The sequence below is a fragment of the Geotrypetes seraphini genome, chromosome 1 (genome assembly GCF_902459505.1).
Source record: "Geotrypetes seraphini chromosome 1, aGeoSer1.1, whole genome shotgun sequence".
In the NCBI taxonomy this organism is placed as follows: domain Eukaryota; kingdom Metazoa; phylum Chordata; class Amphibia; order Gymnophiona; family Dermophiidae; genus Geotrypetes; species Geotrypetes seraphini.
This window is the reverse complement of record NC_047084.1, coordinates 513,676,744-513,729,070: the sequence shown is the minus strand read 5'-3', so window position 1 is coordinate 513,729,070 and position 52,327 is coordinate 513,676,744. Positions and strand designations below refer to the sequence as shown.

The window sequence follows — 52,327 nt, the reverse complement described above, 5'->3', positions numbered from 1 at the left end:
TGTCACTGTAAAGCATAGTTACTTACCGTAACAGGTGTTATCCAGGGACAGCAGGCATATATTCTCACATGTGGGTGACGTCATCTACAGAGCCCCGATGCGGACAGCATTTCAAGCAAACTTGATTGAAGATTCAAGCTTGCTGTGCTGCACCACACATGCGTGCCTCCTGCTCCACTAGAGGGCGCATCCCCTCCTCGTGGTCTCCAGTTCACTTAACCAGCAAAGAAGCCAACCTCGGGGAGGCGGGCGGGTTGTGAGAATATATGCCTGCTGTCCCTGGATAACACCTGTTACGGTAAGTAACTGTGCTTTATCCCAGGACAAGCAGGCATGATATTCTCACATGTGGGTGACCTCCAAGCTAACTGCAAAGGGATGGAGGGAAGTTGGCAATTTAAGAAAACAGATCACGCAATACCGATTGGCCAAAACGGCCATCGCTCCTGGACAATGTATCCAGACAGTAGTGAGAGGTGAAAGTATGAACCGAAGACCACGTGGCAGCCTTGCAAATTTCCTCAATAGGCGTGGACCTGAGGAAAGCGACCGAAGCTGCCATTGCTTGGACTTTATGCCCCGTTACTCGACCATGCAGCGCGAGACCAGCCTGAGCGTAGCAAAAGGAAATACAAGCAGCCAACCAGTTGGACAAGGTGCGCTTGGAAACTGGGCGTCCCAACCGATTAGGGTCAAAGGACAAAAACAATTGAGGAACCGTTCAATGAGACTGCGTGCGTTGGAGGTAAAAAGCCAACGCTCTCTTACAGTCAAGAGTGTGGAGCGCCACCTCTCCAGGATGAGAGTGGGGCTTGGGAAAAAACACTGGCAAAACAATGGACTGATTGAGATGAAAATCAGACACCACCTTAGGCAAAAACTTAGGATGAGTGCGGAGAATCACCTTGTCATGATGGAATACAGTGAAAGGCGGGTCCGCCACCAGAGCCTGCAGCTCACTAACCCGCCGAGCGGAAGTGAGGGCAAGCAGGAAAATCACCTTCCAAGTGAGAAACTTAAGATGACATTTATCCAGAGGCTCAAACGGAGGTTTCATAAGTTGAGCCAGGACCACATTAAGATCCCAAACCACCGGGGGAGGTTTGAGAGGAGGATGAACATTCAAAAGACCCCTCATGAAACGAGAAACCAAGGGATGGAGTGAAAGAGCCTTCCCATCCAGGTGCTGATGGAAGGCAGCAATCGCACTAAGATGTACACGAATGGAATTTGTCTTCAGGCCAGAATGAGATAAATGAAGCAAATACTCCAGAACCAAAGACACAGGGACCGATACCGGGTCCTAGCGGTGAGAGGAACACCAGGACGAAAATCTAGACCATTTCTGAGAATAGCAGTCTAGTCGAGACTTTCCGAGAAGCCTCTAATACCTCCCTGACCACTGAGATACAGGGAGAGAGGTCAGGGGGAGAGAAACCAAGCAGTCAGATGAAGTGACTGAAGATTGGGATGTAACAGTGAACCCCCGACTCTGAGACAGCGAGAGGGAAATACAGGCAGAAGCAGAGGTTCCCGGACACTGAGTTGAAGTAGTAGGGAAAACCAAGGCTGACGAGGCCACCGAGGAGCAATCAAGATCAGAGTGGCCCGCACCGATTTGAGATGGACCAGCGTCCGCAGGATCAGGGGGAAAGGCGGAAACGCGTACAGGAACCTTCCCTCCCAATCCAGTTGGAAGGCGTCGGCCTCGAGACGATCCGGGGAGTACATCCGGGAGCAAAAGAGAGGCAGTTTGTGATTGAGGGGGGAGGCGAACATATCTATCTGATGTGTCCCCCACCTGTCGAACACTTGTCACAAGACCTGAGAATGCAGGGACCACTCGTGCGGCTGGAGGAGGCGACTGAGCTTGTCCGCCAGACAATTTTTCTCTCCTTGTATGTAGACCGCTCGAAGGAAGATGTTGTGGGACACCGCCCACTCCCAGAGACGGAGAACTTCCTGACAGAGGGACCAGGACCCTGTCCCACCTTGTTTGTTGACATAATACATCGCCACCTGGTTGGCCGTACGGACGAGAACCACCTGGTCGTGAAGTAGATGATGAAAGGCCACAGCGGCGAGATAGATGGCCCGGAGCTCCAGCACGTTGATGTGACAGCGACGGTCCTCTGCTGACCACATCCCCTGAGTGCGTAGACCATCCAGATGAGCCCCCCAAGCATACTCCGACGAGTCCGTGGTGAGGACCTTGTGGTGTGGAGGGGCGAGAAAGAGTAAACCGTTGGAAAGATTCGAAGAGTCGGCCCACCAACGGAGCGATTCTTGCAAGGAAGGAGTCACTGTCACGGGACGGTTGATCGGGTCTCGATCCTGACGCCACTGAGAGGCCAAGGTCCATTGCGGAATCCGCAGATGGAGATGGGCGAAGGGAGTGACATGGACGGTAGAGGCCATGTGGCCCAAAAGTGTCATCATTTGTCGTGCTGGGACCGAGTCCAGCATCGAGATTTGTCGGCTCAGATTTACCAATGCCTCCAGACGCGGAGGGGGAAGGAAGGCACGAGGACGAACCGTGTCCAGCACGGCCCTGATGAACTGTAAGGACTGAGAGGGGCACAGTTGGGATTTCGGGAAGTTTACCTCGAATCCAGACCTTGAAGGTAAATAATAGTCTGTCTGGTCGCTGAGATAACCCCCTCCCTGGACGGGGCCTTGATTAGCCAGTCGTCCAGGTAGGGGAATACCTGGAGACCCTGGGAACGCAAGGCAGCTGCGACCACCACGAGACACTTTGTGAATACCCAAGGAGACGAGGCCAGTCCAAAGGGGAGGACCCGATATTGTAGATGCAGGTCTCCCACCTGAAAGCGCAGGAATCTGCGATAAGCGGGATGCACCGGAACATGTGTGTAGGCCTCCTTCAGATCGAGGGAGCAGAGCCAATCACCCTCGTCGAGCAGATGGTAAAGAATCGGAAGGGAAAGCATTCGAAACTTTTCCCGTACCAGAAACTTGTTGAGGCGTCTCAGGTCCAGAATCGGGCGCAGATCTCCCGTCTTCTTCGGTACCAGGAAGTAACGGGAGTAAAACCCTTGCCCCCGTTGGCAGGGGGTACCACTTCCACCGCCCGCAGGCGAAGAAGGTCTCGAGCCTCCGAGAGAAGGAGGGGCAACTGCGCCTGATTGGGTGGACAAGCGCTCAGAGGGCTGTCGGGAGGGATCTCCCGAAAGTTGAGAGAGTACCCGGATGAGATCACGCCAAGGACCCAAGCGTCCGACGTGATGGACTCCCGAGGGTAAAAGACTCGCAGGTGTCCCCCGATGGGAAGAAGGCCTGACAGAGGCGCGGAGAGGGCCAGCCCCCATCCGCGCATCCCGTCAAAAGGACGGAGACGGCTTGGCAGGGGCAGTCGGCTGGGATTTCGACAATGCCCTAGAATGAGCCTGTTGATGCCGAGGTGGAGGCCTAGAGAAAGCCGGGGTGGACTTTTGTGGGTAGCGGCGAGGCGTGCCCCGTAGGCGACGAGAAGCGGCCGGCTTGGACTTCGGGCGCACGAGGGAGGCAAACGACCGCTCATGCTCCGATAAGCGTTTCGTAGCCGCTTCAATAGTGTCGTCAAAGAGTTCCTTACCGACACAGGGAAGGTTAGCCAACCGGTCCTGGAGGTTGGGGTCCATGTCGACCAGGCGCAGTCACGCCAGCCGGCGCATGGCCACAGCAAAGGCAGCGACTCTCGAGGAAAGCTCAAAACCGTCGTAAGCTGCATGAAACAGGTGGAGACGGAGGTTAGAAAAATCCTCTAGGAGGCCAAAAGCCCCTTGGCGAGAGGATGGCAAATCCATCGTGAAGGTGCTCAACAGCCCAAGCAGATGTTTAAGATAAGATGAAAAAGTGAAAGTGTAGTTCAGCACTCTAGAGGCCATCATAGAGTTCTGATACAGACGGCGGCCGAATCTGTCCAGGGTCCTGCCCTCGCGACCCGGAGGGACCGCAGCGGAGACCCGGGAGGGGTGAGCCTTTTTCAATGAAGATTCCACCAACAGCGATTGGTGAAAGAGCTGTGGCTGCTCAAACCTCGGACAGGGTACCGTACGGTATTTCAACTCCATTTTAGATGGGACAGCCGTCACCATGTAAGGAGTCTCGAGGTTCCTAATAAAGGTTTGCCGGAGCACAGGGTTCAACGGCAGCCTGAGGGACTCTCGGGGTGGAGAGGGCATATCCAGCTCCGCCAGGTACTCCTTGGAATACCTCGAGTCCGATAGTAGGTCCAAGTCAAGGGCGCGTCCCATGTCCTGGACGAACCTTGTAAAAGAAGGGCGGGACGTTCCCGTAGCCCCTTGTGGGGACGGGGAACGAGACCTGCGTCTTGCCGAAAAGGAAGGAGAGGCTTCCCTTGAGTAGCGAGGCTCACGCTCAGACCCTCTATCTGAGACCGGACAAACGCTGTGAAAGCGCTCCAAGGTCGAGGACCTGCGCCGCCTCGAGGAACCCCTCGGGGACGCCGCCGGGGTAAGAGGCACCAACCGACGGCGGGCCGGAGACCTCTCCCCGAACTCCCTCGGCGAAAGCCTGGAGCCTCGGACCAGATCCCCGGACCGAGGGGGAGTCAACAAGAGCCGAGAGTTGGTGAGCGATAACTCCGCCACCTTCAGCCGCCCTCCGGAGCGAGGTGTCGGGGAGCGACCCCGCAGTGGAGGTGAGCTCCGGGGTTTCTTCAAACAACGTTTCGCCCCGCGGAGCCCCGTGGGGGAAGAACGGCTCGAGGACCTCGGCGAGGAATCCGAGGAGGACGAGAGGCGTCGAGATCGGCACATCTTGCTCCGAGGTACTTCGACGCGAGGCTCAGGCTGGTCCGGCGCACGCGAGGTCGGGGCCGGATTAAGGTGAGCGAGGGCCACGGACAGCTCCGACGATATCATCGTCCGGAGCATGTCTTGAAAAACCGGCACGGACAGCATCGAAGGCATGTCCGAGGCCGTAGTGCACTCCACCGGGGGCGACCTCGTATCAGAGTATTCCCGTGTGGTGGAGGCACGGCCCGAAGATTTGGAGGATTTTGCCAGGACCGAAGGCAAGGAGGTCCCACCATGCCCGGCCGGCGTCCCCGAGGCTGGCTTCTTCGCTGGTGCGGAACCTGAGGAAGGAAGAGGGGACTTACCCGGAGCCGAGGACTTAAGGGAACCCAAGGTCTTCGGGGTCGAGTCTCAAGGCGGGGCCGAGGGAGCCAGGGCCGAGGTCAAGGCCGGGGCCGAAGGACTTCTTGGCTCCGCGGAAAAAATGAACTGGAGACCACGAGGAGGGGATACGCCCTCTAGTGAAGCAGGAGGCACGCATGCGTGGTGCAGCACAGCAAGCTTGAATCTTCAATCAAGTTTGCTTGAAATGCTGTCCGAATCGGGGCTCCGTAGATGACATCACCCACATGTGAGAATAATAATAATAATAATAACAGCTTATATACCGCAATACCGTGAAGTTCTATGCGGTTTACAAAAGATTAAGCAAATGTGCTATTAGAACCAACCTCCCCTTCCCCCCCCCCCCCCGTATCCCTAGTGCCAGTCTGACCCCCCCTTCCCCCCAGATACAGAGTGCCAGGACACAGTGCCTGCTTGCTACTGTGACTTCTGACCTCAACTGGTGCTGGCAAGCGTGAGAGGCTAACTCCAATACAATTACACACAAGCTACGTTTTCACCTTCAATAATCTTCTGTTAGTCCCTGGAGGATTCAGTATGCTAGGTGTTCAATCCCTTCTCGCAATCTAGAATTGCAGAAATCCAATCACTTTTCTGAGCACATGCTTCTCCCATCTCAGAGAAAGAGCCCCCTACAGTTTTCAATTTCCGCAAGGGTTACCACTCTTCTGGACCTGATGCTCATACTGTCTTTCCAGTCACCTGTATCTTGGCAAGGCATCTTTCGGAGCTTCAAGCTCTTTCATGTGGAGACCCTTTCTCTATTACAGACGCTAGAGTTAAACACTTAGCATACTGAATCCAGAAGGAACGTAACAAAAATTGCATTATAAGAGGAGAGTGAGCGGCTGCTTCCTCCTTCAGTGTTGGCCTAGAACCAATTGTATGTTAATCAGCGGGGTTCACAAGCAATCAGAGCTCTAGCCAAAGGAAGAAACAGCCCAATATGCATGTGTTCTCTCTTCCTCTTATAGTGCGACTTCAGTGGGGAAGAACAGTACAGCTGTTGCCTTCCTGTGCATACAAGTGCACAGTAACCTTGCCCTGCCCATGTAGTCTAGGTCTGGTTGTAGTAAAGCAAGGTAGCTAGCCAATGAAAAGATCCTACAGAAGATGTTCCTTCAAACACTGCCCCGACTTACCCTTATCAGAGGAAAGTTTATGGAAAATAACCACAAGACCGAAAGAGAAAAGCAAAAGGTACTTACAGTCACATGAAAAATTAGGAGTTGTATCAGTAGGAATGTACAGTCTGCTCCAATTGTGGAACACTGGTATGAAAAGATTCACTGCATTGATGATTTAACATTTTTTGTATTAAAAGTGATTCGTACTAGGTGGAGGGGAGGGGATTTGGATCTTTTACTTATGAGAGAGTAACAACGTTTTATTCATAATTATAATACCATTAGTCCAGTAGGCAGGCCCCACACCACCTTAAATCATCCCCCATACCACGTCTCCCCAGTACCATAAATCATCCCCCACGTACCGCCCAGTACCTTTAAATTCCATCCCAGCCCCCCAATCATCACTTTTATATACCCCTGAGCACATTTAAATTCAATCCCAGCCCCCCAGCACCTTTAAATTCCAACCCAGACCCCCCCGGTACCTTTCAATGTTGGAGGTCAGTGGATGGCTGCTTGTTGGGGTCCGCGCCGCACAAGCGCGCTAATGCCTGGGCCCGGACATTTCCCTAATTGGGCCGTCGCTGGTGTTTCGTAGGGCTGCTGCCTGCTGATTATCAGCACGTCGGGGCCAGCAGCGCACAAGCGCGCTGCTGTGTGGGCGGGCGTCACTTCTGAATGGCTGCCTCAGTAAAACTGAGCAGCCATTCAGAAGTGGAGCCTGCACACGCAGCATCGTGCTGCTGCCCCGACATGCCAGTAATCAGCAGGCAGCAGCCCAGCGAAGCACCAGCAACTGGCACAATTAGGGCAGTATTAGGGCCCAGGCATTAGCGCGCTTGTGCGCCGCAGGCCCCAACAAGCAGCAGGCAGCCGTCCACCGACCTCAAACTTTGAAAAGTACCGCTGGGGTTACTTTTTTTTTTTGTATATTTGCTTGTTAAGACGCACCCTTATTTCTGCCCACTTTTTTGGGGGAAAAAAGTGCATCTTATGGAACGAAAAATACGGTACTAATATACACAAATGAAATCCTAAGATGCCAAACTCTACATATGCAGTACAACACCAGAAAAATAGAAAGAATAATTTCTTCCTGAACAGTGCAAACTATAGACAGCAAATATAAATTCTCAAAAGTGACATTTCAAATCACTTAGGGCTAGATTCACTAAGTCCACTGATCATGTCCCGACCACTTAATGACCCCAATCAAATTCACTAACCTCTGTGCCGATCATCCTCTGATCTGCGCATGCAAATGAGGTGAAACGGCATACAAAGTAGGAAAGACGCGATTCACTAAACTAAAGAAGGCACACCGACTGGACTGGCTGATCCAAAAACAAGCGACTGGTGAGGATCAGTCGCTTGAGCAAAAACCCCTGCTCTCTGCCCTGACTCTCTTGCTCACCTGCCCCACAACTCTTTTTTGCTGGCCACACTGCTCTCTGTCCCGATTCTCCTGCTTGCTACCCCACTGTCCCCACTCTCTGCCGACTTCAGTAAAGCATTTCCTGCTCTCTGCCACGATTCTCCTGCTTGCCACCCTTCCCTGCAGCGCGAGCCTGTGGTTTTAACCCGCTTTATACTCGTGGGTTAAAACCACAGGCTCGAGAGTAAAAAGTAAAAAAATAAAGCACGGACAGCAAAGCAGATGGTCTGAGCATGCATCGGGATCGCTCTCCAGCGATCCATGTCATCGGTGAGGGGCTTGCCTCCGATCACCTCCATTTGCATGAGGGCACGTTGTGGATTAGTCGGCCTGACTCGGATTGCCCATGGATCAGTGGGCTTAGTGAATCTAGCCCTAAATTGAAAATAAAATAATTTTCCCTACCTTTGTTGTCTGGCAATTTTATTTTTATAATCATCTTTTCCCAGGCTCTGGTTGCACTTCTTCCGTCTGAGCTCTTAATTGTGTTTCCAAGGCTTCCTTATTCATTTTTTTTTCCCTCTTTGGCATTAACTTTTAACATTCAACTTTTACATTTTTCTGTGTCTTCCCTTCCCATCTATCCACATGTACCATCATCTCCTTTCTTCTCTTATTCCCATCTTTTCTTAAAGAACATTTCTTGCATCTCTCTTACCATCCCTATGCAGCATCTCCTCCCTCTTTCCCCTTCCTCTCCATCTGCGACAGCCTCTCCTGCACTACACTGAGCCCCCTGGCTGCCCATCAATAAGCTTTATGTCTTCAAGGGCCTCACACTGGCCTACAAAAACTTCCACCACAAACCACCAGGATATGTATCTGCCAAACTGCAACCTTATACACCTAGCCATTCCCTTTGCTCAGAAAACAAGAAACGTCTCAGCATACCCTCTGGAAGATCCCCCCTACTAGAAACAGCACGCAAGCGCTCTTATACCCACTTCTTCCCCAAACTATGGAACTTGCTGCACATGCAGATCAGGTCTTTGGATAGCCTGATGAACTTCAGGAAATGAAAGCAATAAAAACCTCTCTTCCAATGACACAACCACAGACCCAATACTCTATATGTGGACTAAAGATCTATAAGTGAAATGACTCGTTATGCATGTACTCTCTGTGATCATTCATTGTATGACGCCTGATTGCCTTGCCTGATTTACTCTGCTCTTATGTGTTGTAGATAAGTTCCCTACTGTTTTTGAAACTATGTACATTGCTGTTGCAACCTGTCCCGAGCTTTCTGGGAGGACGGGCTATAAAACTAAATAAATAAATAAAATGGATAGTAATTCAAGAGTCACACAGAACACATTTGACAATTTATTAATTTCTGCCAATTAAGCAGCCCTGGAAGTAACAGACTAAATATAAATCTTAACAAGTATTATCCTCCCTTTTTTTAATTATAGTCTATACATGAAATAAATAGGAGTTAGGTTTTAACTTTGTTGCTCTATGCCCCAACCATATAGTCTAACTGGCTCTTCATTTTTACACCGAGTACATTGTCCAAACAGTCTTACTTACTAGTGTTACAATAGTTGATATATAGATCAAATGCAGAAAAACAATTAAACAATTTGCAACAGTTTGATTCTTTAGTCCCAGGGCAAGGCTGAGATATGATAGAGTTAATATTTTCAAAATTAAATGCCATAGAAGAGTAAGTAGCCAAAAATTATAAATGAGCACTCTTTCAATAACTAAAGATCACAAAAGTTTAATATGTTTACCACTTAGGAAATTGCATCTTCAGAATCATTTGTGCACAGCAATTAAAAATGATTTACATTAATTGCAGCTGTTATATAGAAACCTGAATCATTTCCAGTGGCTATAGAAGAAATTTAAGTAACTCAAAAGTAACATACATGCAAATGAATAAGCTTTATTAAAGAAATAAAATTCAATACTTCTACAGATGACATTCAAGAAAGAAACTGCACAAAGCAACTTTTTTTTTTTTTAAACCACAGTAGTAAGCTATTTGCAACTGCCAATAACTGAGCTCTGTTGCTGTGAAGAATACAGCTCATGCACAGATGGATGAATGATTTGTACATTAAGTATTCACTGAATACCAATATATATTTGAAGTCCCCAAGAGATTCAAGTGAAGATCCAGAAAGCAGTTCATTTTTGTTGGTCTTTTGGAAGGGGTCGTCTGAAGAGAAGTATATGAGGTTCTAGAGAGAAACAAACAACAATTTTTATAGTTTTACAGGCAATAAAAATATTAACTTTATAAATAAATGCCAGCATGGCATTGTCTGACAAAGCAAGTTGCTTACCTATAAAAGGCATTCTTTAGATAGCAGGATTAAATCCAAGAATACAAGTGGGTGTTAAGAGTGTGCCAGGATGTATAGCTCTCAGAATTAGTATAAGTTCTAAGTCTATGTGCAGCAGTCACCTGTTCCCTTGGTTAGTGTAAAAGATCAGGAAAAACTTAATAGGTGGGAGGAATTTTATGTTCGATTAATCATGTCCGCGTAGAAAGAGAATACAGTGGCACCTCGGTTTACAAGTGCACCGGTTTGCGAGTGTTTTGCAAGACGAGCAAAACATTCGCAAAATCGGCACCTCGGAAACCAAGCATGGCTTGATTTACGAGCGCCCCCCCCCCCTCCCCGCGATCTGGCACTCCCCCGCCGCTTACTGTCATCTGGGCACCGGCATGTCCTGTGTGTTGGTGCCAGTGCCCGAAGATCGGCCTCCTCTTCTTGCTGAGCCTTGAGCATCTGCGCATGCTCAAGGCCTGCAAGTTCACGGAGAGAATGTGAACTCGCAGGCCTTGAGCATGCGCAGATGCTCAAGGCCCAGCAAGAAGAGGAGGCCGATCTTTGGGCACCGGCACCAATGCACAGGACATGCCGGTGCCCAGATGACAGTAAGCAGCAGTGGGGGGGTGCCCAATCGTGGCGTGGGGGGGGGGGAACGTATCAAAGCGAGTTTCCATTATTTCCTATGGGGAAACTCGCTTTGATAAACGAGCATTTTGGATTACGAGCATGCTCCTGGAACGGATTATGCTCGTAATTCAAGGTACCACTGTATTTACTCAATGTTCTATTCCATTCTCCCAGGAGAACACAGAACAGTTTACATTAATTTATTCAAGCAATCTAGCATTTTTTTCCATCTGTCCCAGTGGGCTCACAATCTATCTAATGTACCTGGGACAATTGGGGGGGGGGGGGGAATCAGGTGACCTGTCCGGGGTCACAAGGAGCAGCATCGATTTGATTATGTACTTACCCTGGTAAGCTTTTCCAATTTGAAACTGGAACAATGGGTTATAGTAGGGCATCAAAAAGGGGCATACGTTAGATTTAGTATTGACTTCTCATGGTATGGGAAAGCAATGTTACTTACCGTAAAGCAATGTTACTTACCGTAACAGTTGTTATCCAGGGACAGCAGGCAGCTATTCTCACTAGTGGGGGTGATGTCATCAGACGAGCCCCGGTACGGACGTCTCACAAGCACGTGTTGCTTGTAGAAACTTAAAGTTTCTAGATGCCCGCACCGCGCATGCGCCGGTGCCTTCCTACCCGGAGATCCGGGCGTGTCTCCTCAGTTCAGGTAGCTAGCCTGAGAAGCCAACCCAGGGGAGGTGGGTGGGACGTGAGAATAGCTGCCTGCTGTCCCTGGATAACAACTGTTACGGTAAGTAACATTGCTTTATCCCAGGACAAGCAGGCAGGTATTCTCACTAGTGGGTGACCTCCAAGCTAACCTCAGTGGGATGGAGGGGGAGTTGGCGACTTAAGAGAATAAATTTTTCAATACTGTTTGGCCAAACTGTCCATCCCGTCTGGAGAGGGTATCCAGACAATAATGTGAGGTGAATGTGTGAACCGAGGACCAGGTGGCAGCCTTGCAAATTTCCTCGATTGGTGTTGATCTGAGGAATGCTACTGAGGCTGCCATTGCTCTGACCTTATGGGCTGTGACCTTACAGGGAAGTGATAATCCAGCCTGGGCATAGCAGGAAGAGATACAAGCCGCCATCCAATTAGAGATGGTGCGCTTTGATACGGGTCTTCCCAACTTGTTAGGATCGAAGGAGACAAAAAGTTGAGGAGTGGTTCTGTGTGGCTTGGTGCGATCCAGGTAGAAAGCCAAGGCACGTTTACAGTCTAGAGTGTGGAGGGCCGATTCTCCGTGGTGAGAATGAGGCTTAGGGAAGAATACTGGAAGTACAATGGATTGGTTGAGATGAAATTCGGAGACCACCTTAGGCAGGAATTTCGGGTGAGTGCGGAGGACCACCTTGTCATGGTGGAATACTGTGAATGGTGGGTCCGCCATCAATGCCTGGAGTTCGCTGACTCTGCGAGCGGACGTAAGGGCTACAAGGAAAAGCACTTTCCAGGTGAGATACTTCAGAGGGGCCCTGTTGAGTGGTTCAAACGGGGGCTTCATGAGGTGAGAAAGGACTACATTGAGGTCCCAAACTACTGGGGGTGGTTTGAGAGGAGGGTTAACATGGAAGAGTCCTTTCATAAATCTGGCGACCACCGGATGGGCCGAGAGGGGTTTCCCTTGTAGAGGCTGGTGGAACGCCGCAATAGCGCTCAGGTGGACTCGTATGGATGTGGACTTGAGCCCAGATTGAGATAGGTGTAGGAGATAATCCAGCACGGAGGATAAGGAAGCTCGCTGAGGTTCCTTTGACTTAGAAACACACCATGAGGAGAATCTGGTCCATTTCTGGGAGTAGCATTGTCGAGTGGTGGGCTTCCTGGAAGCCTCCAAGACCTCCCTCACTTCTTGTGAGAATTGGTGAGGGGTTACGTTGAGAGGAACCAAGCTGTCAGGTGGAGAGACTGCAGGTTGGGATGAAGTAGTGATCCTTGATGTTGAGTAAGTAGTGAAGGAAACACTGGAAGTGGTACTGGTTCCCTGCTGCTGAGTTGAAGTAGGAGGGAGAACCAAGGTTGTCTGGGCCACCGAGGAGCTATTAGAATCATGGTGGCCCGTTCGAGTTTCAGCTTGACCAGAGTCTTCTGGATCAGCGGGAATGGTGGGAACGCATATAGAAATCGTTTCCCCCAGTTCAGTAGAAAAGCATCTGCCTCGAGGCGATGAGGAGTGTAGATCCTGGAGCAAAACTGAGGCAGTTTGGCGTTGTGGGGAGCCGCAAAGAGGTCTATCTGAGGCGTCCCCCATTGCGTGAAGATTTGGTGGAGGGGGTTGGAATGGAGAGTCCATTCGTGCGGCTGTAGCAGACGGCTTAGTTTGTCTGCTAAGACGTTGTTCTCCCCCTGGATGTATACTGCTCTGAGTAGGGCGTTGTGGCGCACCGCCCAGTCCCAGACTCGTAGAGCTTCCTGGCAAAGGAGGGCCGAGCCCGTGCCTCCTTGCTTGTTGATATAATACATGGCGGCCTGATTGTCTGTGCGAATGAGGATTACCATGTCGTGGGGTAGGTGTTGGAAAGCTTGGAGCGCATTGAAGATGGCTCTGAGTTCCAATAGATTGATTTGGTGTAGTCTTTCCGCACTGGTCCAGAATCCTTGGGTGCGGAGACCCTCCAGGTGGGCCCCCCATGCGTAGTTCGACGAATCGGTTGTGAGAACTTTCTGATGGGGGGGAGAGTGCATCAGCAAACCTCTGGATAGATTCGAAGAGGTCATCCACCAAAGTAGAGACTGCCGAAGAGCAGGTGTGACTACGATGCGTTTGGATAGTGGATCGGATGTCTGATTCCACTGTGATGACAGGGTCCACTGGGGGATCCTGAGGTGGAGTCTGGCAAAGGGTGTCACGTGTACTGTGGAGGCCATATGGCCCAGAAGCACCATCAGTTGTCTCGCCGGTAGGGTTTGGCGAGTAGCCACCGACTGGCAGAGATAAAGAAGAGACTCCATGCGTTGCCGAGGCAGGAATGCTCGGAGTCGGGTGGTGTCCAGGACCGCTCCGATGAAGGGGAGGGTCTGGGTGGGTTGTAGATGAGACTTGGAGAAGTTGATCTCGAAACCCAAATTCTGGAGGAAGTAGGTTGTAGCCAAGGCCGCCGAAGTGACCTCTGGGGCTGACGGGGCCTTGATGAGCCAGTCGTCGAGGTAGGGGAACACCTGTAGACCCCTGTCCCGGAGTGCTGCGGCCACTACCACCAGGCACTTTGTGAAGACTCTGGGGGACGAAGATAGGCCGAATGGTAGCACTCGATACTGTAGGTGCAGATTTCCCACCCGAAATCTGAGGAACTTTCGGGAGGCCGGGTGAATGGGGATGTGAGTGTAGGCCTCCTTGAGGTCCAGGGAGCATAACCAGTCGTTCTGCTCCAGGAGGGGGTATAGAGAAGCCAAAGTCAACATGCGGAACTTCTCTTTGACCAGGAACTTGTTGAGGGCCCGAAGGTCTAAAATGGGTCGCAGGTCGCCCGTTTTCTTCGGGACGAGGAAGTACCGGGAGTAAAACCCTCGGTTCAATTGGTCTGACGGGACCGGCTCGACGGCCCGAAGCTGAAGTAAGGTTTGGACTTCCTGAAGAAGAAGGGCGGTCTGCGTCGAGCTTGAAGGATACTCTCTTGGGGGATGGTCCGGGGGGACCCGGTGGAATTGAAGAGAGTATCCTTCTTTTATGATGGAGAGGACCCATAGGTCCGTGGTTATGGCCTCCCATCGGTGGTAAAAAAGATGGAGGCGGCCCCCTATGGGAGAGGCCGAGGTTATGCTCCCGGGGGGGGCGTCAAAAGGGCTGGGGAGCCTTAGGTACAGCCGGTGGCTGAGGTTTTTGCTGAGACTTCTGGGGAGGTTGTCTCTTCGCAGGCTGTCTCGCAGCGGGCGTTTGTCTGGGCATGTAACGCCGCTGGTAAATCAGGGGTGGCCTGGAAGGTCGAGACTGTTGAGGTTTGGGTTTGGGCCGCAGGATGGATTGAAAGGATTTTTCATGATCCGACAGCTTCTTGGTAACAGTTTCGATAGACTCATCGAACAGGTCAGCTCCAGCACATGGTACGTTGGCGAGTCTATCCTGTAGGTTGGGATCCATATCGATAGTACGGAGCCATGCCAGGCGACGCATAGCTACCGCGCTTGCGGCGGCGCGTGCCGAGAGTTCGAATGCATCGAAGGAGGATTGCATCAGCTGGAGGCGCAATTGGGAGAGGGAGGCTACCACTTCCTCGAACTCGAATCGAGCTTGGTTGTCTATAAACGGAGTGAACTTGCGGAGCACCGGCAAGAAGAACTCCAGATAGGAAGAGAAAAAGAAGTTGTAGTTTAGCACCCGTGACGCCATCATGGAATTTTGGTAGAATTTTCTACCAAATTTATCCATCGTTCTCCCCTCTCGGTCCGGTGGTACAGAGGCGTAGACCTGGGAGGGATGAGAGCGTTTAAGAGAGGACTCGACCAGTAGGGATTGGTGGGAGAGTTGAGGGCCCTCGAACCCTTTATGGTGCACGATGCGGTATCGAGCATCGAGTTTGCTGGGGATCGCCGGTATGGAATACGGCGTTTCGAAGCACTGCATGAAGGTCTGGTCCAGTAATTTATGCAAGGGGAGCCGAAGCGACTCCGTTGGAGGGTTAGGTAAATGCATGGTGTCCAGATACTCTTTGGAGTATCTGGAGCCCGTGTCAAGGGTCACATCCAGATCATCCGCCATTTGTCGGAGGAATGATGAGAAGGACAATTGTTCCGCCAGCGTCGGTCTGTGGGACGGGCTGGAGGAGGATGAGGCCTCTAGGTCCGTGGACATCGGGGAGTGACAAGGAGAATCGGGCACCGGTGCCTCGTACTCCGGGCCCCTCGGAGGGGACACCTCTGATGAGGAGTATCCCCTACGTTGCAGTTTTTTCTGCGGTGACACCTCCGAATGGCGTGAGGAGTGCCAGGATGAGTGTCTCGATCGGTGCCCGTCTCGGTGGCGGGACGGGGATCGGGATCGTCTGTGCATCGCATGGTCTCCCGAGGCCCCCAAATGGATGGGGCTGGAAGCGGTGGATCGTAACTGGGTTTGCGATGCGGGTTCTTGCGATGCTACCCAAGTCTGGTAAGGAGTACGGAAGAACTCTTCCTGACTATGCCCAGGGCTTCGATTATCGATCGGAGGTCTGGTCCCATGTTGGCGCGGGGGCGTAATGGGTTCTAATGGCGGCATATCGGTAAGCGATGCTTGCCGCGTGGGCATCGCCGCCCTCCCCCGTTCGTCCTCGTCGGTTGTCGAGGTCGAACGGTGTGGGGGAGGAGGAGGGGGCGGACCGCCCCTTTGGATCGGTGCCGGGAGGTCACCCTGTATGGCAGCGATGAGCCCGGGTCCGATGGTCTGCATGAGCTCAATGAATTGAGCTTCCAGCACGGACCGTAGCGAAGCCGATAAGGAGGGATCCGCACCGAAAGGGGGTCCTCCTGCACGGACATCGCGCTCCTTCGAGGCCGAGTGCTTCTGCTTAGTAGCTTTCGGCACTTTGATGACCATTGGTGGCACTGTGGAAGGAAGAGGTACCTGAACCGAGGAGACCGGGGCAGGCACCGACGTCGAGCTCGTGGAAGGTGTCGGGGCGAGCGATGCCGGTTTCACCACGCTCGATGCAGGAGGGGGTCGATGCCGGTTTTGCCCGAACCGGGGAGGTATCGGATGAAGTGGAGGCTGAGGGATCCTTAGCTGCGTCCATCTTGAACATCGATTCCCACAATAGGCAACGCCGCTTGAATGAGCGTGCCGTCAGGGTAGAGCAAGGCCTGCACGATTTCGGGATGTGGTCAGGGCCCAAACACTGCAAACAGCGCCAGTGAGGGTCCGTGAGTGAAATCGCGCGTTGGCACTTGCTGCACTTTTTAAACCCGGTGATTGGCCGGGACATAGGCCGGAAAATCTCCGCCGCAAGGTCGAAACCAGTGGGCCTAAGCCACGTGGCTGGCCCGTTCGACCCGCCGGAGGAAATAATCTTCTTTTTTTTTTTTTTTTTTTATCGAAAAGAAAAGAACTGTTAACTGTAATTAAAAGAAAGCGAAAACGCGGACAAGGAAGGCAAATTTAACTGAATTCAGCTAGCGCATGATGAAGTTGAACTTCTCAGCTCCGCGGAAAAGAAAGAACTGAGGAGACACGCCCGGATCTCCGGGTAGGAAGGCACCGGCGCATGCGCGGTGCGGGCATCTAGAAACTTTAAGTTTCTACAAGCAACACGTGCTTGTGAGACGTCCGTACCGGGGCTCGTCTGATGACATCACCCCCACTAGTGAGAATACCTGCCTGCTTGTCCTGGGATAACAGTTGTTATCCAGGGACAGCAGGCAGCTATTGTCACTAGTGGGTGATGTCATCCGACGGAGCCCCGATACGGACATCTTGCAAGCATGTCTTGCTTGAAGAAACTCAGAAGTTTCGAGATGCCCGCACCGCGCATGCGCCAGTGCCTTCCCGCCCGATGCTCCGGGCGTGTCTCCTCAGTTCAGGTAGCTAGCAGAGAAGCCAACCCAGGGAAGGTGGGTGGGACGTGAGAATAGCTGCCTGCTGTCATTGCATACATTAATTCATGCCTTTGTATTGTCAAAGTTAGATTATGGTAATTTAGTGTATGCAAGCATTGGGTTGGGACAGTTGAAGCGTTTGCAAACAGTACAGAAAGCAATGTTACTTACCGTAACAGTTGTTATCCAGGGACAGCAGGCAGCTATTCTCACTAGTGGGTGACGTCATCCAACGGAGCCCCAATGCGGACATCTCACAAGCATACTTGCTTGTAGAAACTCTTAGAAGTTTGAGTTGCCCATACCGCGCATGCGCAAGTGCCTTCCCGCTGCACCGGGCGCATCTCCTCAGTTCAGATAACTAGCAGAGAAGCCAACCCAGGGAAGGTGGGTGGGATGTGAGAATAGCTGCCTGCTGTCCCTGGATAACAACTGTTACGGTAAGTAACACTGCTTTATCCCAGGACAAGCAGGCAGGTATTCTCACTAGTGGGTGACCTCCAAGCTAACCCAAATGAGATGGTGGAAGAGTTGCCAACTTAGGAGAATAAATTTTGCAATACTGTTTGGCCAAACTGTCCATCCCGTCTGGAGAAAGTATCCAGACAATAATGAGAAGTGAAGGTATGAACCGAGGTGAAAACAAGAAAACGCAATGTGAGCCAACGATAATGAGCCCAAAAAAACCTCAAAACCGCAGGCACAGAAGGCACAAGTGAAGGAACTTCGCGCAGAGAGTCGAAGATAGACTTCTCAGCTCCGCGGAAGAGAAAGAACTGAGAAGACGCGCCCGGTGCATCGGGCGGGAAGGCACTCGCGCATGCGCGGTGTGGGCAATTCGAAACTTCTAAGAGTTTCTACAAGCAAGTATGCTTGTGAGATGTCCGCATCGGGGCTTCGTTGGATGACGTCACCCACTAGTGAGAATACCTGCCTGCTTGTCCTGGGATAATACTGCAATTAGATTACTAGGCTGGGTGTTTATTCGTGATCATGCGGCACCTTTGTATTTAAAATTCCATTGGTTACCAATAGAATTTAGGATCAAATTTAAGATCTTAACGTTAGCACATAGAGCATTAGTCCAGTTACAGCCTTCATATCTTTCTAATTTGGTGCTATTCTACGCCCCAAGGCGTTTATTATGATCTCTGAATGACAATAGGGTAGTCGTTCCTTATATTTCGAGGGCACATCTTGCATCGACTAGAGATTGTGCATTTTTTTTATTTGGTTCCACAATTATGGAATAGTCTGCCCATAGACTTAAGAAAAGAAGAATCATAAATTTTAAGACACTTAAAAGCACATTTTTTCCCAGTTGGCTTTCTCAACTTAGAACAGAGTTTCGGATTGTGATCTGTGTTTTATTGTTTTACTATTAGAATTGTTACTGTTGAGATATTTGCTATTTTATGAGGGGGGGAGAAAAAGGAGAAATTAGGTTCTTACCTGTTAATTTACTTTCTTTTAGCTTCTCCAGACCAGTAGAGGTTAATCTTTACGAATGGGTATATATCCAATCATGACCAGCAGGTGGAGACTGAAAACAAAACTGTGGGACAGTATATACTATACTCCCTTCTCTATTTCCCTCAGTCTGCCGAATAGCCAAGCAGAACCAAGAACTGGAAAGACAGAAAGAAAACTACACTCCGAATAGGAGTAACAAGTAACATACCCAAATGCTGTTGGAAAATGCAGAGGAGAAATACCCGAAGGAAAAATGTCCCCACAGCTCGCCAGCTAAGCCAGCCGAGCCACAGCCGCTGTTCTTTAATTCTTCCCGGCCCTAGAAAAATACTAGAACCCGCAGCAAAAAACAAACTGCCCGCGAAACAGCCCCAACAACAACAACAGACAGGGTGGGGACCTCTACTGGTCTGGAGAAGCTAAAAGAAAGTAAATTAGCAGGTAAGAACCTAATTTCTCCTTCTTTAGCACTCTCCAGACCAGTAGAGGTTAATCTTTACGAATGGGACGTACCAAAGCAGTCCCTCTCACGGGCGGGACCCCCGAAGGGCCGATACCAGAACACGCTCACCGAACACCGCGTCCCGAAGCGCCTGAACATCTACCCGATAATGTCTAACAAATGAATGCAAGGAGGACCAAACCGCAGCCTTACAAATATCCACTGGAGGCACGAGCGACGACTCAGCCCAAGAAGCCGCCTGACCCCGAGTGGAATGAGCTTTGAGAAACTCCGGAACCGGCTTCAGTCTCAGAAGATAAGCGGAAGCAATCGTCTCCTTGATCCAGCGCGCAATAGTAGCCTTAGAAGCGCCAGCCCCTCAACGAGGACCCGCCAGAAGGACAAAGAGATGATTGGATTTCCGAAATTCCCGGGTCCGCTGCACATAAGAGCGAAGGACCCGACCGACATCCAACTTGCGCAGCTGCCGTTGCTCAGAAGAGCCCTCCCGACTACCCAAGACCGGGAGGACCACCGATTGATTGACATGAAAAGGAGAAACTACTTTCGGCAGAAAGGAAGGAACAGGCCGCAAAACAACCCGCTCCCTCGAAAATTCCAAGAAGGGAGCCCTACAAGAGAAAGCCTGTAGCTCAGAAACACGCCTAGCGGAAGTAATGGCCACCAAAAAAACCGCCTTCAGAGTAAGGTCCTTCAAAGAACAGCCATCCAACGGCTCGAAAGGCGGGCGCACCAAAACAGAGAGAACCAGATTGAGATCCCAAGAGGGAATCGAGGGCCGCAGGGGAGGCCTGAGCAACTTGGCCGCCCGTAGAAAGCGAATTACATCAGGAATGGCCGACAAACGCTGACCTGTCACCAACCCTCGAAAAGCCGACAGGGCCGCAAGTTGAACCCGGAGAGAAGACCAAGCCAGGCCTCTATCCAGGCCATCCTGCAAGAACTCTAGAATGTTAGGCAGGGAAGCGCGAAAAGAGACCACTCCCCGCGCCCGGCACCATTCCTCAAAAAGACGCCAAACCCGCACATAAGCCCGAGAGGTAGAAAGCCTCCGGGACCCCAAAAGCGTAGAGATCACCTTATCTGAATATCCCTTCTTACTAAGGCGACCCCTTTCAAGAGCCAAGCCATAAGACAAAAGGGAGACGGGTCGAACATGGGAATGGGACCCTGCGTCAGAAGATCGCACACGAGAGGCAGAGGAAGAGGATCCGCCACCAGATGCCTCACCAGATCCGCATACCACGGACGACGAGGCCAATCCGGAGCCACCAGCCCCGGATGGCGAACAATACGAAGCAGTACTCTGCCAACTAATGGCCAAGGAGGGAACACATACAACAGCCCCTCCGTTGGCCACGGTTGAACCAGAGCATCCAGACCCTCGGCCAGACCGTCCCCGCGACGACTGAAGAAGCGGGGCACTTTGGCGTTGCCACTCGTGGCCATCAGGTCCATCAGGGGCTGCCCCCAAGCCTGCACTATCAACTGAAACGCCACAGCGTCGAGACACCACTCTCCTGGATCCAAGAAGTGACGACTGAGGAAGTCCGCCTGAACATTTTCTACCCCGGCTATGTGAGAGGCCGAGAGGTCCAGAAGATGGGACTCCGCCCAAACCATGAGCCGAGTCGCCTCCTGCGCCACCTGAGTGCTCTTGGTGCCCCCCTGACAATTGACATAAGCCACCGCCGTGGCGTTGTCCGACAGGACTCTGACCGACTTGCCCAACAAAAGGGAGTGGAAAGCCAACAGCGCCAGCCGGACCGCTCTGGTCTCCAACACGTTGATCGACCAGGAGGCCTCCTCTGTGGACCAGGTACCCTGAGCTGAGTGACCCAAACACTGAGCCCCCCAACCGAGGAGACTCGCATCCGTAAGGAGCACCGTCCACTGCGGGAGATCCAGACCCACCCCCTGAACCAGGTGAGGGGTCCGGAGCCACCAGCGCAGACTGCAGCGCGCCATGCCTCGCAGGGGAACAGGAACCTCCAAACCGTGCCTCTGGGGAGACCACCTCCGGAGCAGAGCATACTGAAGAGGACGCATGTGGGCCCGCGCCCACCTCACCACGTCCAGGGACGCCGCCATTGACCCCAAGACTTGGAGGAAATCTCGCGCCCGAGGACACCGGGACGCCAAAAGCAGGCGAATCTGAGATTGCAATTTGCTCACCCGGGCCTCTGGAAGGAAGACCTTCCCCAAGGAGGTGTCGAACAGAACCCCAAGATACTCCAGACGCTGAGCCGAGACCAACCGACTCTTGGAAAGGTTGACCACCCAGCCCAGCGACCGGAGAAACTCCACCACCCGAGCCGTAACCCGGTAGCTCTCCTGCAACGACTTTGCCCGAATCAACCAGTCGTCCAGGTAGGGGTGCACCAGGATGCCCTCCGACCGCAAGGCTGCCGCGACGACCACCATCACCTTGGTGAACGTCCGGGGAGCCGTGGCCAGCCCAAAGGGAAGCGCACAGAACTGATAGTGCCGACCCAAGATCGCGAAGCGAAGGAAGCGCTGATGAGAGGCCCGAATGAGAACGTGCAAGTAGGCCTCCGTCAGATCGAGAGAAGTGAGAAACTCCCCCGGCTGAACCGCCAGAATGACCGACCGCAGGGTTTCCATGCGGAAAGAAGGAATCTTGAGAGCCCTGTTGACCCCGTTCAAATCCAGGATGGGCCGAAACGTCCCCTCTTTCTTGGGCACCACAAAGTAAATGGAGTACCTGCCTGTGCCCCACTCCGGCGGGGGCACTGGAACAACTGCCTTGAGATCTAGCAAGCGCTGAAGGGTCTGGCGAAAAGCCTGCGTCTTCCCAGGAGTCTGACATGGAGAAGCGAGGAAAAAATCCGGCAGAGAGCGGGCGAACTCCAGGGCATAACCGTCCCGAACCACCTCCAGGACCCACTGATCGGACGTGATCTCGGCCCATTTGGGGAAAAAGTCGCGCAGCCGGGCCCCCACCGGAACCACCGGGGGCGCCGGCAAAGAGTCATTGTGCAGGACGGGAAGCGGGGGAACCGGCGGAGGGATTCCCTGCCCCCCGAAAGGGCTGCATGCGCTGGAAGAACCGACCCCGGGAAAACCCTGGAGCCGGGAAAGAAGCAGCCCCACGCCCAGGGCGATACTTGCGAAACTCCCGCAAACGCCCCCGGGCAGCGCCACCCCGAGACGCAGGGCGGGCACGGTCCTCAGGCAGACGGGGCACCTTAGAGTCCATCAGAGTCTGAATCAACTTATCCAATTCCTCCCCAAACAAAAAGGACCCCCGAAAGGGAAATTTAGTAAGCTTAGCTTTGGACGCAGCATCCGCCGCCCAAGCGCGCAGCCACAAAATACGCCGCGCGGCCACACCAAAGGCCATAGACTTAGCCGAGATCCGCACCAAGTCATAAAGAGCATCTGAGAGGAACGAGGCAGCCATCTCAATCTTCGCCACCTCCTGATCCACCAAAGACCAGTCATCAGACTCCCGATCCAGGACACGCTCAGCCCACCGAAACACGGCGCGAGCGACCAGCCCCCCACAAATAGCCGCCTGGACCCCAAAAGCAGAGACCTGAAAATTTTGCTTAAGGATGTTCTCCAACTTGCGCTCCTCAGAGTCCCGCAAGGCAGAACCGCCCTCAACAGGCACGGTATGCCGCTTAGAAATCGCCGAGACCACCGCGTCTACGACTGGCGATGCTAAAGTAGCCCGATCCCCCTCTGGGATGGGATACAAACGAGCCATGCTGCGCGCCAAACGAAACGGCGCCTCCGGTGTCTTCCACTGTTCCAGAATAATATCCCAAATATCCTGATGCATAGGAAAAGAGCGGGAAACGGAACGGATCCCCCGCAACAGAAGGTCCCCCACACGCGGAGTCTCCGGCGGCGCATCCTCAAAACGCAACACCGAAGAGACCTGTTGAATCAGGTCCGGCAGCTCATCTCGCTGAAAAAGGCGCACCACGGACGCCTCTTCGCCGGAAGACGGGAAACCCGACAACCCGCCGCCAGCGGCCGTCCCCTCGAGAGGGTCCTGGAACTCCTCAGAAAGGTCCAGGTCCTCATCCAGACCGACACGCTCCTCCGACCATAAATCCTCATCCCAAGACACCCGCGGACGCTTGGACAAGGGAGGAGGAGGAGGGGATGCCACAACAGCCGAGAGAGGCAAAGCCGCAGGGAGCGCGGAGGAAACCCCACTCCCCGAAACCCCCTGAGCGCAACCGGGACCCCCAGCCGCCTGAAAATAGGCTCTGCACAAGGAAAAAAATAAATCAGGAGAAAAACCCCCCGAGGGTCCCAAGGGACTCCCTGCCACAGCAGGGGACCCAGCCGAAACCTGCCCCTGTTTTTCCAATACAGGGGGAAGGTACCTGAGGTGGAAGACAAAATGGAGGGGCCAGACTGAGAAGATGGCGACTTTCCCGCCAAAAATGCTCCCTCCATAGCCTGTAGCGGCTGAGAAGCCTGAAAAGTCCCAGCCGCTAAAACAGGCAAGCCGGCATCAGCTGTCAAAATATCAGCTGAGAGGGAATCCCCAACAACCCGACCGTCGGCGGCTCGGGGACTCCCTCCGTGGGCGGTCGGAGAAGACCGGGCTTCTCCACTGCTCCCAGCCGACTCGCGAGGCACCATCGGCGGGGAGCTCTGGGCGCCTGCAGCCGCTGCCGACGGAGCTCCTCCACCGCACCGGCCTGAACACCGCTTGCACAGGCTGGCCGCGAGTGCCTCGCGCCTGGAGCACAATGAGCACTTTTTCCCTTTAGAAGTGCTCATTGCTCCATACGCGACCTAGCTATAAAAAAGTGCCGGTTAGATGAAAAAATACAGTAAAATACAGTTTTCTTAAAGGGAAACAACCCTCCAGACCAGCACTACCTCAGGATTTTTTTTTTTTTTTTACAGAACAGACTCCACAGGCTCTCGAAGCAATATGCCTTGCTTGATTTAGGGGGCAAGGCTTACTGCTGAGGCTCCTCTAGAAAAATGTGGGGAGGTGGAGGGACATAACTTCCGGTTTCGGAGGGAAGCCGGCACGCACACGTTAGAGCCACGGAGCATAAGTTCGCTACGGGCTGAAATCTCCAAGCCGTTTTTTTTTGTGTTTTTTTAATGTTCAGCAGCGGCGGCAGCAGCAGATGACAGCTGGGCGGATCGCCCAGCTAAAAGGCCCTAGAGAGAACACTGGAGAGGAAGGCTGATCGGCCCGGTAGATCAGGACGGCAACACGAGTTGGGCTCCGCGATCGACTCGCGTTGCCTTCCTGAGCTACTGGTCGATCACGATCGACGTGTTGGGCACCCCTGTTCTAGACAAATGGGTGTGTCGCCATGGCCATGTGCCATCTGCAGAAGGAATCCAGTTAGGATTTTTTCCTGTGCTTCTTCTGTATTTCAGAGCTCCTTGGCTCCACCTACAAGTTAGTACCCAAGCATCAAGAGCCAAACCAACGTGAAGTAGACACACCCATAACAAATCAAGGTCATAAAGCAGAGTTACTTACCGTAACAGTTATTATCCAGGGACAGCAGGCAGATATTCTCACACATGGGTGACATCACCAACGACAGCCTCGAAAGCAGACTGCTTGAAGATCTTTATAAGAGCTTTTCCGAGTGCTGTACTGCGAGTGCGCTTCGAGATAGGTTGCCCCCAACTTATTTGGATCGAAAGAGATGAAAAGTTGAGGAGTTGTTCTGTGAGGCTGAGTGCGCTGTAAGTAGAAAGCCAAAGCACGCTTGCAGTCCAAAGTATGGAGCGCTACTTCTCCAGGATGAGAATGAGGCTTAGGAAAAAATACTGGCAGAACAATAGACTGATTGATGTGAAATGCTGAAACAACTTTAGGTAAGAATTTTGGATGAGTATGGAGGACCACCTTATCATGGTGAAAAACTGTGAAAGATGGGTCCGCAACCAAAGCTTGTAACTCACTGACTCTTCGAGCAGACGTGAGGGCAATCAGGAAAATCACCTTCCAAGTGAGATACTTGAGATGAGCAGTATCAATTGGTTCAAAAGGAGGTTTCATCAGTTGAGCCAAAACAACACTGAGATCCCAAACCACTGGAGGTGGTTTAACTAAACTAAACTAAACCTTGGGTTTATATACCGCACCATCTCCACGAATGCGGAGCTCGGCACGGTTTACAGGAAGAAAGATGAGAGAGGAACTACAGTGGAGAGATTAAAGAGTTAGATGTAAAGGGGGAAGGTGAGAGGCCTAAGAGGGGGGAAGTGTTACAGTTTTGAGAATAGCCAGGTTTTTAGGTGTTTGCGGAAGAGTTGGAGGGAGCTTGAGGTTCGGAGAGGGGAGGTGAGGTTATTCCAGATCTCAGTGATTCTAAAGGGTTTAAGTGGTGGTTGAACATTAAAGAGTCCTTTCATAAACCGGGAAACCACCGGATGTGCAGAGAGAGGTTTCCCATCAAGAGGCTGATGAAAAGCAGCAATCGCACTGAGATGGATTCAGATAGATGTAGACTGAAGGCCAGATTGCGATAAGTGAATAAATAATCTAAAACAGAAGCCAAGGAGGTAGACATTGGCTCCAGCTGACGAGTGGAACACCAAGCAGAAAATCTAGTCCATTTCTGGCCGTAACATTGTCGAGTGGATGGCTTTCTGGAAGCGACCAAAACATCTTGAACAGACTGAGAGAAGTGTGAAGAGTCTGTTATGGAGAAAAGTACCAAGCTGTTAAGTATAGAGACTGTAGGTTGGGATGTAGTAAGGAACCTTGACTCTGAGTGAGCAGAGAAGGAAAAACTGGTAGAAGTAGAGGCTCCCTGGTGCTGAGTTGAAGTAGAAGGGAATACCACAGTTGTCTGGGCCACCGAGGAGCAATCAGAATCATGGTGGCATGTTCCGTCTTGAGTTTGACAATAGTCCTGAGAATCAGCAGAAATGGGGGGAAGGCAATGAGAAACTGACCCATCCAATCCAGGAGAAATGCATCTGCCTCGAGACGCTGGGGAGAGTATATTCGAGAGCAGAACTGAGACAACTTGTTGTTGATGGGGGACGCAAAAAGGTCTATCTGCGGGGTCCCCCATCGGACAAACACCTGTCGGAGCGTGGAGGAATTGAGTGTCCATTCGTGAGGTTGTAGAAGGCGACTCAAGGTGTCCGCCAGACAGTTGTGTTGACCTTGAATATAAACAGCTCTGAGAAAGATGTTTCAAGTTTAATAAAATTTTGATATACCACCTTATCATTTATTTCAAGGTGGTTATACATTTTAAAATAGGACAGAAACGGATAATATAATTTAACATAACTTTAACAAAATAAACATACACGATTAGATAAAAACAATGACATACACGACTGGATAAATGGATACAAGTGGAAAAGAAGGGGAGAACTTGCCATCTTCGTGGTAGACGAAAATATTCCTTGTGCTGTTGTCTTTCAAGTAAGTGATTTGCAGACCATTTGGGTTTCCTATTTTCTTGGGTTGAAAAGTCACTTTTAAATGCTCTATCTTCATAATTGCTTTGGGTTCTCTCGCATCATTTTTGTTGAAGTACTTCAGTGCTCCTTCCCGTTCTGAGAGTATAAATTTTCGACTCAGAAATTGTCCATTGTCACGGCCTCGCTTCCACAGAAGACCTTCTCTGTAGCCTGCGGAGTATGACTCCTGCTTTTCTGTGTAAATGAATTCCTTTCTCTCGTACTTGGCTGATCCACTGTTCTCGAAGCACTTGACAGTCGGAGGACGCGGGCTTGTAATAGAATGGAGGCACCTTCGATTCATATTTTGCTTTGACTATGTTGTTTCCAGTGCAAGCCATGAACTCAACTTGGACATCAGAGCTTCTTGACAAAGGGAATGAGATCCCGTACCTCCCTGTTTGTTGATATAATACATGGCCACCTGGTTGTCCGTCTGGACATGTACCACATTGTCGTGAAGAAGGTGTTGAAAAGCTTTGAGAGCATTGAAAATCGCTCTGCATTCCAACAGATTGATATGACAAAGACGGTCTGCCGGAGTCCAAGGACCCTGGGTATGGAGGCTGTCGACATGGGCTCCCCATGCGTAGGTTGACGAGTCTGTTGTGAGAACCTTCTGATGAGGGAGAGAGTGGAGCAGCAAACCTCTGTAAAAATTGGAAGAGAGCGCCCACAAGTGGAGACACTGCTTCAACAAAGGAGTTATTGTGATCTGTTGAGAAGGCGGATCTGTAGCTTGTTGCCACTGAGATGCCAGGGTCCACTGAGGTATGCGGAGGTGAAGTCTGGCAAAAGGAGTCACGTGAATTGTAGAAGCCATGTGGCAGAGCAGAACCATCATTTGTCTTGCGGAAATTGATGGCACTTGTTGGCAAAGGCGAATGAGGGTATCCCGACATGGTGGAGGTAGAAACGCTCCGAGCTGAACAGTGTCTAGGGTGGCCCCAATGAACCGGAGAGATTGATATGGGGTCAACTGAGACTTTGGAAAGTTGATTTCGAACCCCAGACTTTAGAGGAACATAATAGTCTGTTGGGTCGCTGCAATAACCCCTTGATGAGAGGGGGTCTTGATAAGCTAGTCGTCCAGGTATGCAAAAACTTGAAGACCCTGGGTACAGAGAGCTGCAACCACCATCACCAGGCATTTCGTAAAGACTCTGGGTGAGGAGGCAAGTCCGAAAGGAAGAACTCTGTATTGCAGATGAAGATCCCCCACCTTGAATCTAAGATATTTGCGAGAGACAGGAAGTGTAAGCCTCTTTGAGATCCAGCGAGCACATCCAATCTCCCTGATCCATCAGGGAATATAAGGTTGGTAACGAGAGCATCCGAAACTTCTCTTTGATCAGAAATTTATTGAGAGCTCTGAGGTCCAAAATGGGTAGCAAATCCCCTGTCTTCTTTGGAACTAGAAAGTAACTGGAATAAAAACCCAGGTTCCGTTGATGGAGAGGAATTTCCTCGACAGCTCGAAGGCGAAGGAGAGCCTCCAAGCATCGGGAATAATCTTCGAGGTCGCCCTCCTTGGAGCGCACTGCTGCACCTCTGAGACTTGATCCCCTTGTCTCGGTGCCGATGTTTGAGGACATGTTGAAGAGCATATTGACTACTCAAATTTCCTCGATAGTAGCTCAGCTTATCCCGTCCTCGACCCTGCCTCCTTCCAGTCAGCCTGAGCAGCAGTCTGAGCCTCCTGAAGAAGAGGAAGTTGCGACAAATTGGAAGGACACTCTCTTGGAGGGTGATCTGGAGGCACCTGAAGCAAGTGAAGAGAGTATCCCTCTAGTAGAATGGTAAGAATCCAGAGATCTGAGGTGATCATCTCCCACTGGGAATAAAAATGGGAAAGATGACCTCCTATGGGAAGAAGAGAATTCTGATGCAGGGAGGTTGGAATGCTCAGACTGGGAATGTCAAAAAGACTGAGCTGGTTTAGTTGCAGCAGGAGTCTGAATCTTCTGCTGACGTTGTTGTTGCTGAGGACGTCGAGGTGGAGGCCTGGAGAAAGCCGGTATCGTTTTCTGAGGATAACGACACTGAGGTGGTTTATATACCCGAGCAGGAGGAGTCTTAGGCTTGGGCCGAATCAGGGAAGCAAAAAAGCGCTCGTATTCAGAGAGGCACTTAGTAGCAGCTTCAATGGAATCATCAAAAAGTTCATTTCCTTGACAAGGTAAGTTGGCTAGACGGTCTTGCAGATTGGGATCCATGTCAACAATGCGTAGCCAAGCAAGACGACGCATGGCTACTGCAAAAGCGGAGACTCTAGAGAAAAGCTCAAAAGCATCATATGAGGCTTGTAACATAAAGAGTCGCAATTGAGACAGAGTTTTGAGGATCTGCTTAAACTCTTGAAGACGAGGGCTCGGAAAATCTGGATAAAATGATGGCAACAATTTCAAAAAAATGATTGAAATAAGTTGCAAAAATGTAATTATAATTAAGAATTCTGTTCCCCATCATGGAATTCTGGTATAATCTGCGGCCAAACTTATCCATGGTACGACCCTCCCTGCCTAGAGGGAACGCAGCATAAAGTTTAGAGGGATGAGCCTTCTTCAATGAAGATTCCACCACTAAAGACTGATGAGAGTTGTGATTTCTCAAAGCCTTTGCAGGGTACAGTGCGGTAGCGAAATTCCAATTTGAATGGAATAGCTGTAATGGAATAAGGAGTTTCCATATTACTCATAAAAGTTTGTTTCAATACTGGAATCATAGGAAGTCTCAAGGTCTCCTTAGGTAGATGAGACAGCGCCATGTCAGCCAAGTATTCTGGGGTATACTTGGAATCAGAGTGAAGATCCAGTTGCAGGGCTTTCCCCGTGTCGAAGACGAATTTTGCAAAGGAAGTAGACTTTGAGGTTGAGGCATCCTCTGGAGAGGGGTTGCGAGACCGAGGAACTGCAGAGTAGGACAGAGAAGCCTCTCTAGAATATTGAGACAAGGGCTCCGATTCCAAGCGCACAGTGATGGAAGAAGAAGCACTACCAGTATGAGGTGGCATCAGCGAGTGTTACCTCGCTTCAAACTCCTCGATGGAGAGGTCCCCGGGATTCGAGGCACAGAGTGGGTCAAGGCAAGAGGGGAAGACTCTCTCAAAGATGGTCTCAACGGAGGAGTTCTGGACATCGTTGGACTTCGAGGGGAAATAGCCGGCGTAGTAGTGGTACGAGACTTATGCTTAGATTTGGAAGTTTCGGTGGCTTTGGATAAATGAGGTGTAGAAGACTCCGTATCCAGTGAAAATGAAAACTTCTGTGTAAGAGAGGTCTCTTTACGAAGTTTGGAAGCAAGGTGCCTCGAGTGCTTCGAGCGATGCTGAGGAGACATCGGCCGAGGCTCAGGTGAAGAGTCACTAGATGAGAGCATACGAGGTATCTGAGATCTACCTCGAGATGCTTCGACAGGAGGCTCAGACTGCTGCTCAGGCTGACTGGAAGGAGGCAGGGTCAAGGACGGGACAAGCTGAGCCACTATCGAGGAAATTTGAGTAGTCAATATGCTCTTCAACATGTCCTCGAACATCGGCACCGAGACAAGGGGATCAAGTCTCAGAGGAGCAGCAGTGCGCTCCAAGGAGGGCGACCTCGAAGATTATTCCCGATGCTTGGAGGCTCACTTAGCTGGAGGTCTCGATGAGGCTGACAGGACCGTAGGGGAGGGTCATTGGGGTGGGCAGACTAGATGGGCCGTGGCCCTTATCTGCCGTCTATTTCTATGTTTCTATGTACGGCTTGGGATGCCTGAGACTCTGGTGGCTTCTTAGGGACGGTACTTGAAGGAGAGACAGGAGACTTACCCATGGAAGATGACTTCAGAGAAGGGGCCGACGAGGCCTTCAAGACCGAGGATGTCGAGGTCGAGGCCTTATCGGGAACAGAAGCTGGTGTCGAAGTCTTCGAGGTCGAGGCCAGCGCCGAAGCCGAGACTTTCGAGACCGAGGCCGTACTCAAAGTCAAGGTCGAGGCCTTCTCGGGCGGTCGGTCCATAGTGCCAAAAAGTTAGAGGAAATGGGCACAGTGGCGACGAAAAGCCCGAGGTTGAAGGGTGAAACAGCGCTGACAATCTTCGAGGCAATGTCCGGGACCCAAACAGACCATACACCGACTATGGGGGTCAGTGATGGAAATTGTCTTGCTGCACTGATTACACCGTTTGAACCCGGTAAGAGGCCGGGACATAGAAAAAATAAAGTCCGTACTGAAGGAGCGGTTGGGTCTAGGCCCAAGGCCCGCCGACCGGACGGAAAAAGAAAAAGGGATAATTAATTTATTTATTTTTAAAAAGAAAGACAGGAAACGCGAGCACAGCGACTGAAATCAAAAGAAAAAAGCCGCGGTGAAGAGAAGGCAACTAAGACTGCAGAGCTGAGATGAAGAGAACTGAGGATCCTCACAGGAGACGCGCCCCCTAGTTAGGGCGGGAAGGCACTCGCGCATGTGTAGTGCAGCACTCAGAAGCTCTTATAAAGATCTTCAAGCAAGTCTGCTTTTGAGGCTGTCCGCTGCGGGGCTCCGTTGGTGACGTCACCCATGTGTGAGAATATGCTGCCTGCTTGTCCTGGGATAAATAACTGTTCTGCTCAAAGAAGTAACATGAAAATATCAGCTGCAGCCAGCCAGCCAAAACCTCAAAGAATCTCAGAAACTACTCCCGCAGAAAAGAGGAACATATATACAGTATACTCCCCAGCCCCCCCCCCCCCAAGGGCTGTCTGGCATCCAAAATACAACTTGGACACATACTGAAACAGTAGTCAGACGCAGAAAGGACGGAGCGGTAGCATAGAATGTTTCACCTATCTACTGGAAAAGAGCTTACCAGGGTAAGTACATAATCTTTTTCCAGTGCAATAGGTGAGACATTCTAGACACGTGGAACGTACAAAAGCAGTCCCCAAAAAGCTAAGACGGCCTTACTGTGCTAACCTTTAAAACTGAGGACCCAGAGTCCTGTATCACCACTACATCCACTCTGTAAAAATTGGCAAATGTGTAGAAACATCACAGCAGAAAAAGGTCAACTGGCCCATCTAGTCTGCCCATCCACAGTAACCATTATCTCTTTCTCTGAGAGATCACACATGCCAGTATAGAGAGAAAACCATGTTGTTGCCCTGCAAATCTCCTCAAGGAAGACAACTCTAGCTGCGGCCCACAACAAAGCCACATGCGTCACGATGGGGAACAGGAGACTGTTTCCTAGAAAGAAGTAGAATGCGCCCTGATGGGAACAGGCCTCATGGATACATCTGGAAATCATGGCCGTAGGAGCGGGGGTATCCCGCTTGACAGAATGAGTTTGCACAAACAAATGGTTAGAAAGACGAAACTAATTTGTGACTTCCAGATAGCAAAAAAACTCTTGTGCACATCAAGTTTCCTCAAAACACAATCCTGTGTCTTTGAACCAGCAGGTTGAAAAAACAAACAAACAACCCCCACCTCCCCCACCAGTCAAACGGACTTCCTGATTAACATGGAAAGTCGAAACCATCTTTGGCAGGAACGAAGTAACCATGCACTAGGAAATACCCGTTTCCAAGACCTGGAGGAACAGTTCACTGCAAGAAAGAGCCTGGAGTTCAGACACACACATCGCTGACATAACAGCAACCAGAAAGACCATCTGGAGAGTTAAGTCCAAGAGGGAAGTCCCGAAAGGGCTCAAAGGAAGTCTTGGGTAGACTAGACAGCACCAGTTTGAGGTCCCACGAAGGGAATGGCAGCTTAATCAGTGGTCTAATGTGAAGAGCCCCTTTCAGAAATCTGGCAATGTCAGAGGGAGACGCCAAAGACGAATGATGACCCCAGGCTTGAAAATGAGAGCCCAACCACTTGGACCTGAAGGGATGCCACAGTGAGGCCTTGATCAAGACCAGCCTGGAGAAAAGCGAGTATCATCAAAATTGGAACAGAGTATGGAAACACTTGTTCCAGAGCGCACCAATGCTGGAAAGTCTCCCATGCCATAAGGTAAGCAAATTCAGCTGTCGAATTCTTAGACATGAGAAGAGTGCTAAGGACCACATCAGAACAGCCCTTGTGGTCTAAAGCAGTGCGATCAAGAACCATGCTGTAAAAGCAAAGCAGCCTGGGCCCTCCACTCAGACCAGAGCCTGGTCAAGACAGGTGCTCATCCGAAGCCACGACCCTAGCGAAGATGCATCTGATCTGTGTATCACGGCCTACGAGGCCAGTCTGGAGCCACCTGAGTGACACGACCTAGTTGGTCCGCTATCTGCTGAATGACTTAGCCTATCATGGGGCAGAGAGGAAAGATATACAGGAGGATTCCCTGAGGCCACGGCTGCACCAGAGCGTCAAGATCCTCGCTTCCGAGCCTGGACCTTCGACTGAAGAATCGATCTGCTGTCATGTTCTTTGCTATGGTCATGAGATCAAAGAGGGGCCAAATCTAGTACCACACAATGGCTTAGAATGCTGTCAGGGCCAGCACCCACTCGCCCCGATCCAAGGGCTGTCTGCTGAAGAAGTCGGCCTGAACAATGTCAACTCCCGCAACATGCGCTGCTGAGAGCGCCTGGAGGTGGTATTCTGCCCACAGAAAGAGAAGGCAGGCCTCCTGAACTAGAGAGTTGAGCCCGACAACCTCCTTGGCAATGGACATAGGCTACTGCCATTGCATTGTTGGAGAAGACTCTGGCCACTTGGTCCTCCAGCTCCAACCGGTTGATTGACCATTTCCGAGAGGGTATCCAATACCTCTGAATGGGACGCCGATTGCAGTGGGCTCCCCAGCCCAGAAGGCTGTCATCTGTCATCACCACAACCCAGGAGGCAATCTGTAGTGGTATGCCCTTGCATATCGATTGCGGGAGAAGCCACCAATCATGCTGGCCCAAGTCTCCAGAGTCCAGGGAAGACTGGTCTGTAACGCATCCCTGTGCAGATCCCATGCTGGAAAGGATGCCATGTGCACTCTCACCCAAGGAACCACATACAACATGGCTGCTACAGAGCTCAGGACTTGAAAATATGACCATGGGCTGTGTCTGTCTTCCAGGGATTATCAAAGAGAACACCCAGGTATTCTAGAGACTGCATGGGTGAGACACTGCCCTTTCTGTAATTCATAATCCAACCAAGGTCTTCCAGTACCTAGATCATCTGATCCACCAATGAAGCAGCTCCGATTAGCCAGTCATTCAAGAAAGGGTGCACTTGCAGACCTATCTTACAAGCAAGCCACTACACTCACAATCACCTTGAAGGTACGAGAAGCCGTCGCTAGTCCCAATAGGCAGAGCCAAAAAGTGAAACTGCAAGAATTTGCGATGGGCTGGAAAGATCAGAATATGCAAATATGACCCCATGAATCCACATAGGCAAGAAACTCTCCCGGGGCCACCGCTGCTATGATAGATTGCACTGTTTCCATGTGAAAACGCAGAATCTTGAGAGCCTCGCGTACTTGCTGCAGCTCCAGAATAGGCCTCCAACTGACTGAGCCATTCATTAGCACGATAAAGTATATGGAGTATCTGCCAGAGCCCAAAAGGTCAGGCAGCACCTGCTCTAGAGCTTGAATATCCAGCAAGTGCTATACAGTAGCCTGCACTTGGGAGCACCTTCTCTGGGTGCCCTGCAGGAGAGTCCACGAACCAATTGGTAAGAGGCTTGGTGAATTCCAATTGGAGTCCAGCTGAATAAAAGTCCAGAATCCACTGGTCGGACAAAAGGCAAACCGAAGCTGGCAGAATACTGACAGCCTGCCCCCTATCTGTAGAGGGGGGGGGGGGTACCCCCAGCCTAGAGTCATTGTGCCATCTTGGCAGGGGGCAAAGGACGTGAGCCAGATGGCTCGGCACATCTGTAGCCAGAGTACTTCTGCTGGGAGCTCTGGTCTGAGATGTGGTGCTGGAATACAAGTGGTAACACCTGGAACCACGAAAATTAGAGTAACCAGAACCCCAAGAGGGTCTGGGTCTGCTATCAGTCAGGGCGACTGACCACAGAATTCATGAGGTCGACCAGGCCCTTGCCAAATAACTGCCAATTAAAGGGAAATTTCACCAAAGTACCCTTGGAAGTGGAATCACAGTCCATTGTCTTATCCAGAGTTTGTTAAAAAAAAGGTTGCTAAAAATCCAAGATGGCCACCGCTATGACATTCACACCAAAATCTTGCATTAGACAAAGCTAATGTTCTGGAAGTTACATCAAAGATTGATTTTGATATGAATTTATAGGAATGAATTGTTCATAATGAGACAGGTGTTAAACTAAATACTTAAAAACAAAATGTCTTATAAAAAGCATAGTTGAGGATGCATCTAGTAAGCATTGTACAGTGGTACCTTGGATTACGAGCATAATCCTTTCCAGGAGCATGCTCGTAATCCAAAATGCTCGTTTATCAAAGAGTTTCCCTATAGAAAATAATGGAAACTTGCTTTGATACGTTCCCACCCCCCCACCCCGATAACCGGCATCACCCCCCCCCCCCCGCTCGCAAAGGCCCCCTCTCTCCAACCGCCCCCCCCACCCAAACAACTTAAACTTAACCCCCCCTCTGTCTGGCACCGGCATGCAAGCACAGATTGTGCCGGTGCCTAGAAGATCTTCCAGCTTCTGCCTGCCTTGAGCATGCATCTGCGCATGCTCAAGGACTTCTAATTCTCCCTCTCGCCGAGAATCTCGGCAAGAGGGAGAATTAGAAGTCTTTGAGCATGCGCAGATGCATGCTCAAGGCAGGCAGAAGCCGGAAGATCTTCTAGGCACCGGCACGATCTGTGCCTGCATGCCGGTGCCAGACAGGGGGGGGGGTAAGTTTAAGTTATTCGGGGGAGGGGGGGCGGTTGGAGCGAGGGGGCCTTTGCGAGTGGGGGGAGCAATGCCGGTTATCAGGAGGGGGGGGAGAGGTGCTCGCAAATCGAGTCAACACTCGGTTTGCGAGTCAAAGTTTGCTGAGTGTTTTGCTCATCTTGCAAAACACTCGCAAACCGGGTTACTTGCAGACCGAAGTTTGACTGTATTTTGAAATAGCTAACGACCAAATGTTTCCAAGGTAAGCCTCTCCCTATTTGGAGGTGTAGTGGCATATGATCTGGAGCTGGACAACCTCTTCAAACAGACAACCAGACGAGATGGATGCTGCAATTGTGGTCTATTAAAGCCAAGACATGCCTGCACCCTGTAAAGGTAATCCAATTTGAATAGAGCTACTGGAATATGTAGGAGAATCTCCCAGTTTTGGTTTTGCTTTTTTTTAACATGAATTCCCATATGAGGTCATGAATTCAGAGTTGTAAACATTCTCTTGGAAGTTACTTAAAAGTCAAATGCATTGAAAATAGCAGCTCTTTCCTGGTTTCTTGACATTCTGCAGAAAAGTTTTGAGGGGATTATCTAGCATATATGCAAATTTGCCACGTTCTCTGAACACAGGGATGGGAGGGGCCATCCCCCGCTTCTTCCGGACATTTGGAGAATCTGTGGGTAACTCTGGAAATTGCCTAAGCCAATTTCTATTCTTTATCAGTATTTGAGGGGATCTGAGCAATTTCAATCTACTTATAAGAAAGCTTGGGAAATGTCGCTGGCTGAAGGAGGGCTGAAGGCCCAAAATCTAAAAATTTCAAAAAAAAATCCAGAGAAATCAAAATAGTACCAAAGAAAGCTAAGTAATGAATAAAAGGGAAAGGCACAAAAAAGGAGAAAAAGTAGCACAATTGGAGAGACTCCTATGATACATGCCTTTTTAGATCCGCAGAAAACTAACTGATGGTCCCGAGAGCCGACATCAGGTGGGTACTTGGCACATGCACGCTATGGGAAACTTCTAAAGAAGTTAAAGGGCAGTACACTTTTGCACTGTCTGTACCGGGCTCTGTGGATGACATCACCCATCTGTGAGAATATGCTGCCTGCTTGTCTTGGGTTAACAAGTTGTCCATAGAATGATTCACTGCATCACAATTGGTGACCGACAACAGTTCAAATTTAAACATGACTACTCGACGGCAAAGCTCAACCAAGCAGTCTCGGAAGACTATCCTCTCCTTAAGGATCTTACCAGGCAAGCAGATTTTTCAGGTCCTATTACTGAATTAAAAGCACCACCCACACATTTTTGTGCCTATTTTGTACCTGGCTCATGTATCATATAGTGAACCCAACCAAGGCTCTGCTGGACACCAAGTCTTCTCCATTCCTCCTCAGACATCAAATGAGTTTTTGGTACTTGCTTTGCGAGTTCCTTGGGCAGCATTACATGTCTGTCAAAGATATGAAATTGTACATACATCTGTAAGTTAAATCAGGTTTGGTATATCAGCACAGCCCTTCTCCCAAGGAAACTCAGAACAGTTTACATAAATTTATTCAGATACTAAAGCATTTTTGACAAACAACTGATAACAGCCAAGCTACAAATATGAAGAAGTTCAAGTAAGTGGTTCTCCATCTAATGTATTTCTTTGAAAATGGTGCTACATTACAGTATTCTAGGTTTTAAGTTTCACAGTAAGGAGAAAATGTATTACCTGATAATTTTCTCTTTAGTCAGCGACACGGTACTGCACAGGTGGGCAGCAAAGATAGAGAGGAAAAAGATAAGAGAGGAAAGGTAGAGAGGAAAAAACCAAACCTGATTTTTACCAGCAACTTCACCAGTATTATTGATGGTGCTCCCTGGAAAGATCCAGTATACATCTGCAAAGAAGCAGAAGGTCTCTTTCTACAATGCACCTATGCCCCAACCACCACTACTGTTACAATGATAAAAAGCATACCACCACTCACTATCCTACATACTTCAAGATAAAGCACTCTCATGAGAAACCTGTATTGCTGTAAATTGTGAAGTTGATTTTTTTTTTTTTTTTTAAATACGACGATACACCCAGAGCCCTGGGCCCTAAGTCTTCTCAGGGCAGGAAGCAGAAAAGTGTAGCTGACTAAAGGAAGAAAGTTACCAGGTAACATTTTCTCCTTCCTTAGAATCTAGCTACACTGTTGTGCATCAGTGGGATGTACCAAAGCAGATCTAATGGGCAGGGGAAGACATCCCCCCACCCCTGAATGACAGGTCTGGCCAACACGTCCAGTATGTACTGTTTGACAAAGAAACGGAGTAGTGACAAGTCAGCGCTCTGCAAATCTCTTCAGGAGCCACCACCTAGACCTCTTCCCAAGAAACAGCCTGACCCCGAGTGTAGTGGGCCTTCAGGCCTAGGTACCAGATGACGCTTGCAAATGTAAGCAGTTTGAACAGCTGCCATGATTCACCTTACAATGGATACCTTAGAGCAGTATTTTTCAACCTTTTGACACCTATGGACCGGCGGAAATAAAATAATTATTTTGTGGACCGGCTTCGGCTCGTGGACCAGCAGTTGAAGATCACTGGGCTAATTTGTGCCTATCTCCACTCAACCTCTGCCCCAGACCACACCCCCATAATAGTACTAATTGTAAAGCACAGTTACTTACCGTAACAGGTGTTATCCAGGGACAGCAGGCATATATTCTCACATGTGGGTGACGTCATCTACGGAGCCCCAGCGCGGACAGCTTTTCAAGCAAACTTGATTGAAGTTTCAAGTTTGCTACACTGCACCACGCATGTGCATGCCTTCTTGCCCACTAGAGGGCGCATCCCACCTCGTGGTCCTCAGTTCCATAACTAGCAAAGAAGCCATCCCCGGGGAGGTGGGCGGGTTGTGAGAATATATGCCTGCTGTCCCTGGATAACACCTGTTACGGTAAATAACTGTGCTTTATCCCAGGACAAGCAGGCATGATATTCTCACATGTGGGTGACCTCCAAGCCAACCAAAAAAGGGCAGGTGGGAGGATGGCAATTTAGGAAAACAGATTCCGTAACACCGACTGGCCAAACCGGCCGTCGCTTCTGGACAAAGTGTCCAGACAGTAGTGGGAGGTGAACGTATGAACCGAAGACCAAGTGGCAGCTTTACATATGTCCTCCACAGGAGTAGACCGGAGGAAAGCAACAGAAGCTGCCATCGCCCGGACCTTATGCCCCTGACTCGACCCGGGAGCGTAAGACCAGCCTGAGCGTAACAAAAAGAAATACAAGCAGCCAACCAGTTGGACAAGGTGCGCTTGGAAACAGGATGTCCTAAACGATTAGGATCAAAGGACAAAAACAATTGAGGAACCTTCCGATGAGACCTGGTACGTTGGAGATAAAATGCCAACGCCCTCTTACAGTCAAGCATGTGGAGCGCCGTCTCGCCAGGATGGGAGTGGGGCTTAGGAAAAAACACAGGAAGAACGATGGACTGATTGAGGTGGAAATCAGACACAACCTTAGGTAAAAATTTAGGATGGGTGCGGAGAACCACCTTGTCATGATGAAACACAGTAAAAGGTGGGTCCACAACCAAAGCCTGCAGCTCACTAATCCGTCGAGCAGAAGTGAGCGCAATCAGAAAAACCACCTTCCAAGTAAGAAATTTCAGGAGAGACTTGTCGATAGGCTCAAAGGGAGGCTTCATCAGTTGAGCTAAGACAACATTCAAATCCCAAACCACGGGAGGAGGTTTCAAAGGAGGACAAACATTGACTAGACCCTTCATGAAACGAGTCACCAGAGGATGAAGCGAGAGAGAACGCCCTTCCAAGTGACGATGGAAAGCAGAAATGGCACTGAGATGCACCCGAACGGATGTCGTCTTCAGGCCCGAATTAGACAGATGCAATAAGTATTCCAGCACTGAAGACACCGGGACCGAATCCGGATCCAGATGATGCAAAGCACACCAGGATAAAAACCTGGGAATAACAAAGCCTGGTCGAGACCTTGCGTGAGGCTTCCAAAACTTCCCGCACAGACCGAGAAACGGGAACCGAAGTCAAGGGGAAAGGAACCAAGCGGTCAGGTGTAAAGACTGAAGATTGGGATGCAACAGCGAACCCCGACTCTGAGATAGCAGAGAGGGAAACACAGGTAGAAGCAGAGGCTCCCTGACACTGAGTTGAAGAAGCAGGGAGAACCAGTGTTGACGAGGCCACCGAGGCGCAATGAGAATCATAGTGGCTCTGGATGATTTGAGATGAACCAACGTCCTCAAGATCAGAGGAAAAGGAGGAAACGCATAAAGGAACCTCCCTCCCCAGTCGAGAAGAAAGGCATCTGCTTCGAGACGGTCCAGGGAGTACATCCGAGAACAATACAGGGGAAGTTTGTGAGTCTCCGGAGAGGCAAACAGATCCACCTGCGGAGTCCCCCAGCGGTCAAAGACCTCGCGCAGGACTCTGGAGTTGAGCGACCACTCGTGTGGCTGGAGAAGCCGACTGAGTTTGTCTGCCAAGCAGTTCCATTCTCCCTGGATATAGACCGCCCGTAGGAAGATGTTCTGGGAGATCGCCCATTCCCAAAGGCGCAGTGCTTCCCGGCAAAGGGACCAAGAGCCCGTTCCACCTTGCTTGTTCACATAATACATGGCCACCTGGTTGTCCGTTCGCACGAGGACTACCTGATCGCGGAGTAGGTGGCAGAATGTTCGAGCCGCCAGAAAGATGGCACGAAGCTCCAACACATTGATGTGACAGCGTCGGTCCTCCGCCGACCACAGACCCTGGGTCCGCAGACCGTCGAGGTGGGCCCCCCACGCGTACTCCGAGGAGTCCGTGGTCAGAACTTTGCGATGTGGAGGGACGAGAAAGAGCAAACCCCCGGACAGATTCGAAGAGTCGGTCCACCAACGGAGCGATCGCCTCAAAGAAGGAGTCACCGCTATGAGACAAGAGACCGGAACGCAATCCTGGCGCCACTGAGAGGCCAGAGTCCACTGAGGAATTCTCAGGTGCAGTCTGGCGAACGGAGTGACGTGGACCGTAGACGCCATGTGGCCCAGAAGCATCATCATGCGATGAGCCGACACAACAGGTAGCCGAGAAACCAGACGAGCCAACCGAACCAGAGCCTCCAAATGAGGAGGAGGGAGGAAGGAACGGAGGCGAACAGTGTCCAGCACTGCGCCTATAAACTGAAGTGATTGGGTCGCTGAGACAACCCCTTCTCTGGTCGGGGCCTTGATCAGCCAATCGTCCAGGTAAGGGAAGACCTGAAGCCCCCGAGACCTCAGGGCTGCAGCGACTACCACCATACATTTCGTGAAGACTCGAGGGGACGAAGCCAGGCCGAAGGGGAGGACCCTGTACTGCAGGTGTAGCTCGCCCACCTGGAACCGTAAGAATTTGCGGAAGGTGGGATGCACCGGAACATGGGTGTACGCTTCCTTCAGGTCCAGGGAGCACATCCAGTCCCCTTCCTCCAAGAGAGGATACAAAATCGGAAGTGACAACATCCGGAACCTCTCCTGGACCAGGAACTTGTTGAGCTTCCTGAGGTCTAGAATGGGACGCAAGTCCCCGGTCTTTTTTGGGACCAAAAAGTAACGGGAGTAAAACCCCCGCCCCCGCTGGTCGGGGGGTACAGGTTCCACCGCCCGAAGCCTCAACAAGGCCCTGGACTCGGCCATGAGGATGGGGAGCTGGGTCCGATTGTATGGGCAAGCCCCCGGTGACTGTTCCGGCGGCGCAGAACAAAAGTTGAGAGAATAGCCCTCGGAGACGGTCCGGAGCACCCAAGCGTCGGATGTAATCTCGGTCCAAGCCGCGTAAAAGGACCGGAGTCGACCCCCTATGGGAAGGGGGTCCGGCGTGATCGCGGAGGGGGGCCGGCCCCATCCGCCTAGCCCGTCAAAAGGACGGCGCTGGCTTGGCAGGACCCTGCGCCGGAGTTTTGGTTTGTCCCCCTCTTCCCTGTCGAGGTGGGCGCCGAGGCGGTGGCCTAAAAAAAGCCGGGGTCGACTTCTGAGGGTACCGCCTCGGGGGAGGCCGGAAGGGTTTCTGCGGCGTGGCTCGAGGTTTCGGAAGGACCAAGGAGGCCAACGAGCGCTCCTGTTCCGAGAGCCTTTTGGTCGCCGCCTCCAGGGATTCATCAAATAATTCGGACCCCACGCAACGCAAGTCCGCAAGGCGTTCTTGCAGGTTTGGGTCCATATCGAGGGTGCATAGCCACGCCAACCGGCGCATAGCTACCGCAAAAGCCGACACCCTCGATACCAGCTCAAACGCATCGTACACCGCATGAAAAAGGTACAGGCGCAATTGAGACAGGTTGGACATAAACCTGTCAAACCCTTCCTTGCGGGAGTCCGGCAAGGCTTCGCGATATTGGGGCAGATCCTTTACCATGCCACGCAGATAGGATGAAAAGGTAAAGGCATAATTTAAAACCCTGGTTGCCATGAAGGAATTCGCATAGAGGCGACGACCAAACTTGTCAAGGGTCCGACCCTCCCTGCCGGGCGGGACCGCCACAGAAACTCGGGAGGGTTGCGTCTTTTTGAGCGCAGACTCGACCAGTAAAGACTGGTGGGAGAGTTGAGCCTTCTCAAAACCCTTGGGTGGAATCGTCCTATATTTGGACTCCATCTTGGACGGGACCGCAGTGATTGTAAGAGGTGAAGTCAGGTTCTTAAGCAAGGTCTGATGAAGGACCTTATTCAAGGGCAGCCGAGGGGATTCCCTTGGGGGAGTGGGAAGGTCCTGCACCTCGAGGAACTCTTTTGTATATTGAGATCCAGCCATGAGGTCCAGACCCAAGGCACGTGCCATGTCCTGCACGAAGCTGGAGAAGGAGGACGGTCTGGCGGGCGGCGAGGGGGTTCTCGACCTCCCCGCCGAACAGAAGGGGGAAGCCTCGTGGGAATATCGTGGTTCCCTACCGGACCCTGAGTCCCACGAGGCCAAATCCAATGGCCTCGAGGGGGTCGGGGAACGTCTCCTTTTCGAAGAACCCCTGGGAGAGGTCCCAGGTGTCAGAGGGACCGAGGCACGCCCCCTCCTCTTCGGCGAGGAGTCACGCGAACCCCCTCTCGCGGGGGAACGGAGCAGCCTCGGGTTGTCGAGGCGGAGCTCCGAGACCCGCAAGGCCTCGCCCCCGAGCGGCGAGGAGCGACCACGTCGTCGAGGGGAGCCACGCGAACGCTTAGGCTTCCTCGGCCGACGCCTCGCCTGAGGCCGGCCCGAGGGCGAGGAGCCCCGGGAGGACCTCGAGGAAGAGGAGGAGATCCGCCTCACCCTGCGCACCTTGTCATGGGGCCTGACGCTACCCTCCGGCGGGGCCCCCGAGGCCGAGGTCGAGGGTAAGGTCGGGGCCGAGGTCGGTGCCGCCCCGGTACCCGAGGGAGTCGAGATCGAGGCCGCCGAGGCCGGGGTCCTCGAGGCCGAAGCAGTCGAGGCCGAAGCCTGCTGCAACTGCTCGAGGGCTCCAGGCAGCTCCGTGGCAATCAATGCTCGGAGCAAGTCTTGGAACGCCGGGATCCCCACCATGGTAGGCAGGTCCGAGGCCGGGGGATGCTCCCTGGAGGGCGACCTCGGTCTCGAGTATTCCCTCGGGGCATTAGCGGCCGTAGTTCTTGGCGGGGCCGAGGACGACCCACCCGCTGTCGAGGAGCCCGAAGATGGCTTCTTTGTCGACCCTGGAGTCGAGGATGGAAGAGAGGACTTACCCGAGGCAGGTTTCGTCGGAGGCGTAGGCTTGGAAGTCGAGGGACGCGGCGAAGCCGAGGATCCCGAGGCCGAGGTCAAGGCCGGGGCCGAAGCCGACGTCGAGGCCTTCCCCGGCGCGGAGTCGACCGCGAAGAGCTCCGCCATCCTGGCACGACGTCGACGGAGCGCTCTGGCCTGAAAGGTGGAGCACCGATCGCAGGAGTCCGTCGGATGCTCGGGTCCAAGGCAGAGCAAGCACCACCGGTGGGGGTCAGTGATAGAAAGTAACCGCTCACACCGGGTGCACTTCTTGAAACCCGTCAAGGGACGGGACATGAAAACCGAACCGACCGAAAAAGAAGGCCGGGTCGCGGCTCACGGACTAGAAGAAGTCAAGGCTTCGGGCTCCACCGAGGCCTGTGAGCAACAGGGAGAATAAAAAACCTCGGGGTCCTCGAACTCCGGGCCCAGAGGAGGAGACCTAGCCGAAGCAGAATAACCCATCCGGGGCAACTTCTTCTGAGGCGAGACTGTCGAGAGGAATGCCTCGAAGAGTGCCTGGATCGATGCCCCTCTCGATGCCTGGACGGGGATCGAGCCCGCCTATGAGAATACTGGTCCCCAGAAGCCTCCAAGGAGCAGATAGGACTCGACGCTGTCGATCGAAGAGGCCGAAGAGTCGGTGCCTCCCCAGAAGCCGCCCAGGCTTGATAGGGGGTCCGGAAGAACTCGTCCTGCTTCCTGCTATGCCCAGGACTGGGAGGCCTCGAAGGTGGACGCCACACTGAGTCATGGGGCGGAGTAATAGGCTCCAAGGGAGGTAAGTCACTAAGGGAGGATCTCCTCGAGGGAATCGGTTCCAAGGGAGGCATATCCCCAAGAGGGGCCTTCTTTGAAGGAATTGGCTCCAAGGGAGGCATGCCACTAACCAAGGGCCGCCTCGAGGAGCCGGACACCGCCCGCCGCTCCTCCTCGCCGAGCAACGAGGTCGTGCGGCGCGGGGGAGGAGGAGGGGCGGCCCGCCCCTCGGGACCAGAACTGGGAGGTCACCCTGGATCGAGGCAATCAGCCGGGGACCCATGGTGGTCATGAGTTTCACAAACTGAGCCTCCAGGAGGGACTTCAACGAAGCCGATATGGAGGGATCCGCACCAAACGGGGGCCCTTCCGCACGGTCTCCGCGCTCCTTCGGTGCAGCGTGCTTCTGCTTGCCAGTCTTCGGCACCTTAAGCACCACCGGTAGAACAATGGGTGTCGGTACCTGATCCGAGGGGACAGAGGAAGGCACCGGCGCCGATGACGAGGCCGAAACTGGCGTGAACGATGCTGGTTTCAAAAGACCAGAAGCAGCCGGGGAGGCAGAGGGCTTTGTCGACGAAGTCGAAGCAGCAGTCGATGTCGAAGTGATAGGGTCCAACGAAGCTTCCATCTTAAACATGGACTCCCACAGCAGGCAGCAGCGCTTAAACGCTCTCGCCGTCAAAGTGGAGCAAGGCCGGCACGATTTCGGAAAGTGATCTGGACCCAGACACTGGAGGCAGAGTCGATGAGGGTCCGTGAGCGAAATCGCGTGCTGGCACTTGCTACACTTTTTAAAACCGGTGATCGGCCGGGACATAGGCCGGAAAAGCTCCGCCGCAAGGTCGAAGGCGCGGGGCCTCTGCCACGCGGCCGACCCGGTGTCGGAAGGAAAAATTTTTTTTTTTAAAAAAAGAAACCAAAGAAACAAAAGCACGGGAGAGCCAAAAGACCCCAACCCGCGGAAATAACGAAGGCAAAAACAGATTCAATGGGCGCAGAATTGAAGTTGAACTTCTCAGCTCCGCGGAAGAAAATGAACTGAGGAGACACGCCCGGACCATCGAGCGGGAAGGCACTGGCGCATGCGCGGTGCGGGCATCTCAAAACTTCTGAGTTTCTTCAAGCAAGACATGCTTGTGAGACGTCCGTATCGGGGCTCTGTCGGATGACATCACCCACTAGTGAGAATACCTGCCTGCTTGTCCTGGGATAAAGTACAGTTACAGTGGTGCCTCACACAACGAACTTAATTTGTTCCAGGAGCAAGTTTGTTATGCGAAAAGTTCGTTATGTGAAACGCGTTAAGCGCAGTGACTAACGACTGCCTGCAGTGACTAACGACTGCCTGCAGTGCCTGTGCGGAAGGATTCAATACATCGGCAGCGATCGTGGAAGCTCGGGCGACTTTGTTGTGTGAAACGAAGTTCGTTGTATGAATCATGACATGAAGTTCGTTGTGTGCAGCGTTCGCTGTGCGAGGCGTTCGTTATGCGAGGCACCACTGTACTTACCGTAACAGGTGTTATCCAGGGATATCAGGCAACTATACTCATATGTGGGCGACGTCATCTATGGAACCCGGATGCAAATAGCCTTGCAAGCAGACTCGAAAGAAACTCATAAGTTTTGAATCTGCCACACCGCTCAGCACAGGGTGCGTCTCCTCAGTTCAGATAGCTAGCAGAGAAGCCAACCAGGGGAAGTGGGTGGGTTGTGAGAATAGCTGCCTGCTGTCCCTGGATAACATCTGTTATGGTAAGTAACTGTGCTTTCTCCCAGGACAAACAGGCAGCCTATTCTCACATGTGGATGAGAATTTGCAGGAGCCAGTAAGGAAGCCAATCAGCGCTGCTGCTCATGCCGCTGATTTGGACTAAGTGGATCCGCACTGCCAGTTAGCAGTGGGGCAGGAGTAAAGAAGGCTTGCTCCTGCCCGCTGTACCTCTATCAACGATCGGCAGAGGACCCGCTGCACCTCCACCAGATCGGCAGAGGTAGGAAGATAAATCGGGCAGGGAGGGGGGGACAGAGTGCAGAACTTGACAGGGGAGGGGAGGATGGAAGGATGCTGCTGGGTGCAGAGTAGAGAGTTGCACGGGGACAGAAATCCCACCCGTTCCCGCCAAAGTCCCACCCGTCCCCATGAGGAATCCCACCCATCCCCGCGAGGAATCCCTCCGTCCCCACCCATCTCCGCTTTGCTTAAGCCCTCCCTCCAACGTCAGCGCTGACATCGGGAAGACTTCCGTTCGGTTGTGTGCTGCGGCAGGGCAGGTAGGGAGAAGACGAGCCTTGCGGCTGAGTACATCCAGCCCCGCAGGAACCCCGTGACACTCAGAGGCGTCCCCACGGGATTCCCACGACCCGAAAGGGGAACCCGAGGGAACCCCGCGGATTCCCGTCGTCCCCATTCCCGTGCAGCTCTCTAGTGCAGAGCCTGACAGGGGAGGGGAGGATGGAAGGATGCTGCTGGGTGCAGAGCCTGACAGGGGAGGGGAGGATGGAAGGATGCTGCTGGGTGCAGAGCCTGACAGGGGAGGGGAGGATGGAAGGATGCTGCTGGGTGCAGAGCCTGACAGGGGAGGGGAGGATGGAAGGGTGCTGGACGCAGAGCCTGACAGGGGAGGGGAGGATGGAAGGGTGCTGGGCACAGAGCCTGACAGGGATGGGGAGGATGGAAGGGGGCTGGGTGCAGAGCCTGACGGGGCAGGACACTTAAAAATTAAGCTGCCTGACTTATATTCGAGTCAACCATTTTTCCTTGTCATGCTGTTTGCCAATTGTAGTGAAGCTGTAGACAGCTTACAGGGAGAACTTCTGCCTCAAACAGGCCTGGATTTCTTATCTCTTCAGACTGCCTCTCGAGCCTAATGACCAGCCAGAATCCTCAACCCCCACGTAAACTTGTACACAAAGGTTGTTGGTTTTTTTTTTTTGGGGGGGGGGCAGGGGGTGGAGAGAGAGAAAATGCAAGCAGCCGTGATCCTGGAAAAATTGCCACAGGGCCACACAGCCTGCGCTCAAGCCCACTGCTGACAATCTGAGGCAAGTCATGCTTCCAGGGGACTGGTCCCCAAGCTCCCAGATCATTAATGCAGAACTCGGAATCTGTGCTTTCCTAGCCAGAGATGTCCAAGAATGGGATCCTCTGCAGCACAAAAAAAGCCTTGCAAATGATAAGCAAAATCCAAAATTAAAGGAAAAATAAAACACGAGCAGAAAAGAGGTTCTTACTATCTTGCTTGTAGAGAGACAACTAGGGAATTGGAGGACAGTCCAGAGTTGGGAAACAGAGCAAAAGAATGCTAGTGAAGCTCTCTACAATGTTTCTTGCAGGAACAGTGACTATTAGTGCTGCCCGATTCGAATCAGTTCACCGATTCACTTCGGGTGAATCGATTTGAATCGGATTAAAACAAACAAACAAAAAAAAAACAACAAACAAACGGCTTCCCGATTCGCCTGACCCTCCCCCTCACGTCAGAGGAGGGGCGGGACCGCGACGGAGGAAACAGCTCTGAAGCGGTACTGTTTGCAGGCTGTTCCTAGAAGATAAACAGTGCGGAGAGGCCGGGGTGGGGGGGAGCGGAAGGCCAGGGGGGGTGGAAGCCGGACACCAGGAGGGGGGGAGTGAGCAGTCTTTCGGGGTGGGTCAGGCAGGCAGGCCTTCAGGGGTGGGATAGGCCTTCAATGGGGGACAGGTCTTCAAGGGGGGGGGGGACAGGCAGGCCTTCAGAGCTGGGTTAGGCCTTCAAGGGGGGTACAAGCCTTCAAAGGGAGGCAGGCCTTTATGGGGGACAGGCAGGCCTTCAAGAGGGGGCAGGCAGACCTTCAGGTGTAGGATACAAACCTTTAAATGGGAGACAAGCCTTCAATGGGGAAATAGGCCTTTAGGGATGGTGGCACAGGCCTTTAGGGGTGGGGGCCCTGGTATAGAAGTACACGGAGGGAGGGAAGGGGGTTTCAAAGAGATGTGCGTATGCCAGACTTTGGGGAGGAAGAAATGGGTCTGAAAATAGAAGAGAGGGAGAGAGATGATGGACAATGGGATTTAGGGAAGGAAGGAACAGAAAGGGAGAGAAGTTGGACGCAAGGGATGGTGTGGAGGGGGATAGAGATACTGGATAGGAGGGTAGTTGGGAAAAGAAAGGGAGAGATGGTGGACCCTGGGGTGGTGGGGAAGGAAGGAGAGATGCTGGATGAAAGGGTAGTTAAGAAAAGGTGGATCTGTGGAGGGAGACGAAAAAAAGGAAAGATGCCAGACCTCCTGGGGAGGGAAGAGAAACAGAAGGGGAAGACAGAGATGGAAGATGGATGGTTAGCAGGGAGAAAGAAGAAAGGAGACCCTGGCAAGCAAGTTATCAGAAGACAACCAGAGCTTGAGACCAACAAAATTTGAATAATGACCAGACAACAAAAGGTAGAAAAACTAATTTTATTTTCTGTTTTGTGATTACAATATGTCAGATTTGAAATGTGTATCCTGCCAGAGCTGGTGTTAGACCACAAACGTGAGCTAGGATTTAACAGAGAGAGGAAAAGTCTTTTTTGTTTACACCACAGCACCAGTGTGGTTAGGAAAAGGCAAAGGGGGTGAAGAGGCTGTAAAATAAACCCACCAGAATGTTTGAAAAAAACCACCCACAAAAAACACCCAATTGGGCAGGAAAATCGAATCGAAAAACCAATTCAATAGGCTGAATCGAATCGAAATATTTTTCCTGAATCGGGCAGCAATAGTGACTACCCACAGGTTCAGGAATGTGTGTTACAGTAGAAAAAGATACACACACACACACACGCTGACAAGAATTTAATGAGCCCCATGTAGTGACAGAAACTAACTTAAGAAAATTAGACTGTAAGCTCCTCTGAGCAGGGCCATCTAGTGCATGTTGATGTACAGCAATGAATATACTTTTCAGCGCTATAGAAGTGATAAATAGTAATAGAAACATTTGTGATAAACAGAGGATCCCTGTGCTGGACAAAAAGTAAAACATGGATTTGCTGCATCCTCTGGATTTCCCCAGATCCTCTATAAATTTTAAAATTAGATTATTATAATTATGTGAACTATAGATATATTTTTTTTTATTTCTTAAGTCAATAATGCCATTCATGAGTCGCCTGCAATTCCAATCCTTCAATATTCTCCTTAAAAATCTTCTCCTTTCGTGGTGCCTCCCCCACATGTCAGCTTGGTTGTGTGACTGTGCCAATACAGTACTCCCCCGAAATTCGCGGGGATTCCATTCTAGGAACCCCCGTGAATTTCGAGGCAGGAGAGGGCAGCTGGAGTGCCAGCGAGTTAAGAAAATCACTCGCGGTCTGCTCTGACCGCCTCTTCCTATAGTAAAGTCGGGCTACACCAATCAGGAGCCATTTTGGCATGCAGCTCCTGATTGGTGTAGCCTGACTTTACAGGAAGAGGCGATCGGAGCAGACCACAAATGAGCAAGTCCACGATTCGCAGAGGAACACTGTATTCATTTTAAAAGAGGTGTGAATCTGTGCCAATATTCGTTTTAAAGGCCTTCCTCTGCCCCCCCCAGGGGAGGCAGCCCTCCTAGATAAAAAAAAAAAAAAGGATGCTGGATCCAGGTGGATGCAGCCCTCCTGAAAGCAAAGCCCTACTCTATCTTTCTTTGCTTAGTTCCCACCCCATGGCGGCCATTCAGAGAGCAGCACGGGGCCGAACAGGAAGAGCTCAGCCTGGCGGGTGCGCCGCTGGCCGCGAAAAGGGAACAGGGACGGCAAGACTCAGCACAGGGCAGGGCGTAGAAAGATCGCTCCTGCCCTGTACACCGCTGCACCACCAGGGATTAAAAATGGCAGGTAAGTGCGTGCTGGGGGGAGGGGTTAAAAAAAGTTAGTTGGCCAGGACACAGGACGCATCCCTCCAGTCCCAGCCTACTACTAGACCACCAGAGGAAGGTGAGGCAGGGTGCAAACCCTGGCATGGAGTATGGGGAGCTGGGTACTGAGCCTGGCAAGGAGTATGGGGGGTTGGGTATAGAACCTGTTAAGGAAGGGAAGAGGACTGGGTACAGAGCCTGGCAGGGAAGAGGGCTGGGTGCAGAGCCTGGCAGGGAAGAGGGCTTGAGGTAGGGAACACTGGGTGCAGATCCTGGCAGAGCATAGCACTTGAATATTAAGACCCCCATCTTATATTCGAATCAACCATTTTTCCTCCTTTTTGGGGGGAAAACATAGGGGTCTCGACATATTCGGATCACCTTATATTCGAGCATATATGGTACACTCTGGTCTTAAGGTGGTACAGTACTTTGAAGATCCTGAGAATCTTGTTTTTACCTAGGCCCCACTGTATGGAAAGAGAATGGAATCATAACAAAACTTAAATTCACACTTTAAGAGCATAGAGGAGAGGGTATGTAATCTGTATGGAACATTAAATGGGATGAACCACACAGATCTTTATACTTTGATGCTAGAAACCATCCTTTTTTACATTTTCCACACTAAAGTCTTTGCTCATTTTAGCACATATTTAGCTGCATACATTAGAACATTTTAAACATACTGTACTACTTTTTATTAGGACCCATTAAATATTGGCCACAAGACATAGAATTAAAAGTATATTGTAATGACCTTAACTTTCTGCTACCACTCATATTTACTTCACTGTACCCCATTCAAGGATCAAAAATGGGGTAGTGACAAGACCCAGTCACCCCAGCCTTCTAGAGACATGTTGTATGGATGGGGGTAAAGATCAAGGGTTATTTCAATATAGATTTAGTGTGTGTGGGGGGGGGGGGGGGACACAGAAGTCCCTGGAGCAAAACAAGATTCAGTTTTTTAAAAAGTTAACATTTATTTTTAGAATGGAAACACGTTACACATATGGCTCGCACTAAAACCAAGTCTGCTTACCATTTTAAGTCCACTAGTTTAAGATAACTATTTTCTGCAGATAGCTTTGTTTTCACAAAATTTGCAAGGTTAATCGCCAAACTTGACACTTTTTTTTTCTTTTACTAAGGACCGTCCTAATTCTGCTCCTACTAAGAAGGCTCATGAGCCAAAGAACGCTTGAAGCAGCACAAATATAACATCTTATAATATAATATAAAACTGTTTTCTCCTAATCCTTAATTTCTAGGCACGTCCTGCCATTCACATCGTAGCAAAACGTTTTAACCAAGTTTAAATTTAATTACAAGATACGCTCATAATTTTTTGCTAAATGAAAAAAAGGGCAACATTTTTTATGCAGGAAAACTAAATAATTGCGACAGATCTCATAGCTAATTCCTAACATCTACAGCGTGGTAACGGTAGGACAGAAACAGGGCCATCAGAGCCTAGCCAAAAACAGGTAGACGGAGGTCCAAAACTCATACAGGCCTAAAGGTCCAATTGCCGATACAGAAAAGACTAGAGGTAGAAAAAAACTTAACCTCCGGCATGGCTCATTAACTCCGAGCAAACCCAAACAACTTTTACCCAGGCTACTCCTCACAGACACGATCCTTCTTCCCACCCCCAAAACACTGGCGTATGACGTCTCTTGGGACAATACCATGGCAAAAACCAAACTTAATACCCTTATTCATGAACTAAGAAACCTCTCGCGCGCGCGCGTATCTTACCTATACTCGAAGTGCTCATCGAAGTATTTATCAGAATAATATATGTTTTTGTAAGACATCGCAACGCACGAAACCAGATCAGCGCCTACTCAAAGCACACACTTCAAACCGTCTTCTAGAAACTCAGCCTTAACCGTCCCTCAACTACTAGTAACCCCTCCCCCCCAAGCTGTTTGAATCGAGCGGCCCAAAAGTGATTGGAACTCCACCGCAGCCACTCAGACCTCTGGTCCTGTAAATAGGGGGGGGCCTACAATCCACCAATCACGTGCCTGTTGCGAAGGCGAGAGCAAGGGAGAAATGGGCGGAGGATGCAGTGTTGCACGAACGGTTGATGAGCGCGGCTTGCGCTCAGAGTGTAGGCCCAAAAAGATTCTGATTGGTAGTCTTTCTTTTTCCCTCTTGGCGCGTGAGGGTATATTGTTTAGCGGCGTATATGGTGGTTTATAATTATTTTTCAATAGGTATAAGATTGTTGGCTTTCTTTTTTTAGTGTGGTGATGTTTGAAGGTTTCCAGTCGTACAGTCACTGTGTGACTGGTATCAAGGAGAGCTTTCTAGAATTCTTTTTCTGCCTAATCGGCGTAAGCTGTTGGTGACATTGTTGCTGCAATTGTTTGTGTGTGTAAACTGTGTTCATTATTTGTCTCCTCCCCACCAACGAAGACGAAGGTTTTATTTGTGTATATAATCATACAGAATTTTTTTCGGAGTTCTGTTTTAAGAATGGGTGCTGGAAAGGGAATTATAAGCGATAACGATTCTTAAGAAGTGTGAATGTAGAACTAGATAACACTTTTCTCTTCTTTTTTTCTTATTTATGATTTCAAATACTGTAACTACATACACAACTGTA

The 52,327-nt window shown here is 51.2% G+C and overlaps 1 protein-coding gene across 1 annotated transcript; it reads right to left on the bottom strand.

The window, feature by feature from the left end:
- Positions 1-9,043: 9,043 nt before the first annotated feature.
- CKS2 (CDC28 protein kinase regulatory subunit 2) lies at positions 9,044-51,702 on the bottom strand. The gene is made up of 3 exons (XM_033928756.1): positions 51,472-51,702; positions 36,668-36,795; positions 9,044-9,922 (listed from the first exon to the last, which is right to left on the bottom strand). The coding sequence occupies exons 1-3, from the start codon at positions 51,528-51,530 to the stop codon at positions 9,870-9,872; spliced, it is 240 nt and encodes a 79-aa protein (XP_033784647.1). The 5' UTR covers positions 51,531-51,702; the 3' UTR covers positions 9,044-9,869.
- Between the last annotated feature and the right edge of the window lie 625 nt (positions 51,703-52,327).

What these genes read in the sequence shown, in the direction of transcription:
- CKS2 (XM_033928756.1), bottom strand. Translation starts at nt 51,530, where the DNA reads ATGTCTTACAAAAACATATATTATTCTGATAAATACTTCGATGAGCAC. An exon ending in GATGAGCACTTCGAGTATAG is followed by an intron (nt 36,796 to 51,471) that starts GTAAGATACGCG and finishes TATCTTTGACAG; the next exon opens with ACATGTAATGCTGCCCAAGG. An exon ending in CTATATGATACATGAGCCAG is followed by an intron (nt 9,923 to 36,667) that starts GTACAAAATAGG and finishes GTTTCTCTCTAG; the next exon opens with AACCTCATATACTTCTCTTC.